This window comes from Lampris incognitus, chromosome 2 (assembly GCF_029633865.1).
Source record: "Lampris incognitus isolate fLamInc1 chromosome 2, fLamInc1.hap2, whole genome shotgun sequence".
In the NCBI taxonomy this organism is placed as follows: domain Eukaryota; kingdom Metazoa; phylum Chordata; class Actinopteri; order Lampriformes; family Lampridae; genus Lampris; species Lampris incognitus.
In genome coordinates, this window is record NC_079212.1 from 123,067,989 (window position 1) to 123,133,766 (window position 65,778).

The 65,778-nt window shown below is 42.8% G+C and overlaps 2 protein-coding genes across 2 annotated transcripts; one reads left to right on the plus strand and one right to left on the minus strand.

Moving 5' to 3' along the window:
• The first annotated feature begins 11,952 nt into the window (after positions 1–11,952).
• Positions 11,953–37,903, plus strand: slc41a1 (solute carrier family 41 member 1). Its single transcript, XM_056273724.1, has 10 exons — positions 11,953–12,435; positions 19,528–19,635; positions 25,241–25,312; positions 30,488–30,632; positions 30,843–30,989; positions 32,060–32,207; positions 32,726–32,805; positions 32,996–33,130; positions 33,901–34,049; positions 37,056–37,903. The coding sequence occupies exons 1-10, from the start codon at positions 11,953–11,955 to the stop codon at positions 37,239–37,241; spliced, it is 1,653 nt and encodes a 550-aa protein (XP_056129699.1). The 3' UTR covers positions 37,242–37,903.
• Positions 37,904–44,587: 6,684 nt separating this feature from the next.
• si:ch211-112f3.4 (EF-hand and coiled-coil domain-containing protein 1) lies at positions 44,588–54,722 on the minus strand. The gene is made up of 9 exons (XM_056274880.1): positions 54,140–54,722; positions 52,233–52,686; positions 51,792–51,926; positions 48,469–48,548; positions 47,955–48,126; positions 47,728–47,839; positions 47,169–47,291; positions 46,921–46,990; positions 44,588–45,715 (listed from the first exon to the last, which is right to left on the minus strand). The coding sequence occupies exons 1-9, from the start codon at positions 54,720–54,722 to the stop codon at positions 45,483–45,485; spliced, it is 1,962 nt and encodes a 653-aa protein (XP_056130855.1). The 3' UTR covers positions 44,588–45,482.
• Between the last annotated feature and the right edge of the window lie 11,056 nt (positions 54,723–65,778).

The window sequence follows — 65,778 nt, forward strand, 5'->3', positions numbered from 1 at the left end:
CCAGTCACTTGTTGCTTTTCCCCGAAAGCACGTCTTGAGAAGGGTAACACTAACAAGCTAGCTACAATGTTGCTCTCGTCTCCTCCTGTAGCAGCATGGTTTGTCTTTAACTTCTTTCTCTAACTAAACTAAACTTCATCACACTTGTCTGATACACAGTCTAACGTTAGTGATGTGCAGTTCGACTGGTTTAAGTGAACCAGTAGATTTGGATCGCCAATGTGAAAGAGCCGGTCAATCACAAGTAATGACTCCTCAGCAACTGCACGTCATTCTTTTATATGAGTGAGCCCTCATCTGGATAGGTCTGGACTTCTAGAAGTCCTAGGGTGAGTTTTTTTTTTTGTCCCACCCACTACAACAGCAAAATATGATTGGTTGATTCACATTCTAAATAAACACACAAGCACAATGACTTCTAGCAGTCAAGAGAGACAACAACATTCCACATTGCTCCGTTTTAAAAACATGATGCTGTTTCATAAAATCCTCATATGCCTTTACTGCAGACTTTACATGTTTGCAACCATGATCAGCGGCTGCTGTCACAAACTTGAAAATGCTTGGGTAGCAAATAATTTTCATCAGAGACTGAGAACGTTGTGCTGGGTTTGTATGGCTGGCCTGCTTACTAACAGAGGCACCAATCCTCCCAGCCCTATGCTTGTAAAATAAAGATCTGATTGCTTGCTCCTTTGTTTCCTCTTCAATTAACTTGATATCAGATGCTGTCAAGTTGATACTAACAGTTGTGCATGCTTCCATTAAACTATGATAATCCATGTCAAGGTACTGTCTGTCAAGTTAGTCAGGAATTGTTTGTATATGCCTAGTTTTTTGGAACAAAGGACTCAGAGAAGGGGTGTACAACACTCAATGTAACCCAGTTATTTTGAGTGTTGTACACCCCTTATAAAATAATAATATGTTTGCACATAATAAGTTTCTCAAATAAATAATTTATCTCAGTGGCATTTGGAACAGTGAGAGTCTTTACTCTTTTCTGATTCAGTAAAACCTTGATGTTCCTTTAAGCCTGGTGTAAATTTAACTGTTTGATTATCTTTCAATGTGCTGGCTGATCGAAAATTAATTCCTCTAACCTCTGCATATGACACATTCTTAATGTTGGGAGGCAAAATCCATGAACATTTAGTTTGTGTACAGGCCAACTTTCCCTTATCCTGTTTCGACATAAAATAGGATACTCGCCACATGGGAGCAATATTTGCCAACACCAGCCATACATCTAAAATGTGCACTAAGTACTGTTCCATCAGTTGTTGCAATCACCCGAACAGCAATATGAGGATAATTTACTTTTTGCGAATGACGGACCTTTCCCAAAACAACAGAGTGACCCCCGACTAGCTCCCCCATCACACTGCTGACAAAGCCAGACACCATTTGGTTATATCGCTGCACTCTGCGAGAGCAAACTCTCTCTCCTCTGTCCTGATACTCCTGGACCTGTCAGCTGAGTTCGACACAGTGAACCACCAGATCCTGCTCTCTACCCTCGAGGGGCTGGGTGTCACAGGCTCTGCACTCTCAATGTTTGTATCCTACCTGACAGGTCGCTCCTATCAGGTGACATGGAGGGGATCTGTGTCGGAGCCTCACAGACTGACTACAGGCGTTCCACAGGGTTCGGTTCTGGGTCCTCTCCTGTTCTCCCTGTACACGACATCCCTGGGTTCTGTTATTCGCTCGCATGACTTCTCTTATCATTGTTATGCCAATGACATCCAGCTGATCTTGTCCTTTCCGCCCTCTGACACACAAGTAGAGACATGCATTGCTGCGTGCTTGACTGACATCTCGGAGTGGATGGCGACACACCACCTGAAGCTCAATTTGGGCAAGACAGAGCTGATGTTCCTCCTTGGGAAAGGTTGCCCGCACCGAGACCTGGCCATCACCATTGTCAACACCATGGTGACGCCAACTCGGACTGCGAGGAATCTGGGTGTGATTCTGGACGACCAACTGCCGTTTGCTGCAAACGTTGCATCGGTTGCTCGCTCCTGCAGATTTCTCCTCTATAACATCAGGAGAATTCGCCCATTCCTCACCGACGAGATGGCACAGGTGATCATCCAGGCTCTGGTCATCTCCCGGCTGGACTACGACAGCTCCCTCCTTGCTGGTGCCCCGGCGTCGGCCATCAGACCTCTGGAGCTTGTTCAGAAAGCTGCAGCTCGTCTGGTGTTAAACTGCCCTAAGTTCTCCCACACAACTCCCCTTCTCATGTCCCTACACTGGCTTCCAGTAGCTGCTCGCATCCAGTTTAAGACTCTGGTGCTAGCATACAGGGCAGTGAAAGGAACAGCTCCTTCCTATCTCCAGGCCATGGTCAAGCCCTACACCACTTCGCTCTGCTGCCTCGGGACGGGGAGGCCCCTGCTGCCGATCAACCCAGTCACGGCTCTTTTCTGTCCTGGCCCCACAGTGGTGGAATGAACTCCCCACTGATGTCAAGACAGTGGAGTCACTGCCCATCTTTCGGCGCAGGTTGAAAACTCACCTCTTCAGGAACTACCACCTTGTTACTTGTTCTTAGCACTTATTGTATTCTCTCATTAAAAAATCACTTTTTTACGCTTTTACTTTAGCACTGGTTTTGCTCTTAGATGCTTGTTTAGATGCACTTATGACCTCTGATGACTAGTAGTTCTCCTGATATGCACTTATTGTAAATCGCTTTGGATAAAAACGTCGGCTAAATGACTGTAATGTAATGTAATGTAATGTAATGTGATAAGCTTGAAGGCTACGGAAGGCCTTGAACTGATTCCAGGTATAAAAACTGGTTTCTAGAACCAAAAAAGTCACAAAACCAAAGTTCCTCTGACTTCTTAAGAAAGGATCGATTCCAACAATTGAGAGTTTGTTCTTGTATCGCTGGTGAACAAGGTCTTGTAGTGACTTTGCATATTTGGAAAGAGGAAGATCCTTTTTCTTTTCCTCTTCATCCATCCTCTGGCAAGTTGTTTAAGAAATACGTTCTTTAAATCCATTTATTGCAATTCAATCTATGCAGCATCTAGCAGAATAATCAATATTATGCTGTAAGCTATGATATGTGGAACACCAACATGGTGGCGGCCTCGATTTGAGATTAAGTTTGACGTCAGTGATGTCACATGCATATCATATTAACAATAGATGCATATATGCATCTATTGTTAATATACTTAACTCAGTGACCTATAACATCTCTAAGTTTATGAAATATGTTCTTAACCCGCTGGTTAATTTAATTTGTAATTTGTGATACTGAGCTATACAAATAAAATTGACTTGACTTGGTTAGCAGTACTGAACATCACATTCTGAACATTTGATTTTGTGGATAAGGTGAGGGACAGATGGCCATTGTAGCTGTACTGTCCTAATGGTGTTTTCTAACCAAAATTAGACAGCCAGCCAAACTCTCTCAATAAGCAACACGAGAGTCAAGACTAAGCTTTCTAGCTCCAGATTTAATGCAGGCTCTTGTTGCGCATGTTGATATAGCAAATGAGTAAACTGAAACAACAGAAATATACACCAAGTTACTTATAAAAAAATAGTAAATGCATAGACAGATGTTTGCTAAAGCACTACATATGAAGCCAGAATTACACAAATTGTACTCAAAATTGATTCAATTTAAACTATATGCTACTGAGGCATGATGTACTAAACATGTCATATAGTATGAGCACCTATCAGCCAGTATACAGCATTAATCTAATACAAACATAAAAATATCCCATCAATGACAAATATTCTTCAATACTGAAAGATAACCTTGCAAACAATAAATCGTTACTTACAAGCAATGCTTACGATGGGCCAAATCAAAGGATTACCACAGATGATGAAACACCACGTCGATCGGCTGCGATCTTCCTTGCAACTGAAAATGCGGTCTTACTTCCGGTTTCCTGTTCATACTACTGCAATATCACTTTTAACCAGAAGGTTACATTAAACCAACTGCCAGGAAGGTAGAACAGTAACTCTTATTAATGATCATGGCAATTTACATATGAAACCCATCGCTGGTTTCGGTCGTTATGCATCTGTGCTGTTTATAGGGTTGGGGATACCTGCAGTCAGCTGAGACTGACGAAGTCTCTAAGATGAGTCATGAAACGCTGTCCAGATGAAATAATAAATAATAAATAATTCACTTCTGATCTCAGCACACGAGAATCGGAGGAACACTGGATGAACCAAAAATAATTTGCCTTATTCAGCCTGCCGCCATGAGAAAGTACCATAGTCTCCAATGTTAAAACTCCACTATAAAAATACAATTTCAAGAGTAGGGTTAATTACAGTCACAGCTGGCTATCATGTCAATAGCTTCAATAAAAAATTTCCCATGGCTGAGCTATGTTTTCTTACCATTTTTTATGAATGAAAGTCAAGCAGCAGAGCAGCCATTCGCCTTCATTCATTTTATATCATGAAAACAGTAACAGTTAAACACATTTAAAGTATTTTAATAATGGCTTTGAAATTATGATAGCCTGATCTCTCCTTTCATGTCAGACTTGGTCGCATTCATACGAGGGTCCACCAAGGAGGCTGTGCATCCACAGACTGGCAGACAAAATGTTTTTATTGGGTAGATTTTTTTAGCTTGAGCGCTGCATATTAACAACTTTTTTCCCATATTTCCCATTCAATCGATTTGGGTACTGTGTAAAAGCCTTATAACGGCAGGAAAAACACCGTTTTTTAATTTTTTTTATTTTTTGTCTGCGTGTACGTGTATTTTCCTTCTTCCGGAAGTAAAAAAAAAGGTGATTTGTTGCCAATTTCCAGCACCAGAGAAGGGAAGATACATATGCCTGGCAGAGATCTGCACCCGACTTAGTGCACCCCTCCAGTTAGCAGCTGTTCCAGTGTTCTGGTTAAAGGCAGCTGTCCTGTTGTTCTGACTAAAATGTCTCAGCCTACCAGCAGCAGATGTAGGAGGCTAGTTTATCATTATGTTTTTTTCAAAGTGACTTTCAATACAATTGACCACACTTTCCAGATTAACCATCAGCAATTAAATCATTTAAAAAACAGAGCTCTGCACTGCTTCCACTTCTACCATCTTATTAGAAATTGAACACCAGAATATGAACCTCAATAGAATTTTCTCAGCCTTTATTGGAAATTTCGCCTCATGACCTGCATCAAATTCCCATGGAGTTTCCCAGGGCTCTATTCTAGGTCCTATAATGTTCTCCATATGTATGCCTCTACTTGACATAGAGCATACATATATATCCAGCTTGTCCAGAATAATGTGGCCAGACTCTTGTCTATATCCAAATTTAGCGACCAATATTAGCCCTTGTGTTTGTACACTGGCTTCCTGTTAGCTATAGAACTCTAATATTTTGAAAAACTTCTGTTCGTCTTCAACTTCGCATGGTCTTGTTCCCGGATAGAGGATATTGAGCTTAATACTGCTTGGTACCTTTGATCTGCTCTTCTCTTTATTGGGTACTGGTGCTTTCAAGGCCTTGATTAGAATTTTTAGATAGGTTTTTACAAAATAAGGGATCACCTTACCCAAAGCATCAGATTTTGAAATGAAATCTGTTGAAATGTTTATAGTTTGACTATGTAATTATATCCTCTTTGGTCTTTCCCTCAGGTGTCTTCATAAACTTCAATTGGGTCAGAATTCAGCTGCTCGTATGTATCATTACCAGAACTCCTTCCATGGATCATATCACTCCTGTTCTTCAGCAACTCCATTGGCTCTCTGTTAAATACCATATTCACTTCAAGGTCATGCTCCTCACCTTTAAGGCCCTTAATAACATAGCTCCTTCATATCTTTCTGAACGCCTTCATATCCACACGCCCTCCCGCACTCTCAGATCCTCTTCTGTTCTCCAAATCACTACACCATGGGGACTAGAGCCTTCAGTCATTTTGCCCCCTACCTATGGAACACTCTCCCACAAGAAATGTGCAACATTGACTCTCTTTCAACCTTCAAATCCCATCTCAAAACGCACCTTTTCAAACTGGCATATTCAGTCTGATACACGCTTCATTGAGTTTTGTGCAGATGATGATTTTATACTCATCTGTTGTATTAACTTTTTATTGTCTACCCTGCTTTGATTCGATTTTATGCTGTCTGATACAGTCCTGCCTGTTTTTTACTGTCTTCTGTAAGGTGTTCTTGAGTGCTCTGAAAAGTGCCCACAAATAAAATGTATTATTATTATTATTATTATTAATTTCACTAATTTGCCATTCAATATTGTTGAGATTTGATTTCATGGTCTGTTGTTTTTATTCTGTTTTCAATCATGCTGTTATTACCCACAGGTTTTAGTTTTACAGATGATGTTGATGAAGGTTAATTTGCCACGTCTCCTTCCCTGTTTTGTAACACCTCTGTTTTGTAAAGCACTTGGCCACAAATTGATTATGTATTTCAAAACACTATGTTATCAATAAAGCCCAATGACTGCTTGGATAGGCTCCAGCATCCCACAACCCCAATTGGGATAAACGGCTTGGATAATGGATGGATGAATGGATGGATGGATGGATGGATGGATGTGATCAATAAAGTCGACATGACTCAACTATTATAGCCTATCTTGTTAAAACTGATACTTAGACTGTTTTGTGAGGACTGCTAATAATTAAAATGAAAAGACTCACATCTCCTGTATGAAATTACTGTGTGGTATGAGTACTGAATCCACAAGTGGATCCTTTGAATCCATGAATCCTCTTAACAATACCCCGTGAGTTTCCATTTTTCATGGGTGCATTCCTATAGGACTAGAGCGGATATGCAGTAGCACCAAGCTTTCCTACCATCTGGATACATGACAAGCATTGGGGAGAACAGTGGAATGCAATGCACTGGCTCTCTATAAACAGCACCACTAACCTATCCTGTTGTGGAGCACCCAGCTGTGCAGCAAGGGGCGGGCATGGCCAACCTAGACACGAAATGACTTTCATGAATATTCAGTTTGGATTAAATATTTCATTGAAACAGCAATAAATATCTTACAGTTCGTTTAGGCCTAACTACGTAATTTAATGCCAGATAAACATGGAGATTACAGGGGGAATAGAAATGAACCCTTTCTAATCTCCTTCCTATCTTCCATTAACCACGTGTTCTTTGAAGAACAGCTGAAATATGTCAGTGTGGAATGTTGTCAGGTTTGTAAACCATCAAAATTGTGTTACTTCACCACAGGTGTGCGGTTGACAGCTTCAGGAGATATCACAACACATACTGAAGATGTATCAATGCTTATTGGCAATAAAGTGAGCCGGCAAATGTTTTAGGGCCTGAGTTGAACTTCTTATGTGTTTTCCCCTCCTTCCATCACACACACACACACACACACACACACACACACACATACAATATGATATAGGGAGCGCAGTAAAATATCTGCTTTTTTAAAGATATGGGGTTTAAATTTTTCAAACCCAGTTAACATCTTAACAAGGTCTTATTCGGTTATTTCTTCAGCATTACCATTGAGAAAAGAATCCCATACACATGTAGACTATGACTCAATGTCTGTTCATGTAAGGTTTAACTAATTTTCAGTAAAACGAGATTTTACTGCAAAAAGGATATCCTGCGGAATAAATGAATGACAGCATTGCATCAAGTTACACTGAAAAATGTGCATGTGGTTTGATATTTATATCGTCTGTGTGCGTGGGCGAGAATGAGTGAGTGAGTTAATGTAGTTATGTCCAGGAGCAAAGCCAGTGAGGTCATGTCCTCGTATAACCGTAGCATCATCTGTCATTTGGACACAGAGCATGCTTTGCACTCCTGCATACAGTTTATTTCCTGCTATCCCCTGAACCAATGGCTTGATCAAACGGGCTTTCTCGAAATATGAAATAGTAAGAAAAATTTTCAATATGTAACAGTCACGGTAAATTTCTCTTCTTAACACCGTCTCTTAAAGGGGAAGTTATAAAGGGGAAGTTCTGGGAACGCTAAGGGTAAGGGGAATTCTAGAGGGTCCCCAAGAGAAATTTTGTTAACCCCCCCCTGTTCTGGTAAAAGTTATTTATTAACAGGTAAGATTTACCCAAGACATGATTTTTGATGCACAGTAAAACGATTAGAATTTTTGCAAAACTACTTCAGTTTTTGTTGTTGATTATGATTTCCTGGCCTGCACTCAAGTATGCAGACAAAATGGAACACAGACAGGTACACTAACAAAACACACACACACACGCGCGCGCGCGCACACACACACACAGGTATAGACGCACAGGTATAGACGCACACACACACACACACACACACACACACACACACACACACACACACACACACACACACACACACAGAGAAAAACTTACAGTACCTCAATCAATAGTGGGGCAGAATGGACCTCCTCTTGAATTCCCTGGAACTGCTTTTATGCTCTGTTACTGCTATTCTGTTTGTAAAACTACTGAAGACAATATAAACAATATATACAATATAAACCTTCTGTCACTATCAACCCACAGATGTGAGTGTACAATCCATTATAATCCTGTTATCCTCGTTCAATGTTGTATTCTGTAAATTGTATAAACACAACATCCATTGCACGTCTGTCCGTCTTGGGAGAGAGATCCCTCCTCTGTTGCTCTCCCTGAGGTTTCTCCCTATTTTTTCTCCCTGTTAGGTTTTTTTTTCTTTTTCAGGGAGCTGTACCTTATCCGATGCGAGGGTCTAAGGGTAGGAGTTCGTATTGCTGTACAGCCCAACTGAGGCAAATATGTAAATTTTGATATCGGGCTATACAAATAAAATTGACTTGACTTGACTTGACTACACACATGTATCAGACATCTACACCCACAAACCACAGACTGAGATGGCACGACAGATTGTGCCTGAGACAGTGCCGGTCCGATCCTTATCCCTGCCATTACCGGATGTCCTATTGTGTACAGCCTCAGACAACTCACCACATCGCTCGCCAACCAGAGCCAGCACATGCCTGGGGATGTGGCACACCTCAGTCTGTTCTCAGGGATGCTGCACTGGGCCGGCTGAGCTAAACTGCTTGTAACGACCAAACAGCACAACAAGGCACAACACAACCTTGTTGTGCTGTCCCCAAGGACAACACAACAAGGTTGTTCTATGGGGACATCATTAGAGTAGAGCAACCAGGAACAGGTGGAGTATGCTGATAGAGGCCTCCATGTACATACATACATACCAACACCAACCTCTCTCTCTCTCTGTCTCTGTCTTACGTGCTAATACGATATAATTACTGCTCATCTTGGGTTGCATAAGATTGCTGTTGAGAGCAGTGGTGGATAAGTGACCAGAACCACCCCTTTAGTTATGAGGCACGTCCGGTCATTCTTTCCTGGGATCTACTGTTAAATTAAAACTCACCTTTTTACACTTTAGTAAATTAGTGGAGACTGTGGAGACTGGCACTTCGTGGACACAAATGTACGTGTACACACACACACACACACACACACACACACACACACACACACACACACACACACACACACACACACACACACACACACACACACACACAGTGTGAGTAGTGCAGAGGGAGGAGACCTGCTTGCGCTCAAGGGGGCTCTCCAACGTCAGCCATGTGTAGAGGAACCGCCTTGTGACTTCCTGCCCGCTTACTAGCTGTATTATAGACGCGCATACAGCAACCGGCGAGGTACTAAATGGAACAATGTGACGGTTCGGGACCGACAGCCTTAACCGCAGGTTAACGATTAACGCGGTTGCGGGCCGTGACCGTACATAAGGCGTGCACACCGGCATCCACACCTCATCCAGCGCACATTGCCAGATGGTGAACGATACCATCCAGCCGTACGGAGCCGTCTGATATTGCGTTTCCCCCCCCGTATGCACTCCGTTCACCTCGGCGGACCTCTTCCAAGGTAAATACCTTCAGCTTTTGTTTCGCATCTACCACATTTATCCCCCCCCCCCTCTCTCTCTTTTGCGAAAAGCGGATGAGTTTTGTGAGCTGTATTGTCATATTTCATAACGGACCAATCTTCGACCCCATAGCCGAGGCTCTGTATACTAGTTTGCACCTTATCTAACGGAATGTGTCACTCGGGGGGGGGGGGGGTTCAATAAGCAAAGCCAGGGTTTGGATTCTCTCCATCCAGGCATAATAACGTTTCCCCAAAAGCTGCCGCAGATTGCTCGTTTGCATGCGACCTAAACGGTTACAATGTATATGGTGGCGGCAATGATATATATATATATATATATATATATATATATATATATATATATATATATATATATATATATATATATATATATATATATATATATATATATATATATACATAGAGAGAGAGAGAGAGAGAGAGAGCGAGAGAGAGAGAGAGAGAGAGAGAGAGAGAGAGAGAGAGAGAGAGAGAGAGAGAGAGAGAGAGAGAGAGAGAGAGAGAGAGAGAGAGAGAGAGCCTCGTGGTGGGGAAAAAAACTCGCCTTGTTTTCATGAATGAGCGGTAGAAAAAAAAAGTAGGGCTCTATCCTATTCAGCCATGACCAGGGGAGCGCTAATTTACGCCTTTGCCATGTTGGGTTCGGCGGTGTCGGGTCCTGACTACTAAACAGAGGATTGTTTCAGAGGAAAGCCGAGTGGGCGCCGGCGTTACAACACGGCATGTCCTCTGCGGATGTCGTAACATGCGAGGACGGACAGAACCGGCTCCAGAGGATGTAGTGTACAGCACCTCTGCTAATGGCAGAATATTTATAGATATGGAGGGGGGGTGCATGGTTACATGCATGTTGCACTCAACTTGTATAGATAGCCCGTCATGGTGATTAACTGAGATTTGATTGAAGCATCCGAGCGCAAAATTCTGCGCTTGATAGCCTAATAATAATAATAATAACAATAATTTGGAGGGGGGGGGGCGAGTTGCGTCAAGCAAATGAAAATAAAGTAGCGTATAGACCCATATCTGTATCACTGAACGGCAAAAATCTCTGGTTCACCAAAGCCGTGCTGTAGCCTACCACCCAAAGAGCCCAAAGGCTGTCCGTCCTCAACCATTGTTGTATGTGTCCAGACTAGTTAGTTTCGCTGATGTTGTACTGGCCCGAGCGGAGTAACAGCTCGGATTTTTAATAAGTGCATCCCTTGTTTTTCAGGTGCGTGCTCCGGTTGAAGAAGTACTTTTCCCGCACTCCAGTAATTCTATCCGCCCACTGCAGCCCTTTATATATGTGTATATATATATATATATATATGTATATGTATATATATATATATCTATATATATATCTCCTAAAAAACCTCCCAGTTGCCACGTGGTGTAAGGTGAGACTCTCCCAGCACGCTACACTGGCTGGTGCGCACCAGTCGGACATGAGCAGGCTTCGCTGGAGACACACACATTTCTGAAAGACAGCTATATATTTTTTTTCTTCTCTTTTCCATTTTATTGATACAGGAAAACTCCAAGGACTGTTTTATCGCCGCTGATAATTTCTTTTTTTCGGGGCTTTTTCCAGTGCGTCCCCGGAAGCCACATCACCCGGTGTTGTTTTTTTCCTTTTTCTTTTTTTTAACATTATGCTTAATTCTGTGTTTCACCTGTTAACCGTGAACGTACAGTGAATGGAGAACATAGTACTGGTTCTGCTCCCGAAGCACCGACAAGAACACGGTCGCTCCTGCAGACGGGCCGCATACCTGCCTCGGCAGACGCTCGGATCCATGCACCTGCAGATTGCTCCATAGACCTCACCTCCGCCTCAGCAACACAGGCGCCACTGGCGATCGCTCTTTAATGGGATAAGTCAGTTTGTCCGGTTAGGTTTCAAAACCGACTGGTATAGCTAGTCAGTCCATACTACCCCCCACCCACCCACCCCCCAAAAAATAACAACGGTACCTGCAACTGTAATTTCAAGGCGTCCGCATGGTACTTTGGCTGAAAGAGCAAGACAAACTCCCCGACATCGACATGTCCTCCGGGGCAATTGAGATGAAGAAGGAGGGAGGCCCGCTGACGCCGGCCTTCCTCAACTCCAACGGCTCCGTTCATCCGGTTATTATGACCGAGGACCCCGAGGAGGTGAGACAGGAGACAGCAGGGGGCGAGTGTGAGCTCGCCGAGGTCACCTCTTTCACGGACGGAGCCGGCGACCCCGGGGAGGACGACCGCTCCGAGATTGTGGCCATAGACTGCCGCGCCAATGCCAAAGGCCAGCGGGAAGAGGACGCGCTGCTGGAAAACGCCAGCCAGAGCAACGAGAGCGATGACACCAGCACCAACCAGAGCCCGGAACCACCGGCGACACTGAAGGAGACCTCCTTCTCCATCGGCCTGCAGGTGGTCTTCCCCTTCCTGCTGGCCGGCTTTGGGACAGTTGCAGCAGGAATGGTGCTAGATATCGTCCAGGTGAGAAATCTCAGCTCCTGTCCCCAAGCATGTAAACTAATACCATGTTTCCAATCCCAACCCATTCTCCAAGGACCCCCTTGGCATGCAGATTTTCTTTGTAATCGTGCTTACAGTACGTAGGTAGGCCTTCTTGTGTGCTTACTCAAACAGGCGCGGCACACCTGATATAATTCAATGCTATGATACGATGAGTTACAAAGCAGGCCTGGGGTTACAATTAACATCTGCAGGCCATGGGGGTTGTGAAAAATGGATTTAATAGCAGCTTTGTTGCTTGGATCGATAAGTCAGGTTTGAAGGCACATTGTCTAAAGAGTTTTGAATCATCATATCCCAAAGGGATTCGCCCAAAGGGAGAAGTCATTGGCCCAGCAGAGCTTCAGTAAAACGTGCTACTATAAGTATAGGGCTGGCCAATGATTCAACTATCGTCTTTCAGTGGTATTGTATTGGGAGGAATTTACTGTAATACACACTTTGCTGTCTGATTTAACAATGACAAGACTCTGTTACCATGGAATTTCTCATACAGTGTGGTTTGAAATAGTCAAGGGAGTATTATTTGAAACGTTTTACATTCCTATGTTTGTGCACATGTAATCAGATATCATGATGTCTATGGATATTGGGTAAAATATTCCATGATTATCATGATAATAATATTTTCAGCACTACTTTGGTAGAGTGTGCATGCCAAGAAGATGCTCATTGGTGCTAGTTCGATATACTTGTAATAATACAGAGGGTAAGTGGGGCACTCAGTGTATCAGCAAGTTCAGCTGAACATGATAAAATTATCATCGTCATCATGTTCAAATTAACTTGCCAATTTATTAAAGGAATTTTGTCTTCCGCCCCCACCAGTTGAATGCCTTGCATTCCCTATTATTTTAAATTGAATTTGTAGGATTATGGTCATACCATTGGAACAAATGGAAACAAAGGATTCTCCGCCTGACTCCTGCAGTGGTTGAGTGATTGGCGTTGCATTTAGTTCTTCGGCAGCTGTTTGACATAGGCCATGTTTTACCTGAACTCCATTTCACCTGCGGTTGCAATGAAGCATTCTTCTTCGGAAGAGAAAAAAAAAAGGATGTCAGTCCTATTATGCTAGACTCTTTTTGATAGCCAACAGTGTTCCCTACAGGGCAAAAAGGTATGAAGTTACTGACTTGTTGGATTGAAGGATTTTGAAAATAGCTAATGGTTGACCACAGTCAAAATGCCTTCAGTGGTTGTTGAGTTTAACAGTGATGTTCCTCTACCATGCTATGGTATGCTGCCATTCAATCATGCTTAACATGGACCATGAGGGAGCGTCTGAATGAACCAGTTTGGTGAGCCGTGTTCACCAAGCCGTGTGGCTATCATTGTCCTGTGGGCTAATCTCACAGACCATCTGTGAAGAAGTGTGCACGCATTGTTTTTCCAAGAACATGACATAGCATTTCAATAACCAGTTGTTTCTCCAGCCTCTCAACTCCATCACCCGTGCCTATGTTGGTGCACTCGGTGCGCTCTAATGACTGTGCACACACCCCATGTGTGATGTATCTGACAGGTCATTAGAAACACTGGTGGCACTGAAATCAAGATTCCCCCCCCAAAACTGGTGGCTTTTACTCATAGTTGCTATGCTTCACGCAACAAGATAACAAGATAATCTGACATTCAGCCAATCATACGCTACATACACTGATAACACAAGAGGATAATGGAATAACAGTTTGCAGAAACCTGATGCATCTAGAATAGAATAGAATAGAATAGAGAAAAGACAGGGTTAATCTTGTTGTTTTTATACAGTGAAGCAAATGAACAGCATGTTGCAGGGTTCACACTGCCTCCCAGAAAAAGTCCAGCTTAAGTTATAATTACTCTCTTTCCATCTTTTCTGTTCTCTTGCCATAGCTGCTCTCTATCTCCCCCTTGCTCTCTCTTGCATCCTTCCATTATCCAAACCGCTTATCTTGCTCCCAGGGTCTTGCTTTCTCTTGACATGTATATGTATTTGTGCCACCGTTGTATTACCTTGTGTGTATGTATTGTATATGCAGTGCACCAGTGACGGTGCAAACTGCAGGCCGGGCCATGCTGACAGGCCATATATTTCTTTAAGGTCAGCTTCTGCGGCAGATAGAGCTGGAGGTGTCTGGTTGCTGAGAGACTAGCCCTGGCACACACTGCCCACTCTGATGCCACCATAGTGTACCCCAGGAAGAGAGAGGGGGTGGGGTAGGGGCAGATTTAACCAAGCACCCAGAGTGGTAGTATACTACACTTGATTCTCGATGCAGAAATGCTATGTGTTGTAAAAGCCTCCGTTACCGCAGGGTTTGGTATTCTCACAAAACAGGAATGTGGAGGTTTTGCGTCCAAAGTTGCTATTCTCAATTGAGTTGGTTATCATACTGTGGTGCTTTCCACACCCTCCAAAACACCGTGTTCACCATTCTGTCATAGAGGACTCACAGAGAGACGAGCTACTGAGAGAAGTGGGTCATGTGATAGCCAACTCAAAACCTCAAGTCAAATGTGCCGACACAAGCCTTAGTAAAATAACCAGCTAGAAAAAAGTGCATTGCAGTTAGACATAATTTAATGTCACTTAAATGATTGTTCTGGTGAGTTGCACCAAGTGTCCGGTAGGTTCTCTCACTGTCTAATTCCTCCTCACTGACACTATGAAATGCCAAGTCAGCTAATCCCCCCTTGACCTTGCAGAAAGATAATTGCCTGACTCTCTCCTGTACGCTCATTGTCTCTGTCGCTTTCTCTCGGTCTGTCTCTGTTTCTCTCACTTTCTCCTTCTCTGCCTTTCTCTGTCTCTCATGCACCATCTGGTTTGATCAGACTGTCCATCTCTCCTGTTCAAGTTAGACGCTGTGGACGTGTCTGAGCCTATATAGTTAATGTGTCTGGCTGGTCGTGGTTTAGAACCTCAGGATTGGACTGGTGCGTGACTTGGCTCTTTGCACCAAGCTTCTTTGAAATGCGACCTCTTTTAACTTCAGATAACTTCCCTTTCTACAGCAGCACACAGGCAGGCACAACACACACACACACACACACACGCACACACACACACACACACACACTATATGTGTCATATGTCACATACATATGTACACTTATATTCTGGCACCATTCCCACAGGTTTACGGAGGGGCCGCCAGGCTGTTGTGTAGAACTAAGACTTCTAAATAGTTCTGCTTTCTGACCTGGCAGCAGAATGGCCTTAAACTGTCAATCTCATAAGTTGGCCAGAGTATCAGGACTCAGAGGATGGTTGCCTTAGTTGAAGCAATGGCCATGCATGGTTTATAATGGTCAGGATTTTTTTTGGGGGGGGGGGTTGGCTTGGGAGTGCTACGATCAACATTTTAACAGGTGACTAATGCATTTGGTTGGTATTGAGATTTTTATCACTTTGCTCTTCAAAGTAAAACTACAAACCAAAAATGCTAGAAAACCTGTTGCTAAACTTTCCTTTCCCCTTTCTGTTCGTCTTCCTGCCTATCTGACTGAAGTCTATAAGTGTCACCCATGCTGTGGCGTCAGCAGACATCCTAAACACCAGTATTATGTAAAGAAATGGGACACAACTTTAGCCTTAAAATCTAACGGTCTAAAAATAAGGAAACGAGTTAACAGGAACACGCTAACAACACAAAAGTCTCCCGCCAGCCAACCATTTTGGTCCAGCCACATCCAGTTGCTTGGTTTTGACAGGAGCTGTTGTGAAACCAGTGTGGGCTTTAGTCCTTCAAACTGACTTGGCATTCATTTACTGGCTTCCAAGCACATTGCTCTTCATTAGAGAAGAACAAAACAGCTGATATTCAAATGTGCTCTTTTTTCCGCTCTCTGGTCTGTCAGAATTTGTCTGTCTCGCCAAAAGGATGACAGAGTTTGACCAAAAGATTCCTTACCAATATTCATAGCATACTTTGGGAATTCATTACTTGCATTCTTGATTGAATGTGCTCATAGAATATAAATTGATCTGACTGCGGCCACAGTTGTAAGTCAATATTTAATGTGAATTAAATGTGGCAATTTCCTCCTTCTACACTCAATATTTATTTCCTATTTCTCTGAGTATAGATCATTTGGATGGACTTTCATGGGTAGACCATCTGTGGCTGCCTATTGGTACTCAAAGGGACTCATTTTTCAATACTTTTCTTTATGCCCACAGTTTTTCAGTCAGTTTGAGACACTGCTTCTTGCTGATCATTAACACCAAATCATCCCTCAGTTAGTAGCACATGATAATAGCAAAATCAGCCAGAAGGTTAACATCTGAATGATTGAGTTTGAAGGGATTTAGCATGTTAGCCAGCTTCTGAGTGGCCTAGTCCTGGCTAATCTTTCACTCTGTCCAGGATTCTTAGGAATCTTTTTGACGGTCACGGGTCGTGTGTTTGCTTTACCTCTGGTCGGAAAGTTCACCTACCATTTATCGTCTTCTCTCTGGGATGCCAACACCCCATGACAAAGTCTTCTGCGTGTCAGGGCCCTTGCTGCACACCGGGAAAGGAAAATGGACTGCCCTGATGTCATGACTGTGACGTCGCCAGCATTGTGTTGACGCTGCATGCCACAAGGCTCATGTTGCTGCCCCCATATACAGTATGTACAGTGCACTCTATTGGGGCCGTGTTACTCAACTGGGCAACCTGACTCTGTCCAGCTGCATACCAGAGAGTAAATAGGCCTGTAGACCAAGATACTGGGCCTGTCCAGTGGAGTTCCCAGAACCGAGGAGGCAGCTATAGGGAGAGAAAGGGAGAAGTTGTTTGGCTAGGGGCCAGCGTTCCATGGAGACAACAACATATATCACCGCAGGGGAGGAGAAAAGGGGATAGGAGGTAAAGAGAAAGAAGGAGAGAGTGAGAACGAAGGAGAAAGAGAGAGAAACAAAGTGAGAAAAAAAGGGGAAAAAAACGTGAAAACATAAGCAAGCTCTGAAAGAAGAGAGACAAGCTTTTCGGGGCTTGCAGTGCTCACAGAGGTGCTCACAAGCGGCACGGTTGGCATGGAGGAAGGGAGCCAAGCTGAGGGATCTCTGTGGAGCTGGCAGTTTGAATAGAGCTCAGCTTGGCCTGCTGACAGGAAGAAACAGACAGCAGCAGTTTTACCCACACTAAGTTCTTGGTGCCACACCTACCGATACAATACTGGGACTAGACTACCCCCGCTTATCATCAGCATACAGAGTGTAAGAAGTGAGAAATGTATTGTTAATTAGAAAATTTGAGCTAGTTTGTGTTTAAAAAAAAAGAAAGAAAAAAGAAACCTACTGTGTTGCAAAGCCTGTTCCTCTGCATTCATTTTTACTCTGCTACACTCTGTTCTCCTCTAGTTTCCTTTTCTCTCCTCTCCTCTCTCCTTCTCGCCTTTCTTTTCTCTGACAGCTTCTGTTAATATTGATTTAGTTCTAGGCAGTCTGTAAGTGCTGGGAGCCTGTGGGACTGGCAAAGACAAAGATAAGCACTTTTACTGGAGAAAGATCGATAGGCGGCTCAGCCTGTCCCTGAGTTATAGTCACACCAGACCACAAGGCTGCTTCTGCTGCATGGACTCTAATGGAGGCCCAGCAGAGAGGCCCTTTACCACAGTCCCAAAGCGTTGGGACACAGAGACAGAGAACCCAGAAAACCTTCCTCTAAAGGGCTGGCCAATAGCCAGGGGGGGAGGTCACAGAGGGTAACATTGAAAACACAATCATTTGACTGTAAATTCGATTAAAATACATCTACTTGAATCCAGTGGGTGCTCACGTAGGTGTGTGTGCAGGAAGGCACACTTGCAGCCACCTGCACTTTTCAAGCTTGTGTCCTCTGCTTCAGGTCAGTTGTCCTTCAGACCTAGCTACTGACTAAGTTTATCACAAAATGTGTCATTGACTCTGGAGGCAATTAGTAGAACAATACTTTTTTTTTATGCTGAAACAGAAGGTGGGTAGAGTTGACAGGGTGACTTTGAAATGCTCTGAAATTCTTTCATGCGGAGATTAATCAAAGGCATATTATGCCATCTTTTTATTCTTAGGTTGTTTTTTTGTTTTTTGCATTTAGCATGAAAGGTGAACAGAGACAAAGAGGAGAAATCCTGGTGAGGCCATGAGGGGGGCAGGTGCAGAAGAGGATGATAAATCAACACAGTATGACGTTCACTGACCTTGTCCTAGTTAAGCGATAACTGTTACAATATATATTAGGTCTGGCTATTGGCAAGGACCTCACGATACAATATGATATGATACAATATGATACGATACGATACGTATTACAATACATGGGTCTTTGCAATACGATGCATATTGCAATACATTGCAATACTCTACATAATTTACTGAAAATTTTAAAATATAGCTAAAAATACAACTTACTGTGTACCACCTGGGTAGTCTAATATTTAGATCCTATTATATTTTGATAACTCAGCAGGCAAATTGAGTCAAAACTATTTAATTCAAAATTTCCACTCCAATTTATTAGAACAGTACTTGCATTGCACAGTGCACACTGTGTTGTTCCTTATCTGATGCGAGGGTGTAAGGACAGGTTGTTGTGTTGCTGTAAAGCCCCTGAGGCAAATTTGTAATGTATGACATTGGGCTATACAAATAAATTTGACTGGACTTGACTTGACTGAACACATTGAACTGAAATGTAAATGGCATAACATCATAAAATAAAGTACATATTAAGTATTCTTATTGTGTCACTTAACACATTGAACTGAAATCAATTTAAAAAGTGAATGTATCGATACGGGGCTGGAAAATCGATAAATTATCATGAAAATAAATATTGCAATACTGAGCTATGAGCAGCCCTAATATTTATAGGGTCTGAATCAATATAGATCGCTGAATCAATATGGATCACTGAATCAATATGGATTGGACAAAGAACAAGGTCAAACACACTTAAAGAGACACTTTCCTCTTAAGTGATGACAATGTAAGTTCATGTATAGGACAGTGGTGAATGTCCTTTTGAACCTGATGTAGCCTGCTTCAATGTGGATTTTATTTAATATGGCACGATGTGTTAATGATTGCTGGTTGTGTTGCAGCACTGGACAGTGTTTACGGAGGTGACAGAGGTGTTCATCCTTGTTCCAGCGCTGCTGGGGCTCAAAGGCAACCTTGAGATGACGCTGGCCTCTCGACTTTCCACAGCGGTGAGAAACCTTCCAAAATCAATCAGTTAGATAACATTTATCTATACGTACAGCCAAAATTTTTTGTATACATAATAAAGTGTGCATAGAAATGCAATTTATTTTACATAGGTAATAAATGAGGTGGGTGTGTGTATGTGTGCATGCGTGCCCCCCATTTATAGGTTCATGCAGGAACACACACGTGAATGTAATGGAGTCCTTGCCCACATTCCCATGAAACTTACTATTGACTTACTTACTTACTTACTTCTATTCTATTCTATTCTATTCTATTCTATTCTATTCTATTCTATTCTATTATGCCTAAAACATTTATTCCAGATATCTAACAGTTCTGTTTCCAAATACATAGTCTATAAGAACATATTATTAGTATTTTTATATTTACTGTACTGTTGTATTCTTTAGCTCTAGAACCACTCACACACACACACACACACACACACACACACACACACACACACACACACACACACACACACACACACTTAAATAACATTTCTGGCTCAAACAAACCAATAAAACCTTGTGTTAGCTATAAGTTCTGTGAAATGCTACGCTATCAGATAGTAGGCTAATTTAGCCATGAGTTGCACAATCACTTTGGTCTCATTTCTGGCAATCCTGAAATGGACCAATTGTTTCAGGGGTCAGGGGTCAGGGGTCATATTGCTAAACATGGCCTAAGTTCACACAAACTGATAGCAACATTCCTCTTGCCTTTCTCTGGTCCAAATATTTTTCCTTACCCACCCCCCATCCCCAAACCAACTACACCTGACAATACAGGTTTGTTTGATGTAGTACCCCCCCCCCCCACACACTTGTTAGTAAATTTATGGACCTAAATCATCAGAAAAAAGTCTGGGTGGCTGATTGGTTTTTCTGTTGATTTCATCTCACATGTCACACTCAGCCACAATGGCTCTGATCAAATCAACTCTGTATAGTTTATTCAACCTCACTCTTGTTCTATTTTTACTTTGTTCAATAGTGGTGGTGAGTATACTGGTTGTCAAAGGGCGCTGTTTATTATTTTTTGCTCATGCTGATTTGGTTTATTAGTTCAACCAAAGGGCTTGTGGGTGCTGCACCTGACACAAGTGTTTACATCTCCACAGAGGTCTTTCTAAATGCTACATTCTAAGCTACCACTACCTTTGCCCATTGTAGCAAGAGAGGTCACTGACCAAGCTAGCTCATTAGCTAAGATGCTAAGAGAATTACCCCAGTATCGCTCTTAAGCTCACCAATCCCCACATTCTTTCCATTGGTCTGTGGGAAACAAGTGCAGCTGATCAGCGTTGCTAACAGGGCCCACCCAGAATGGAAAGTTGTGGCATCAAGCGGAATTCAGTCATCATGCATAGGCCAAAAAGATCCGCCAATATGTGTGATTTTTCAATTCGGCGTCAACAGGCCTCCACCACATTACAAACAAGTGTATGGGGGCTGTCCTGAGACATTGCCCCTGTCTCTGGAGTCTGCCAACCTCTTTTGGCTGGCCTCAGGGGACCACGTTTCTTTCCATGCTGCCACTAATTATGAGCAGATTAAGACCACTGTAAGTTTCCTAATGCGCTTATTACTGAAAAAAAAATAATCCCAAGACATGACTGGCTAAGGGAGTATTTAGTTCACATGATCAGTTTTTGTGTTTGTGCGTGCGTGTGTGTGTGTGTGACATGTGTGTGTGCGTGTGTGTGTGTGTGTGTGTTTTGGGTCCACTGAAAATTGAACTCTTTTTCTTGATATATCACAGCTACATCTCTCTCCCTCAATAACACAAACTGCTATTTTGTAAAATGTCTGTCATCTCTACTTACATCAGTAGCCCTAAGAGAGCGAATGCCGTTGGATAATCATATTTTGTGAGTAATTGGAACGTGGCAGGTTTTCTGGAATGATTCCAAAATGTTGAGTAATGCAGCATCATACTGTGATAATAGATATTGTTTTGCACGAAAGCCTCAATTTTATGTGTATTAGAATAGTCAACATGTGCAAAATATACCAACAGCACTGTACTGCATGCTGACTGCCCCCCCCTCCCGTAATAAATACATAAATAAAAGCAAAATAAAACGTTAGTTTTATAGTAAAAAAACAAATCAAAGATGAATGGTTGTGTTTTTTTTTCTTTTTTGGATTTGTCCCCTTTTTCTCCCAATTGTACTTGGCCAATTACCCTATTTTTTCGAGCCGTCCCGGTCGCTGCTCCACCCCTCTGCCGATCCGGGGAGGGCTGCAGACTACCACATGCTTCCTTCAATACATGTGGAGTCGCCAGCCGCTTCTTTTCATCTGACAGTGAGGAGTTTTGCCAGGGGGACGTAGCGCGTGGGAAGATCACGCTATTCCCCCCAGTTCCCCCTCCTTCCCCAAACAGGCGCCCCAACCGACCAGAGGAGGCGCTAGTGCAGAGACCAGGACACATACCCACACCCGGCTTCCCAACCGCAGACATGGCCAATTATGTCTGTAGGGACGCCCGACCAAGCCGAAGGTAACATGGGGATTCAAACCAGTGATCCCCATGTTGGTAGGCAACAGAATAGACTGCTACGCTACCTGGACGTGCTTGGTTATGTAATTTTACTGGAAGATTAACATTAACTTTTGTTAGCTTTAGGTGTTTCAAGTGCAAAAGTATTTCAGGTTTTCCTATAGCCAACATCTAATAAATTGCATTCACAAAGATTCATCTTGCTCTGTCTGTCTCTAGCTCTGTCTCCTTCTCTCTCATGCACCTTTCTTCCACCATACCCCTCAAAGCAACATGCCAGGCATTGGCTAATCCAGCCACCCACCTACACATGTCCAAAGCTGAGACCTGGTTTAGTGGCATCTATCACATTACACCAGGCTTGGAGCTTTAGCTGCAGAGTGAGTAGGTTTGCAAAGTGCGTTTCTCAGCGAGTATTTGGTTGACAGGATGTCGTCTCTGTGTGCATGAGTTTATGAAGCCCCCCCATGCTTTTGCTCAACTGTCTGACCTCCCCCTCTTATCTGGCCATCCTAAACCCTCTTATCACTATTTGTGACTGTCTGCCCCCACTGATGTGCACACATTCATGCCCCGATGATCAAGGAGCCGTCGCATTTCGCCACTGGTGGTTGCACAGTACACAGCAACGTGCATTCAGCCATACTGTTCAAACATACATACGTTTCTCGTGTGAATCCGGCTTGTGGGTTTATTCTGTGCTACAGCCAGAAACATTTGTGGTGTATCGTATTATAAATTGAAAGTCGATGGAGGGAAATTTAAGTACAAGCACAGGGCCATCCATTTATATACACAGAGAGAAACACATAAATAAGAATACCCAGTCTTAGCTTTCCTTCACTACTCTAGTTTGTTAGTTTGTAGAGGTTTTTTTCCCCTTTTTCTCCCCAATTGTATCCAGCGAATTATCCCACTCTTCCGAGCCATCCCGGTTGCTGCTCCACCCCACTCTGCCGATCCAGGGAGTGCTGCAGACTATCACATGCCTTCTCCGATACATGTGGAGTCACCAGCCGCTTCTTTTCACCTGACAGTGAGGAGTTTCACCAGGGGGGACATAGCGCGCGCAGGAGGATCACGCTATCTCCCCCAGTCCCCCCCCCCAAACATACATCCCGACTGACCAAAGGAGGAACTAGTGCAGTGACCAGGACACATACCCACATCTGGCTTCTCTCCCGTAGACACGGCCAATTGTGTCTGTAGGGACGCCCAACCAAGCCGGAGGTAAAATGGGGATTCGAACCGGCGATCCCCGTGTTGGTAGGCAACAGAATAGAGGACCATGCTACCCAGACGCCCCTAGTTTGTAGGTTTATGCTAATAGTCTATATTTAGACTACTAAGCATTTGAATTTAAACCACTTTCTTAGGCTGAAAATTTTTATTAGCAGTTCCTTTATTTTTACTTATTTTTCTTATTTCTCATCACCAGGGAATCCTTTTCCACTTGAATTAAAGTGAATTTAAGTCATACAGTGGGCCCAGTTCAAAAAATGCTTCATTCATCTTATAATGTAGCTTGGCTTGATCTAAATGAGCTTGGTGTTTCTAATCCTTGCAAAAATAGTGGCCATTTGTTTCATTTGTGAAAAGCCTTGCATTCAACAAAGTGTTTCCCTTGATCAGTTGAGACTTTGAAACAAGCCGATTGTGCCCAAGTTTGAGATAATAGAAGTCAACCAGAGGGAGCATACTGACAGAGGTCGAGTGTTGTTCAGTGAAACTTGTGTCAGTGTTTATTATCTAGATTTTCTTTCTTTTTACAGGCCCCTAGTGAGGGCAGGGTTGCATTTTATATCGCTCTTCTTTGCTGCTTTTTCTCAAGTCCTAAAGTCAGTTCTGTTTAACAACGACAATGACGTGATGATTCAAAGCTTGAAAGTATGCTTTAGGGGGCACCCAGGTAGTGTAGCGGTCTATTCCATTGCCTACCAACACGGGGATCACCAGTTCGAATCCCTGTGTTACCTCCGGCTTGGTCAGGCGTCCCTACAGACACAATTGGCCGTGTTTGCGGGTGGGAAGCCGCATGTGGGTATGTGTCCTGGTCGCCCACTGGTACCTCCTCTGGTTGGTCGGGATACCTGTTCAGGGGGGAAAGGGGAAATGGGGGGAATAGTGTGATCCTCCCACGCGCTATGTCCCGCTGGTGAAACTCCTCACTGTCAGGTGAAAAAGAAGCATGTATCAGAGGAGGCATGTGGTAGTCTGACGATTGCTTATGGCATGAAACAGGCTTGTACTGTCTCATAAAGAATTTACTTAACTCACCGGATTTTTATATACATTTTTTTTCACTGCAACCAAATGCCATGGCATCTGTTAACTGCTAAGCCCCCCTTCAACCAGTAAGGAGACTAATAAGTGAAATCAGCTGGAGTGTTTGGGATGAAAACCTGCACACACACACACACATGGCTTTCCATGGTACATGAATGGAGACTGTTGACCTTGATATTGTCATCCACAAAACTGAACGCACTTCTTTTAGGCATCAATATGTTTCCCAGACGTGAAATACAGAGCATGCACGTGTAAAAATGCTGGAAGGCAGGAAGGAAGGGGGGAGCCTCTGTTTGTGTCCTCTCACTGGGGAAAAGCATTAGGATCATAGCCCTACATACACAGTGGCCTACTGTAGCCACAGCCTCTTGATGCTTGAGACCATGAGTGTGTGTGTGTGTGTGTGTGTGTGTGTGTGTGTGTGTGTGTGTGTGTGTGTGTGTGTGTGTGTGTGTGTGTGTGTGTGTGTGTGTGTCCTTGCACGCATGCAAAGGAGGGAAAGAGAGTGAGATGAGATAAGTGGAGTCGGCCGCAGGGTGGGGGAGTGGGGTGTAGGGGTGGTGTTATAGAGATCAGAGTGTCTTTGTCAAGAGAACTGATACTGCTTTGTTCTGACAGGACAGAGAAATAACAGCATGCACAGATGCTCAAACACACATGCACGCATGTGCGCGCACGCACACACACACACACACACACACACACACACACACACACACACACACATCCCCTTGTGCACACACACAAACAATAACATGTTTTACGCTGTGCTACTGGTCTAATGGTGAGTGTTGATCTCTCGGCCAGGCTAATATTGGACAGATGGACACAGCCAAGGACATGTGGAAGATGATCATGGGGAACTTGGCGCTCATCCAGGTATGCTGAACCCACCATGATAGGACTCCTTACGGAGGTAGCTAGATTGTTTTCTAATCTCGCTCGGACACTCACAAAGTACAAGCACTTTTTGAACAAGGTGGTATGGAACAAAATTTACTGCCGATGCATTATGGGTAACACTCAGTGGAAAGTATTCAAAGTTCCTTATACCTTTTAAAAAAATATCCTGATTTCAAAGAGGTCTGTTCCAAAAAAAATGTGTTCTACCATTTGAATATGTAAAAACAGAACCTGCTTCAACTGATATGTGAAAAAATTAAAAACAAATCACTTTATTCCACAGTAGGGGGGACTAAATGAAAGCCACCATTTTGAAAACTGGCATCTCTATATGTTAAAGATGTTGTGCTTTAGTAATTATTTGTTTTCCTGCATACATATGTGGTGTTTCTGCACTTGCTCCTGATGGACGGGTGAACATTTATTTATTTATTTTTTAAGTCTGCTGTTTGACGCAGTTTTGGTAAGACTTACCGAGTTGATGGACCTTGGGAAATTCTAAATTGGGTCGAAGCACAGGTGGAATGGATGTCTGGCCTGGTGCTGACACATAATGTAGTCAGCGTACTCTCATAGTGTCAGGGTGATCCTCCATTCGATTGCACAAAGTTGCTCTTCCACAGAAACACACACGTACACACACGTACACACACACACACGCACACACACACACACACACACACACACACACACACACACACACACACACACACACACACACACACACACACACACACACACACACACACACACAGTCACTTTAACAGGACATTGACTCATACAGAGACAAATGCACTCACTGGCCAAACTTAAGTCAACCTAAGTTGATATACCATCACACTCTGTCCTTTTTATGCGGCTGAGGGAAACCAAAGCCCAGTAGCTAGCACATCCTCTTGATATCAAATTGTAGCTGCAGACATGAAAGTAGAAGAGACCGCTGTTTTTATTTTATTTTCGTATCACTAAACTTGTTCGATTTGTCACAAAAATGGGATAGATGCACATTTTTATCATTATTGAAAGATATCATTATTTATGATAATAATTATAGTAGTAATAATGATAATAAAATAATAATATTACTTAATAATAATAAAATAATCATTATTTAAAAAAAGCAAAAAACAAAACCAAACAAAACAAAACAATTTTATGAGCGATTCCAACCATAGAAATGTTTGGCCCGATGTGTTTGTTTTGTAAAAGTTTTCCAATATGCACAAGTCTTACATTATGTACTTTACTTTTTTCATTTCAAAGAATGAGCGTGGACTTTTTATTTTGTTTGTTTGAGAATAGAACGTCCCCAGCTGCATACCCACTCTGTTGACACTACATGTATGTTATGCAACTGTGCAAATGTTAGATTCTGCAACTGATATGTATATACATATATATATATATATATATATATATATATATATATATATATATATATATATATATATATATATATATAGTGAGTCAAGTAAATTCTTTATGAGACAGTACAAGCCTGTTTCATGCCATAAGCAATCATCAGTTGTCTTGATTTCAAAGAGGTCTGTTCCAAAAAACATTTTCTATAATTTGAATATGTAAAAACAGTGATGCCCACTCTGTTGACACTACATGTATGTTATGATGCATGTAGTGTCAACAGGCTGATGATTGCTTATGGCATGAAACAGGCTTGTACTGTCTCATAGAGAATTTACTTGACTCACTGGATTATTTTGCTCCTTATTTGTTGAGCACTTTCCCTACCATTGAGTGTTTCTTTTAACAAAGTTATGCAGTGGCTTGCAAAAGTATTCATACCCCTTGAACTTTTCCACATTTTGTCACGTTACGACCACAAACATAAATATATTTTATTGGAATTTTATGTGAAAGACCAACACAAAGTGGCACACAATTGTGAAGTACAAAGAAAATTATACATGATTTTAAATTTTTTTATACAAATAAAAAACTGAAAAGTGTGGTGTGCAAAAGTATTCAGCCCCCTTTTCTCTGAGTGCAACCAATTGCCTTCAGAAGTTGCCTGATGATTGCTGAATGATCGAATGTTGACCTAATGACTAAATAGCGTCAACCTGTGTGTAATCTAATCTCAGTACAAATACAGCTGTTCTGTGACAGCCTCAGAGGTTTGTTAAGAGAATATTGGGGAGCAAACAGCATCATGAAGTCCAATGAACACACCAGAAAGGTCAGGGGATAAAGTTGTGGAGAAATTTAAAGCAGGGTTAGGCTATAAAAAGATTTCCCAAGCTTTGAACATCTCACGGAGCACTGTTCAAACCATCACCCGGAAATGGAAAGAGTATAGCACAACTGCAAACCTACCAAGACACAGCCATCCACCTAAACTTACAGGCCGAACAAGGAGAGCACTGATCAGAGATGCAGCCAAGAGGCCTGTGGTGACTCTGGACGAACTGCAGAGATCCACCGCTCAGGTGGGGGAATCTGTCCACAGGACAACTATTGGTCATGCACTGCACAAATCTGGCCTTTATGGAAGAGTGGCAAGAAGAAAGCCATTGTTAAAAGAAAACCATAAGAAGTCCCGTTTGCAGTTTGCCAGAAGCCATGTGGGGGACACAGCAAACATGTGGAAGAAGGTGCTCTGGTCAGATGAGACCAAAATTGAACTGTTTGGCCTAAATGCAAAACGCCATGTGCGGCGGAAAACTAACACTGCACATCACTCTGAACACACCATCCCCACTGTCAAACATGTTGGTATCCCCACTGTCAAACATGTTGGTGGCAGCATCGTGCTCTGGGGGTGCTTCTCTTCAGCAGGGACAGGGAAGATGGTCAGAGTTGATGGGAAGATGGATGGAGCCAAATACAGGGCAATCTTGGAAGAAAACCTGTTGGAGTCTGCAAAAGACTTGAGACTGGGGCGGAGGTTCACCTTCCAGCAGGACAACGACCCTAAACATAAAGCCAGGGCTACAATGGAATGGTTTAAAACAAAACATATTCATGTGTTAGAATGGCCCAGTCAAAGTCCAGACCTAAATCCAATTGAGAATCTGTGGCAAGATCTGAAAACGGCCATTCACAAACACTCTCCATCTAATCTGACTGAGCTTGAACTGTTTTGCAAAGAAGAATGGGCAAAAATTTCAGTCTCTAGATGGGCAAAGCTGGTAGAGACATACCCCAAAAGACTTGCAGCTGTAATTGCAGCAAAAGGCGGTTCCACAAAGTATTGACTCAGGGGGCTGAATACTTTTGCACGCCGCACTTTTCAGTTTTTTATTTGTAAAAAACATTTAAAATCATGTATAATTTTCTTTGTACTTCACAATTGTGTGCCACTTTGTGTTGGTCTTTCACATAAAATTCCAATAAAATATATTTATGTTTGTGGTCGAAACGTGACAAAATGTGGAAAAGTTCAAGGGGTATGAATACTTTTGCAAGCCACTGTATATAGTATATGTATACACTACCGTTCAAAAGTTTGGGATCACATTGAAATGTCCATATTTTTGAAGGAAAAGCACTGTACTGTTCAATGAAGATAACTTTAAACTAGTCTTAACTTTAAAGAAATACACTCTATACATTGCTAATGTGGTAAATGACTATTCTAGCTGCAAATGTCTGGTTTTTGGTGCAATATCTACATAGGTGTATAGAGGCCCATTTCAAGCAACTATCACTCCAGTGTTCTAATGGTACAATGTGTTTGCTCATTGGCTCAGAAGGCTAATTGATGATTAGAAAACCCTTGTGCAATCATGTTCACACATCTGAAAACAGTTTAGCTCGTTACAGAAGCTACAAAACTGACCTTCCTTTGAGCAGATTGAGTTTCTGGAGCATCACATTTGTGGGGTCAATTAAACGTTCAAAATGGCCAGAAAAAGAGAACTTTCATCTGAAACTCGACAGTCTATTCTTGTTCTTAGAAATGAAGGCTATTCCATGCGAGAAATTGCTAAGACATTGAATATTTCCTACACCGGTGTGTACTACTCCCTTCAGAGGACAGCACAAACAGGCTCTAACCAGAGTAGAAAAAGAAGTGGGAGGCCACGTTGCACAACTGAGCAAGAAGATAAGTACATTAGAGTCTCTAGTTTGAGAAACAGACGTCTCACAGGTCCCCAACTGGCATCTTCATTAAATAGTACCCGCAAAACACCAGTGTCAACATCTACAGTGAAGAGGCGGCTGCGGGATTCTGGGCTTCAGGGCAGAGTGGCAAAGAAAAAGCCATATCTGAGACTGACCAATAAAAGAAAAAGATTAAGATGGGCAAAAGAACACAGACATTGGACAGAGGAAGACTGGAAAAAAGTGTTGTGGATGGATGAATCCAAGTTTGAGGTGTTTGGATCACAAAGAAGAACGTTTGTGAGACGCAGAACAAATGAAAAGATGCTGGAAGAATGCCTGACGCCATCTGTTAAGCATGGTGGAGGTAATGTGATGGTCTGGGGTTGCTTTGGTGCTGGTAAGGTGGTAGATTTGTACAGGGTAAAAGGGATTCTGAATAAGGAAGGCTATCACTCCATTTTGCAACGCCATGCCATACCCAGTGGACAGCGCTTGATTGGAGCCAATTTCATCCTACAACAGGACAATGACCCTAAACACACCTCCAAATTGTGCAAGAACTATTTAGAGCAGAAGCAGGCAGCTGGTATTCTATCGGTAATGGAGTGGCCAGCGCAGTCACCAGATCTGAACCCCATTGAGCTGTTGTGGGAGCAGCTTGACCGTATGGTACGCAAGAAGTGCCCATCCAACCAATCCAACTTGTGGGAGCTGCTTCTGGAAGCGTGGGGTGCAATTTCTCCAGATTACCTCAACAAATTAACAGCTAGAATGCCAAAGGTCTGCAATGCTGTAATTGCTGCAAATGGAGGATTCTTTGACGAAAGCAAAGTTTGATGTAAAAAAAATCTTATTTCAAATACAAATCATTATTTCTAACCTTGTCAATGTCTTGACTCTATTTTCAATTCATTTCACAACATATGGTGGTGAATAAGTGTGACTTTTCATGGAAAACACAAAATTGTTTGGGTGATCCCAAACTTTTGAACGGTAGTGTATATATATTCTTCTCAAGTTTATATGTACCTTGGGTTCATTCTAACCAATATCTGCCATTGGAATATATGTGTGTGTCTTCAGGTCCAGGCTACCGTGGTGGGTTTCCTGGCGTCCATCGCTGCTGTAATCTTTGGCTGGATCCCAGAGGGCCACTTCAGGCTGGGTCACGCCGTGCTGCTCTGTGCCTCCAGTGTGGCTACGGCATTCATAGCCTCTCTGCTGCTAGGTAGAAGTGATGGATAGGATAATTGATTTATCACTCCTGATATGAGATAGGTCCAGTAATGGGCCATTTCCTCATGAGAGGTTAAACCAAGTGATCAAGCAAGTGAAAAAGAGAGACCGAGTGCAGAGGTCTCTTCAAGCGTCTCTGGCCTGTATTTCATTTGGTTTTGAATTGTTTGCTTCACTGTAGGTTTTCCCTTATTGTCTCTAGGGCTCATCATGATTGGCGTTATCGTTGCATCACGGAAGGTGGGCATCAACCCTGACAATGTGGCCACGCCGATCGCTGCCAGCCTCGGAGACCTCATCACCCTTTCTCTGCTGGCTGGCATCTCAACAGGGCTGTACAAGGAACTAGGTAAAAGCAGCAAACACGTGTGCAAACACACACAGCATTGAGACACACCCAAATGTCCACATGTAATACGCATCTTGCAGATACAGTGGTACACTGACGCAACTGTAACACTGAATTTCATATAATCCTGTGTCTAAATTTAACACTCAATTAAACATGAACTGAAAAGTTATGATGCTTTCATAGCTGTTTAGCACTAACTCCGTGACTCCCCTCTGGCTAGACGTACAAAACATAGGCTGGTTTTGATGAAACCCTCCCACACCTAACCAAGCTGGGTTTTAGGGTGAGAAACCCCACTGCAGTTCACTGTCTTGAGGATAATTATGACCACAATCCCATAGTTTCCATTCCACATACACAGACAGAGGCCGAAACATGCAGACAGAGAAACAGACAAACATAGCAACATACGGATAGAAGCACACACAAACACACACACACACACACACACACACACACACACACACACACACACACACACACACACACACACACACACACACACACACACACACACACACACACATGCAAACACATGCCACCCCACATACACACACAAAGACATGAAACCATACTGGAGCACGGTGGAAGGAGTTATCACTTTCTGCAGCCTCAATAGTTGAGTGTTGGGGCTGTGTGTTGCTGTGAATTGTGTAACGAGGTTGTGGTTAATGTAGCAATCAATTCATAATACTGCCTCCTAGAGGTGCGAGCTGGGAACAACATGCTATCTTCTGGCTCAGGTCAGGCCAGGTCAGGTTACATAAGGTCATCTCATTTCTACTGGAGTTCAGATCAATTTCCCTGACTTTGGTAGTATTCATTTCAGGTTTAATTTTGGTTTCAGTTCAGTTACGTTCACTCCAGTTCAGTTCATTTCATTTAGATTCTTCTCAGCTCATTTCTTTTCAGCTCAATACTATTTCGGTCTTTGTTTTTTCCCCAAAAGGATTGCACTGACGTTAAACCCTGGCCAGATTTTCTTCGTTCTCAGTGAGACAATGTAAATGATATTAGTGGATGCTCAAATTGCAAACCTGACTCTTGCCTCTTTTGTTTCCATCTAGAATACAATGGCTATGCCAACCCACTGGTGTGTGCGGTGTTTGTGGCTATGTGCCCCTTGTGGGTGCTAATAGCCAGGAAAAACCCCTCCACCAAAGAGGTTCTCTACTCAGGCTGGGAGCCTGTCATCATTGCCATGGCCATCAGCAGGTAACACACACACACACACACACACACACACACACACACACACACACACACACACACACACACACACACACACACACACACACACACACCCCTTATCAAAACTATATTCAGTGACATTATCTAGTGGATTTCTCCAATTCAAATATGCAGATTATAGCATTATCTTGAAAATAATTGTTTGCATCATCTTAAAACTTTGAAAAATATACAATTAAACAGATAATGTTTAATTCAATCTGCAGTTTAAGAGTGTTGGCTATTATTTGCAATATGCAGTATTTGCATATTGGTGCAGCATTTCAGCTGAAATGTCTTTGTATTCAAAGAAAATGTAAACAAAATGTAAACGCCAGGTTCTTTATTGTACTATAGCATACTATCCATCTCTTTTTCAAAGTCGAAGTAAGAAAGTGAATGAAATTTCAGTACAATTAAATGTTGCATACAAAACCACGGTGCTGCACCAATTTGTTTCTCGGTAAGCTGACTCAGTTTTGCTTGCTCTTGTCTGTCCTCAGTGTTGGCGGTTTGATCCTTGACAAGACTGTCTCTAACCCAAACTATGCTGGCATGGCTGTCTTTACTCCGGTCATCAATGGTGAGAGATCATGAAAATAACAATAATAATGAAATAACAGCAATAATGTTCACACTCTTAACCTGCCAACTCGTTCTTTTTCCATGGGTTATGCTATAAAGTGCATTGTTCTGCTCTCTCTTTGTGTCTGTCTGTCTGTCTGTCTCTCTCTGGTTGTGTGTGTGTGTGTGTGTGTGTGTGTGTGTACTAGGGGTGGGAGGTAACCTGGTTGCGGTTCAAGCTAGTAGAATCTCTACCTATCTGCACATGCATGGCCTTCCAATGGGGGACCCAAACCCCACCCCCAGGAAGTGTCCCACACCCTGCACCTCATTCTTTGGCTCCAGTACGTTGCTAGGTTTACTGCGGACTATTTTCATTGTTTCATTTCATGGTTTACCTCAGTTGTTCGGCTGTTGAATCATTCCATGATGAATTCACATGACATGTTGTGACCGATAAGAAGCCCCCTGTGGTCATTTGGTATCCAACCTATTTTAGTACTGCACAAACCACTGCAGCCTAATCTCTCTCAGATGAGGAATGGAACAAGCTACACGAGGGCTGAACGATACTGAAAACAACCAACATTGTTATATATATTGCATATTAAAGAGTGAAAATGAGTTTCGTAATTTCTCCAGATTTATGCAGCTTTTAGCGGTCAAGCTTTTAACAAGTTTTAAAGGTCCATTTGCAAAGAATTATCGCTAACATTGAGTATGTTGGTTATGAAGGTGGAAATGAGGCAGTTGTCCAAGAAGTCGTTACATTGCACTATTATATGATTTGTCAGATGTGCTCGAATATTTTTGTACAATAGTCATAAAAAAAGCGCAGCTTGTTAAATATCATATTCAATCAGGCAATACCATTTTTAGAGCCTAACGTGACTGATAGGTCCAATTTTTCTCACATTGCATCCTTTGCAATGTGACTGTTGAACATGTGCATAATGCTATGTCGATTCTGAAATGATATATTGCTCTGCCCTTTGCTAGACCTGAAGGTTTTTCTAGAATGTCTGTTTGGTGTTAAATTGTGGATTCTAACTTTTTTTTCTCACCCCACCCCCCTTTTTTTTCTTTTTTCATTTTTTTTTTTTTTTTTTTTTAGCTGTGAACTCTCGTTCTGCCCGGGTGCTCTTCCTCCTGGTAGCTCCAGGACACCTGGTCTTCCTCTACACCATCAGCTCCATGAGAGGAGGACACACCACGCTGACGTCCATCTTCATAGCCTTCTACATGGCTGCTGCACTTCTGCAGGTACTCTTTCCACACACCTCCCATCTCTTTCTGGCCCAGAACCTTCCTTTACCTAAATCTCCCCCACAGGGGTGGCATGGCTCAGGGGGGGGAGCAGGTCGTCTAGTAATTGGAAGGTCACTGGTTCGATCCCCGGCTCCTCCAGAGAGCATGCCAAAGTGTCCTTGAGCAAGACACTAAACCTCTAACTGTTCCTGATGAGCAGATTGGTGCCTTGCATATGGCAGCTTCCACCATCAGTGTAGGAAAGTGTGTGAATGAGTGAATGTGAGGCATACACTATAAAGCGTTTTGAGTGGTTGTAGACTAGAAAAGTGCTATATAAATGCTGTAATAGCATTCAGCGTCCATTGTTGTCTTGCTTTTTGGCAGAACTACATTGAGACTATGTCAAAAATGCTTTCGATAACTGTAAACATCTCTCCTCATATTGCCATATTTGGACTTGAATGGATGAATTAATGATGATTTATTTTGAGCATGTAAATAAGCAGGATATAACATACAGATAAGCCATTGCCAATAATCTGAAGTGATCAACAATCCCACACATCAAACTCAGTGAATAAATCTCTGTATGCATCAGATTATGTGTTACATGTTTGAAAAGGATTGGGAGGGGAAGTATACACTTATTTTTTTTCCTACTCCTTCTCACCTACTCTTAAGTTAATTCAGCTACTATATATTTCAAACTCAATTCCCACTATACTGTGTAGTTCAAATTCAATACAAGTTGTGCTGCACAATACAATCTCAACTACTGTGAACAACAGGAGAAAAAAACACAGCAAAACACTTGAGAGCGAAAAACAAAAACACATCCTAATGTCATGTACCAAGAATAAACAGGTCTGAATGCTACGTACAACCCAAATATCCACCCAGTGTCCTAGAAAGAAAAGTGAAAAACAAATTGAAATAAGAACTGTTTAGAGATAAATAAAACTTAGACAGTTAACACATCTCTTTGTCATCCCTATATCTCTTGATAATCACTCCTTTGTACTCGCTGAACTGTGTAATTTTTTAGTAAGACTATAACCAATATACCGCCGAGCATTAAGATATTCTACCTTTCACCTACGTATTGACAAGATGCCATCTTGTTCACTGGAAGTCCACTAAACTCCCTCCAGCACTCGGCGTCTCAGTGACATGGTGTCCTCTCTAAAGCCAGAGAATATTAAATACTCAGTGAGAGCTGATTCTGATCAGTTTCATAATAAGTGGCAATCTTTTTTGACGTTCTTCAACTCTCTTCAATCACTTTTGAGCCATTGAGATGCACAGTACTTCGATTATACTATTATAATTATATAGCTATGGTTTAAATGTGATTCTCATTGTTAAACTGACATTTTTTTTTCTTGTCATGCACCGTATTTCCTAATGAAAATGTAAAAAAAAAACATTCAGCACCAAAATGTAGAGAACAATCTAAATATGTGTACACGTGTTGTGACAGGTTGTGTTCAGTCTAGCTTACAGGGGAAAAAATGGTTTCCACTGCACCAATTAGCAATAAAAAAATTTTAAAAACATGAAAAATCAAACGGTCACACAAAATCAGCACAGTAACACTTATCATACTTGAAAAGGCCCATTGTATGACAGGATAAAGAGAAAATGCTACTACTCCCCCCCCCCCCCCCCCCAGTGAGAATGTGCGCGTAGAAGGGAGACTACTCTCCCCTTGTGCATTTAGTTGAGCCACAAGGCGATGACCTACATCAGCCTATGGCAAGCCTTGTGATGTGCCTTATGACTTATAGAATAAAAAAAATTTTGAAATAGTCTTGCAGAAAGAAAAAAAAACATGCAGTTGCATCAATGACGGTGTGGTAAATTGTACTCCAAAAAAAGACCACTCGACAACTTCATGTTCCAAGATCAACTTTATCTAAGCCGGGCAAAAACAATACTTACACACAGAGGCTACTGTCTTGAAGGGGTGAGGGGGCTTACCCCCCCACGCACACACACACACGGAGACAAAACGAAAAAGAGATAACCCCAAAACCTGGAAACTCCCGAAAACAGCATCGCCTAACAAACAGCTCTCCCTAGCTGGAGTATGGCTATATTACCATTATCCTGATTAGCATTAACTTATTTTATAATGATCACGTTACAACAGATGGCACGTTTTTGCCTCTCGAAACCCCTGTCACAGTACGGTCACGCGACTAAATGTTCTGACGCCGTTAAAACTCCGTCAGAGCCTTGGCTCGCTGAGTGGGCACTCTGTCAGCTTTCCTCAACCGTATCACGTTAGCTAACCGACCATCGTTCACGACAAACGATTTTGTCCACAATTTGAAAAAAATTGTCAAGATGACCTTAAATTCACACCGTGTGTGGGGGCCTAGGACGAGTGGTCAGTTGGGTCTGTTAGAGTTTTGAGGACCCGACGTAACTAAGTAATGGCAATTTGTAATATTAAAAGCAAGCAAGAAAAGTTTCAGGCACGTTTGACCATAAGAAAGTCGTGAGCTATGTTGTACTGCTGTTCTACTGCCACTAGGGGGGAGTGTTGTTCTTTGCTTCATGCCGTCCCATTGGTTTAATACTGAGAAAAAAACATATCTACCAGTGTCAATATTAAATACAGGAGAGACAAAATGGGTAAACTGAAATCAACATCCGCAGACAAATTGGCAGGAAGTTACACAGAGGGCAGTGTGTATCAATTAGATTCATAAAACTGGTGTGAAATAATGTTTGATTCAATGGTCTGTGATCTCATCACTTCAAGCCTTACTCATCGTTTTCTGAGCCTACATGACATCAGTATTTACGCAAGCAGTCTGGGGTATTTCCCCCAATTGATCAAAAACGTTTTAATGGCGGCACCCATGAAATTGACTTAAAAACTGACTTTCGGGGGCCGGATATTTTAGTTGTATGAGCCCTTTGTTTTCAATTATTAACATGAATGACTAATTAAGATCAATATCTATCTTCTGACCATGTCTTTACAATGGGTTTACGTTTTCTTTTAAGGTGATGATCCTGCTCTACCTAGCTGACTGGATGGTGCATTGGATGTGGGGTCGGGGAATGGACCCAGACAACTTCTCCATCCCTTACCTTACTGCTCTGGGGGACCTGCTGGGAACAGGATTCCTGGCTCTCTGCTTCCACATCCTCTGGCTCATCGGGGACAGAGATACTGATGTGGGAGACTGAGCATGCACGTGCACATGCGCTCACACAGCATACACATTCAATTACAAATACACGCACATGTGCGTGCATGCGCGTGCGCGCGCGCACACACACACACACACTCACACACACTAGCAAAACCCCTTCGGTTTAACTCAGCATTACCTGAAAATGAACGATATAAATAAGGGCTAATCTCAAAGTGACACGTTCTACCCTTTCTCATAGAGCCCTGCTTGATGGTAGTACATTTGAATCCTCGGGACACTGAAACATCGCCACAACATCTTGATATATGAACAATATCTTTATTCCAACACAGGAGCATTTGAACAAGCATAACGGTAACCTCAACCACTCTACTGTCAAACTCGGCAACCAGAAAAAACAGAGCCCCTATCCACCCTACAGACTACACTGCTCCTTCCATATTTCAGTAAATAACAGAGTCCTACTAGTTTTGTTATGATATTATTATTTTGACAGTGATTATTATTGTTGGTAATACCACGTTTGATACAAAATCAATACCTGATCTATTCATAGGGCCAGTCCCCATTATTATTAATGGGAAAGTTAGCCCACTGTAATGGCCTTGTTTGTAAAGATGAGATAAACGTTTAACTCCTGAGGGGGGGAAAAAAAAAACAAATGGACAGACTGCAAAAAAAAAGAAGAAAAACACGGAGAAGCCTAGAATGCTTAATCACCAAGTGCTATGTTCTGTATGAAGAAGTGGATGAATGTTAAATGAAATGTGATAAATCTAGGGCTATGGAAAAGCTGTCTCATCTCTGTGTAACTATTTCTGTTTATTTCTCTCTCTCTCTCTCTCTTTCAGAATCAGAATTACGTTTATTGGCCATGTAGGTTTACACTATATGGAATTTGACTCGGGTTTCGTGGCTCTCTCAGTGTACTTAACATAGGATAACAACACGGCAACATAACATATTCAGATTTTTACAAAAGAATTGACTTATACAGCTGAAATAAGAGGCGATAAAGTGCAATGGGGCAGAGAGTATATCAGAGATGCTGAAATAGATGTTAGCAGGTTACTTGCATACATGCCTGAGGTAGATGTACATGACAGAGTGTACCATATGTACAATGTACAGTGCAGTATATACACAATGGTTGGATTTATTTTACAGTGTTAAGCATTAATTTGAATGTCAGCCCGCGGAAAGAAACTGTTTTTATACCTGGTTGTTTTGGGGTACAGTGCTCTGTAGCGCCTACCAGAGGGGAGGAGTCGGAACAGGTTGTGACCAGGATGTGATGGGTCTGCAGTGATGTTGCCTGCCTGTTTCCTGAGTCTGGAGGTGTATGTCCTGAATAGAGGGCAGGTTGGCACCAATGATTTTCTCTGCAGACTTAACTGTCCATTGTAGACTGTCCCTGTTCTGTTTGGTGGCAGATCCAAACCAGACAGTGATGGATGTGCAGAGGATAGACTGGATTAGTGCGGTGTAGAACTGAATCTGCAGTTCCTGAGGCAGGTTGATCTTCATGGGCTGAGCTTTTTTTGATGATTGTGTCTATGTTGGATGCACACCTTAGGTCCTGGGAGATCATGGCACCCAAAAATCTGTAGGTTTTCACCATAGACACCATGCTGTTGAGTATGGTAACGCGGGACAGTATTGGGGAACTCCTCATGAAGTCCACTGTCATCTCCACTGTTTTGAGCATGTTCAGCTCTAGGTTGTTATGGCCGCACCAGAGGCCCAGCTGATCAACCTCCCATCTACATGCAGACTTGTCACCTTCCCGGATAAGCCCATAGATGGTTGTGTCGGCTGCAAACTTTCTCTCTCTCTCTCTCTCTCTCTCTCTCTCTCTCTCGTCTCTCTCTCTCTCTCTCTCTCTCTCTCTCTCTCTCTCTCTCTCTCTCTCTCTCTCTCTCTCTCTCTCACACACACACACAGATGTGCACATGCTCTCACTTAGGCCTTGTTACAATAGAAAGAGGTGTAAGTGGGTGAGATTATGGAATCTGGATGAGAAACGTAACAAGCTAAATTTCATCAGGCATCACTCCTATCTGAACATGCCTCAACCTAAGTAGGAAAAGGGACAGGAAATCGAGGTAGCATAGATCCTCCCACCTCACTTCCTCAAAATCTTGGGCCCATAAGTGGGAGGTTGCCCCCAGCCATCCATTTCAGCTGAGCTGGCTGCTCACCTTAGTCTCCTCTGAACCACTGCGGAGAGAGATGTAGCCCGGAGCCCGTTTAGGTGGTGAGTTTCCTTTGCTAATGACAGGTTGAGCTGTTCAAACGAGTTCAACATAGCAATCTATTGTGACTGTTCAGTTTATGGAAATGAGCTTTGCTTGCCCCCCCCCCCCACACCGGAGTTTTTGGTTGAGCCCGCAGACTGCTAGCACTTCAAGTATTTTATACAGGTCTAAATATACCGCTGTGTTTTTTCCCCTGAAGCTGTTCAGTCTTCTAACTGTTTACCTAGTTAGCACACACAAAATATACAATGAAATGAGACAACGAGAAATGTGTGGTATGTGCTTGTACAGCTGAGCAACTTTTGGTTAAGTAAGCATACAAACAGCTACACATACCTGCACACACACACACGCACACCTTGCTGCCTGCTCACTTCACTAGGGTTAGTGTTGCGGAGCGGCAAGAGAGTAGAGCAGTCTAGTTGTAAAACAGGCTATTTCAGGAGTAAAGAGCACCAGTCACATGGTTTAAAACTATCTCCAATGTCCCCAGCTGAAACAGTTAGCCAGCTCTGTTGCTCAACAGAGGCTTACAGGGAGCGACAAGAGGATCAACACATGTATAAAGTACTGGTACGAGACATCGGTTGGCATTGTGTTGAGCACATGTTGATGCAAGAGGTATAGATTCGAGCAATAGCTTTTGTTGCCCTGCTCATGACCTGCACACTCATGCACATGCATAAACCCATACACTCATATACTCACACACACTGTGTCTGCCACAAACAAAACTTGTGCTTTGGAGAGCCGCTGTAATGTTGTAATGTTAAGTGGAGGAGGAGGGGATGGATGATAACATCACAGAAAGGAAGAGTATATTATGCCAATGGCCGTTTTGACTCTGTATTGAGTGCAGACATTCTCCCAGAGACACAGCCCAGTGTTGAAGTGAAACCTGCATGTGATGCTTGACAGATTTCTGTGCTGTTTTGAGGGGCCAGCAGAATGCATGTGCAGGGCACATCAGTATGGATGTGCAAGACTCATTTATCATTTCATCCTCTTGAGACAAAATCTCTCTTTTGCTTAAGTGCGACTGATTTTGTGACGTGCAAGTTGCATAAAATTTCTGTAAGATTTTGCATTTAAAATTGTATTTCGTTGTGTTTTACTCAGTTTTTATAACTGTGTAGTTTGCCCTTTAAGCCTCTCATTTCACATCAAGGTTTAGGCAAGCAACCACTGTAAGGTTAAGCAACTTTAAGTCGCTGGTCACATGCAGCATACTGTAATGTACAAATGGGCACCGGATGGCATGGCTTCGATGTATGAGAGTTCACATCTCTCTTCTACTTCTCTGCTACTCGAGTGCTGCTGTGATTCAAAACCACCTATTCCAAACTGACATTCTTTTGTGTGCATTTTAAAAACGTGTGACTACTATTGTAGAAATTTCATTGATACATTCTAGACCCCTCCAGCCAGAGACACTAAGACCATCTATGCTCCACAACCTGTGAAGATCAACTATAAAACCTGTGCTATCTTACTGAGCAAGAGCCAGCGTTCTGCCTCTATGTCGATGGACAGTTGTTAATAATACTTCTGTGGGGGCAAGTAATGCTTTGTCTATTTATTTTTAGATGCACACAAAGCAAATTGTACATACTATATTTATTCTATAAATAAGGTGTTTATTTTATCATTTATTTTGGCTTGGTTTCATGTCGCTGTTTTTTGTTTTTTTGTGTTTTTTTTTTTTTTTTGGTAATTGTTCATCTTTTCTTTCTCTCATGTTTTTTGTCTTTTTGTTTTTGTAGCTCTTTTGTTTGCTTATTGTTTCTTTTTTTTCCTTCTTTTTTTTTTCTTTTCTTTTTTTGCAATGAGCCAGTAGAGCTTTTGGCGCTAGCCACTTTTTATTAGCTGTGAAGCTAATGATTAGCATGGTGCCTAATATCAGTAAAAATAAAACAAATAAATAAATGAATAAAAACCTTACACACCTCACAGACGCCCTATGTTGCATAGGGAATACATACTCAGAAAATATGAAAATGGCCTTAACCCACCAGAGTCAGGCTCAACTCACAATAACCAATCAAGAGCTAGGCTCGCCACAGACTAGCATCTCTATAATTAGCTTTGATTAATAGCAGATCTATAGTATATTGATTATGATCTTGTAATGTAATAATGATTTGCTGAGTGCAGCCATGGAGTTGGGCTGGTAGGGCTGCAATGACTGAGAGGGGCTGTAGCCAAAACCTTCTGTTCAAATGAATTTAAAAAACGTAAAATCAACAGAGGGCTTTGACTCGGAATCATTGAACTTGAAGGTTGACAAAAGGAGGAACGGATCAACATATACCCAGCCTTCCTGCCATTAATTCGCCTTTTGCCTTGTTAACCTCAGTGCTTCTGACCCAAGACTTTGAACCCACAGGCTGATACCTGCCAATGGGCCGACAGGCCGCAAACCTACGACACGCTTACAGTGCTGCGCTCTGTCAAACTGAGCCAGTTTCCTGCTGTATACCTTTGTTTCTTTGTTTCTGCAGCAAAAGTGAAATCCATCCATCACAGCCCTGTGTTCCTAGCAGCTCCATCTTAGAATAATGTAACTGGACAGGAAGCGAACTTCTAAAGGACATATGTACACTCATACTTGGGTCGAAATCTTTTGTGCTCCCTATGTGTTCCTCGTGTGTTGCCCACCCTATGAGGGTGTAGGAAGGCTCTCTTTTTGCAGGACTTTGTAAATTGCTGGAAATAAATGACTCTATTATTTCATACCATTCCTCTGTGGTACTGTGCATTTCTGTGCTAGTTTGCATACGGCCAGATCGGATGTTGCTCTTTCTACGAGATGTTAATGTTCTCATATCGTTTTTATCATATGTTGCTTTTCTTCTTATTAGGGCTGTTGCCACATCACAAGGCTCCACTGACCACATTTACATATGAACACTAAAATCTAATTATTCTATTATAGTTAGTAATCGGACTCTCTCTGTTAATGAAATCCTACATATTGCGATGAATTGTGAAATAGATTTCCATTTGGTGAACACAAGTCAGCAAAAGTTAAAGTTCGTTTTCCTTAACGGAAGTCCTTTTGCTTCATGTGGACCTTTCTTGTATCTGCTTATATGCAGTTCAATCAACACTGAGACCCATCCAATGTAGGCACAAATAAGAAAATAACCTTGAAACTTAACAACTTGAGATATACGAGAAAGGCATTAAAACAAGGAAAACGCTCATGATGGACAAACTTATTTTGTGACGGACGAGTATACACACACACACACTACTAATGTTTCAGTTGCAGTGTTTATGCTGAAATACGACCTCTTTTGATACAGCCTGATCAAATTATGGTGTTAACAAAGCCTGTGTCTTCAACCACAGGTGTCCTCAAATTCATCTTTCTTGTCCTTCTTATTGTTGCTCTTTTTTTAGCATCTTGCCATCACAATACATTTTTGCTTAAGCAACCTTAGTGTAAACCATGTTGACAATTTTGTCAACCATGTTGACACTAAATGAGTAAATTAGTCAGCAATTGGCAAATACATTTGAGTGTTACCAACAAGAATCTTAGCGCACTGAACAGTATGTAATTATATTTCAGCCAAGAATGTGTGTCATGCCAAGTGCATTTAGCATGTCTTAGATGAACAAGAGGAGTGACGGGAGAATCAAGTTACAAAGTAGGTGAATAAACACCACATATCAATATCAGACATACAGCCATGAGTGCATAATTATGTCAAGTACAGATAGCACAATGGCACCGTAGTAACACTGGTAAACTGGTATCTTAATTAGTAAGGGCACAATAGTAGCAGACCCCAGTAATGGTGATTAGTGATTCATTTTAGCCGGAAAGTGCCACTAGTCAGTTTAAGAGCTGTGTTTAGAGACAATATAAGGATTGTGTATTAAGGTGGGCCAAGATGAAGGTTTTAGGCCTTTGTTGAAGGACATTTATTGATCAGCCAAAACATTAAAACTACCTGTCTAGTATTTTGTAGGTCCCCCTCATAATACTAATACTTGATCTGCAGCAATGTTTAGGTAGATGGTGTTTGTCAAAGTAACATCTGCATAAATGCCAGGACCCAAGGATTCCCAGGAGAACATTGCATCACACTGCGTCCGCTGGCTTGCCTTCTTCCCATAGTGCAACCTGATGCCATCTCTTCTCCAGGTAAACAACACACATGCACCTGGCTGTCCACATGATGTACAAGAAAACGTGGTTCATCAGACCAGGCCACCTTCTTCCATTACTCCATGGTCCAATTCTGACACCCACGTGCCCATTGTAGGAGCTTTTGGCAGTGGACAGAGGTCATCATGGGCTCACTGACCGGTCTGTGGCTACACAGCCCCATACACAGCAAGCTGTGATGCACTGTGTGTCCTCACACCTGTCTATCATAGCCAGCATTAACTTTTTCAGCAATTTGAGCTACAGTAGCTCTTCTGTGGGATCAGATCAGACGAGCTAGCTTTCGCTACCAAAGCACATCAATGAGCCTTAGGGTGCCCATGACCCTGTCGCTGGTTTGCTGGTTTTCCTTCCTTGGACCAGTTTTGGTAGGTACTGACCACTGCATACCGGGAACACCCCACAAGACCTACCATTTTGGAGATGCTCTGACCCAGTCGTCTAGCCGTCACAATTTTGCCCATGTCAAAGTCACTCAGATCTTTATGCTTGCCCATTTTTTCCTGCATCCAAGAAATCAACTTCAAGAACTGACTGTTCACGTGGTGCCTAATATATGCCACCCCTTCTCAGGTGCCATTGTAGCTAGATAATGTTACTCACATACTTGTCAGTGGTTTTAATGTTTTGGCTAATTGGTGTAAGCAAGTCTGTAGCTGAGAACAGTCCTTTTTTTTACACCAAGGTCTCTGATAAGCACATAAAAACCCTCTTTATTCTCTTCTGCTCCTCTCTCATACCCTTCCTGCAGCCTGTTTGGAGTTATTGGCATGGACCACATTCTTCAAGGTCACTTCCTCCATCATTAAATCACACAAGCAAGTAATGCTACCTGTAGCTGAACCATAACATTTGCTCATCTTGATGGAAATTGGGTGCTATCTCTGCAGCAAAGCATCTTTGGATCAACGGGTTTAGTCTGCAGTGAAACATGTCATTTATTTCATGAGGAAAATCTTCCGATATATAAAACGGTTAAGTCACACTGCACTGCACCGTCATATACACAGTATTAAAGTCAAGTAACTTTTCAATATTTCCTCTTCGTTTTCAGTAATTATTTTAATTTTAATTTTCAGTTGTATTTTTCATCTTTACATCCACCATGCATTGTGCGCTCAGGCCTTCATACAAAGGTTGCATACAGTAAGTTGTCAGTGTGTGATGGTTAGCACAGTGTGGTTTGAACGCTGTTGAACATTTTTTGAAGTAAATGACAGACTACAAATTGAAAAGTAGTCAGAAGCTTGCTACACCCTAAATACTAGCATCACCATGAACAATATAACTACTGAGCCCAAGATGTGCCCAGAAGATGTGACTGTGGTCTTGCTAATGGGAAATAAGAAAGTGTGATGACAATTTATGAACTTGTTAAATATTTTTCCCTCTCATTTCCTTTATCTCTCTTTTTTTTCCCCAACACGCAAACACAAAAAGATTTTGTGACTTGTGATTTTTCTTTTTATACAAAAGGAAATTATATTTCTTAAGGTAGTGACAATAGCAGAACACCACATCTGTGGCTGGGAAAATAATACATGAGTTTCCAACAGTGATGAGAGACAAGACTGCTGATCGCTAGATTTTCTTTAGATTGTATTCCCAGCCCAGGAGGTTATTGTGAATACAAGTGATTGAAAACACAGTTTAATTAAATAGAATATATAACATATAAAATACTAGAATATTTAATTAGCAAGCAATTTTTTCTTAAATACAAACCGGTTTTGAAATCTGGGAAAGTTGCAAGATGCAAAAACCCAATAAAATAAACACAGTGGTTTGTCTGTGCATCTCACTCTGTAATGGGGTTCCATAGGATAGATGCTATCTATGTGACTATACACACACATGACATGAAGAGCTGGATAGTGGTTGTTAACAGGAGATGACCAGAGGGTTGGTGCTGGTGGTTTGATGACCTGAGGGCCCAGCCATGTGTGCCACTCTCCTTTCGCCTCCAAACCACTCTCTCACCTCCATCGCCTTCACCCTCTAGCAAGAGGTCACTGGATGTCAGCTGGACACAGAGTGCATCGGCCACCTGGAGCACCTTGGTGGGCCCTAATTGATTCAATTAAAATTAAAGAGTAAAAAAAAAACAACAATCCAAGCACCATTAGCATAGTGTACATTTCCTTTTAAGGATCCCTCCCTGGCTGATGTCACAGCCTTGTGTTAGCCAAATGTTAAAATGCACAAGTGTTTAAATAATGCCCTTGAACTATGTCCTATAGTGAACTTACAGACATAGCTTGTTTGTATGACGTTGACGTGCTCACTTTAAGGGCTCAGGGTGTCATTATGGTGACACAGCGCCATGTGGTTGGGCGGGTTTGTGAATATAAGGAAATAAACTACATGTGTTCGTGTAGTTAAAGAGACAGGTTGTTCGTTTCTGTTTTCTCCCAATTTCCACAGTCCAACACTAATAATGATGAGTTTTCGAGTACTACTCTCGTATGCATTTCCGGATTGGCTGAGGAAGATTTTGATCAGTTTTGAAGTTGCATTAAGAAATCGCTAGCAATTGTAAACTCAGATGGCTAACAGCGACGCATGCGTGACACTAATAATCTTTCTTATAGCCCTCTGACACATCAATACCATGGTTTCTAACAAAATGATTCTTAAAAATTCCCTAACATGTTAAAATATGTGATAACTTTGTCATATGTCATTCATCCCATTCATTATCCAAGCCCCTTATCCGAATCGGGTCACGAGGATGTTGGAGCCTATCCCAGCAGTCATTGGGCATCCGGCGGGGAGACATCTGGACAGGGTCGTCAGGCCATCACAGGCCCGACACATTCACACTTAGGGACAATTTTAGTATGGCCGATTCACAGTCTTTGGACTTACAGATAAAATTATAAACATGATAAAGATAACATGAACAACATATTGACTCAGCTGCATACTCCCCCCTGAACTTCTCAAAAGTGCTCTAGTACGGTCAATAGCTGAATTCTGGGTAATACTAGCATAGCTTGTTATTATTCCCTAGCATACATCTCTATTTGCGATATAAGTATCTCCCAACTAAAACGGAAAGTGACATAAAGAAGTTGGCCAGACTTATAATGTCTACTTGCTGAAGACCTTCATGATGTCATAGTCACACAAACCAATCAGCTTGTCATACGTCATTTCTCCTTTTATTATGCAATATAATTTAATATCAGAATAACTGGCAAACAAGATCTAAAAACACTACTCATACAGTTAGGGTTAGAGTATAGTGGGATATTGCAGATGAGACCTACCGTGTCCACTCCTACTACACATATCCAGAGTGTCCATCAAGATCTTCCCCAGAGCCCTGCGAGACACATTCTAGATACAGGGAAGACAGATGTAATTTAAAGTACAAACACTAGATGGAAATGAAGAGGTTTTTGTATAGTGTATAACACAATAGTGTGTGTGGTGTGTGTGTGTGTGTGTGTGTGTGTGTGTGTGTGTTGTGTGTGTGTGTGTGTGTGTGTGTGTGTGTGTGTGTGTGTGTGTACACCTTGTTGCGTAGCTGCAGCAGGAGTGTGAGGGCATCTGTGAGCTTCTCCTCCAGCAGAGACAGGTGTGTTTTTTCAGTCTTCTCTATGTGCATCTCCAGCTGTGAGCGCTCCTCCTCAGGTTTCTGGCAAAGGGGGTATTTGATGCTCATCATGCGAACTAGAAGTATTTTTGCTACAAATGAAAATGATTTTGCTCTCTCTCTCTCTTTTACTGTATCTTATGACCCTGGGACCAGCTGATAAATCCATGTGAGATAGAAAAACTGTGTCAAAAAGAAAGAGGAGCGGGTTTTTAGAGTTGCTGGGGAAAAAATAGTTTTCAGAGATGAACAGCTTCAGCAGAACAATGACTTGACTTGACTTTCCTCCATTCTCACTCTCTCTCTCTCTCTCTCTCTCTCTCTCTCTCTCTCTCTCTCCTCTCTCTCTCTCTCTCTCTCTCTCTCTCTCTCTCTCTCTCTCTCTCTCTCTCTCTCTCTCTCTCTCTCTCTCTCTCTCTCTCTCTCTCTCTCTCTCTCTCTCTCTCTCTTTCATTATGTCTCTCTCTCTCTCCCCCACCTTTTCCAGCCCAAAGCATCTGTTGCCATCTGACTGGGTCTGTCCCTTCCAACTGTGCCCCCTTCCCAGGAAGTTTTTGTCATGGAGATGGCAGACCACTGGGTTTAGACTTCTGAGAGACATTAGAAGAAGTTAGAGAGGTGTGCATGCATGTACAAGTGTCTATGTGTTTTGTGTAAATGTGTGTATACACACATGTGGGTGTACACTTGATGTGCCACACTTACACTTTGTCACAGCTGTGCAGTTGGCGGATGAGTTTTTTCACCTCGGCCAGGCAGCATTGTCTCTCTTCTGTCCTTCGATCTACCCTCACCTGCTCCTTCTTCTTCACCCTCTCCTCTTCTTCTTCATCAGAAGCAGCTCTTCCTTCCACGGCTCTTTGAAGCCACTCAGCATCTACAACATAGCAGAAATATTTGTATGAATGGTCAAATTGTTGAACCCTCATGGACTCATGGTACTTCTCTTGGACCAAGTCCATGGAGCCTTCTATCCCGAGTCTCCCTTATTTTGTCTCCTGCTATGTTTTCCTACTGTTTCAGCAAAGAAGAAAATAAAAATAATGCACTCCCCATCATCTTTTTTCATAAAGGTGTAGCAGTATAATAGTAAGAATGCTTCTGTGCATGAGCCTAAGGCAGTCACTCTGCTCGAGTTTGGCGACAACTCATCACCCTAATGTGTTCAGTGACGCCTGTCTGGTTCGCTGTCAGTTTTGTCAGTTTTCTTGTCACTCACCTTTTCTGTGGTGAATGTCATCTCCTCCCGCTGGGTATAAAGGCTGTGGGGTGGGGTCAGCAGTACAGATGCAGTGAGACCTGAGGGAGTAAAAGGTAAGACATACCTCAAATTCTATGCCAGTTAACTAATACTGAACGTTTTAGATTCTGTATGTTTGTGTATCAACAACAGTGGTGGGCTGTTAAAGTTATCAGGGCCCTTTCAAAGTCAAAATCATAATTTGTTTCTCGTAGTTAAATTGAAGTGTGTCTGAAATGTGCCTGAATTCAATTACTTGTTTTCTCCTGGGGCTGAGCAGGGATTTTCTATGTCATCTAAACGCATCACAGCTCCTAGGACCAACATTAGTGGTATTCCTAGTCTTTCATTGAAGCTGCAAACTGATTAAAACTTTGAGTGGCCGTATCATCAGCCAATCGAATTTTTGATGTATAGTGACAGAACGCCCCAGGGGCCCTGTTATGAATCGGTGCGAGCCTGATGTCATCATCAATTTTGAGCGGGAGCCTGTGGCGGGTTGTGAGCAAACTAAGCGCAATGGCCACTGCTTTCACAGCTACTGACCATCTTGTTACCAATTGCGTTTTTTTTTTTTTTTGCGAATCTGGGAAGATTGTCTGCATTTTTTTACACATTCTCCCAAACGGACTAAATTACTGGATGAATTTTGTGAGAAGGCTGCCACGAGTTTCTCAAGTAAGGTGGAACTTCAACTCCAGATTGGTGTGTACATTTTTCTTAAGGAATTGAAGGTGTTGCACTGATAATATTGTGGCTATACTTTATTGAATTTGTTGAAGTTGTGCAAGTGACTGGTGAAGACTACATCAAATGTGGAAACTTGTTTGTTGTTATTGTGCCATGTGGCATACGTTTGCAATCTGGTTGTTGAGTGACATAAAGGAAGATCTGATGGTGATGCTGCAATAGCTGCAATCGTGCACAGTAGTGTGCATGTGCATAAGGGTTTTTGAGGATCTGCTGTTTTGTTGGTGTTAATGCAGAAGTGCATATAGTGCATGATAGTGCATTTTGTATGTGGCTGTGTCAGCTGTATCAGCACCCATATTACAAATGTGTGTGTGTGGGGGGGGGGGGCAGTTCATTACTGAAGGCCCTGACTGAAACCCCACGGTACGCTACTGATTATCAAATGCCTGTCGCTCCAATTGCATGCCCTGGCCTGTCTATTGAAGGCAGGCTCCAATATGCTCCACAACGTTAGCAGGTAGCAAGACCCTGTAATGCATCACAATGTCTTTCTGTTATTAAAATGATAACATACACATACACAGTATCCCATGACACTCAAGTTTAGTCCCACAACAGGCTGACAAAAACAGAATCCCTTTCTGCTCACAGCTTCTAATTTGTTAAAGAGGGTTATCTTGCCTTATCTGTGGATGAAAGTGGAGTAAAAATTATCCTCCATTGTGTTTTTTACACTGCTCAAAAAAATAAAGGGAACACCTAAAAACACAATATAGACCTCGATGAATGAAATATTTCAACGGAAAATCTTTATTTATTAGACAGAGGAATGTGTTTAGAGCAAAATAACCTAAGAATGATCAATGGAAATCAAAATCATTAGCCCATTAAGGTCTGGATTCAGAATCATACTCAAAATCAAAGTGGAAAAAGAGAACATAGGCTGATCCAACTTCTGTGGAAATTCTTCAAGACGATTCAAAATGAGGCTCAGTACTGTGTGTGGCCTCCACGTGTCTGTATGCACTCCCTACAACGTCTGGGCATGCTCCTGATGAGACGACGGATGGTCTCCTGAGGGATCTCCTCCCAGACCTGGATCAGGGCATCGGTCAACTCCTGGACAGTCTGTGGTGCGACATCGCATTGGCGGATGGTACGAGACATGATGTCCCAGAGGTGCTCGATTGGATTCAGGTCTGGGGAACGTGCAGGCCAGTCCATAGCATCAATGCCCTCGACATACAGGAACTGCTGACACACTCTGGCCACATGAGGACGAGCATTGTCATGCATGAGCAGGAACCCAGGGCCCACGGCACCAGCATATGGTCTGACAATGGGTCTGAGGATCTCATCCCGGTACCTAATGGCAGTCATGGTACCTCTGGCTAGCACGTAGAGGTCTGTGCGGCCCTCCAAGGATATGCCTCCCCAGACCATCACTGACCCACCGCCAAACCGGTCATGCTGGAGGATGTTGCAGGCAGCAGAACGTTCTCCACAGCGTCTCCAGACTCTCTCACGTCTGTCAAATGTGTTCAGTGTGGACCTGCTCTCATCTGTGAAGAGCACAGGGCGCCAATAGCGAATCTGCCAACCAAGATGTTCTCTGGCAAAGGTCAATCGGGCTGCACGGTGTTGGGCTGTGAGCACAGGCCCCAATTGTGGACGTAGGGCCCTCATACCATCCTCATGCATTCTGTTTCTCACTGTTTGAGCAGAAACCTGCACATTAGTGGCCCGTTGAAGGTCGTTTTGTAGGGCTCCGGCAGTGCTCCTCCTGTTCCTCCTTGCACAAAGGACCAGATAGCGGTCCTGCTGCGGGGTTGTTGTCCTCCTGCGGCCCCCTCCACGTCTCCTGGTGTACTGGCCTGTCTCCTGGTACCTCGTCCATGCTCTGGACACTGTGCTGGGAGACACATCAAATCTTCTTGCAACAGCACGCATTGATGTGCCATCCTGGATGAGCTGCACTACCTGAGCAACTTCTGTAGGTTGCAGATACCGCCTCATGCCACCTCTAGTGGTGAGGGCACTAGCAAAATGAAAAACTAACCAAAGATCGGCCAGAAAAGATGAGGACAGGCAAATGGTCTGTGGCCACCACCTGCAAATCCATTCCTTTTATAGGGGTTGGCTTGCAAATTGTCTAATTTCCACCAGGTGGAAATTAGACAATTTACCAACAGGTGAAATTGATTCACAAATCAGTGTTGCTTCCTAACTGGACAGGTTGATATCTCAAAAGTGTGATTGACTTGGAGCTACATTGCATTGCTTATGTGTTCCCTTTATTTTTTTGAGTAGTGCACTTGTTAATGTGATAGGATAATGTTAAATATTAAACCAAAAACATGCGGCACACTCCCACTCAGCTGAATTGTAACTGCTGGAACTTTACCAAAAGGCTTCAATGTGTTGACTTTCAAATCAGTAGGACCGAGATGCAAATATATGTAAATCAGTGCCCAAACACACTATTACTCTTACCTAGACAGACACACAAATACACCTAGAGAGACACAAAATGTTTGCCTGTGTGTGTGTGTGTGTGTGTGTGTGTGTGTGTGTGCATGTCACATGCATGTGCATTAATGTGTGTGTACCTGTGCTGGTGCAGCTCAGTCTCCAGCAGTGCGATCCTGGTCCGAAGCTGTGGCACAGTCTCAGCCTGCTCCTGGATCATGCGGACTCTCTGCAGTCCCTGTCTCAGAGCTTCCCTGGCCTCCTCTGCTCGCCTCCTGATTCAGAGCCAATATCACTGCTTCAGTCCAGTATCTACCCCTCTATTTAACCAGCAACCATTGTTCAGTCCCTCCATCCCTATCCTCATGATCCATCAATCATTAATTTATCCCCCCAACTACTATATCTATGCATTCATCAATCCATTTAACATCCCTTGATCCTTCATCCATCCATCTATCTATCAATCATCCAACTATCATCCATCCATCAACATCCATCATCTGATCCACCTCTCCATACATCATCTTAATTTATTTGCTCACTTATTACTGACATGACTTATTACTGACATAACCAACCTGATCTCAGCATTCTCTGTCCGCAGTGAGGACTCCACTCGTTCTAGTTTGCGAACCTCCTGATAAGCCCAGCACAGCTCCTCTTCCAGCTGCCGATTGAATTTTATTGCCTCCTCCATCTGTCCATCACGAGAGGAGCGGATCAACTTCAGCTCCCTGAGAATTGGGTCCCTGGCATCTCGCCTTCGTGCTGCTTTCTTTTCCCCTTCTCCTTCTACACCAATCTTTTGTCTGAGGGAATCTGGACTTGTATTGTTTGTTGTAGCCTGTTTTTCTACTGTAGGAGAAAGAGAAGTTGCCTTGCTTGAAGAAATGAAGTCTATGGAACTGGGGTGGTTGCGTGCTCTCTCCCGTCTGAGTGCCACCTCCAGTGCCAGGCAGCGGGCATCACTCCCCTGTAGTGCACAACGGAGATCCTCCACCAGCTCTCTTAGAGCTGCTGCCTCCTCAGCAGCTGGGGAGGAGAGGAGAGGAGAGAAGGAAAGGAAAGGAAAAGAAAAAAAAGGAAAGAAAAAGCAGAGGAGAGTGAAAAAGAGGAGAGTTGTGAGAAGCAAAGCGAAGTGAAGCGAAGTGAAGAGAAGTGAAGTGAAGCGAGGAGAAAAGAGAGACAAGAAAGGGCGAAGGATGGAAAAATGAGTAAACCTGTTGAACTGAAACTACAAAGATGCAGACCTATAGCCAATGCACATTTCTCATTTTTAGGTCACCCGTCAACAATTTTACATTGGCCATGAATAGCACAAGTCCAGTGGAGTATTGGCCCTTGCAAAAACATAAACAATCATGTACAATCAGGTAACAACAATGACAAAGCATGAAGTGCATTTGGTTCTCTGCCCTTAAAATGGTCTATCCTCTTTTAGGGTCAACTCCCGGTCAGGTGCTGTCCTACAGAAGACATCACAGATGTGACAATATATCAGTGATTCTTCAATTTGGGGCACTTTTGGCTTTTGAAATTTTGAAAAAATTAAAACTAAATTTCTTTAAAATCTGCTTTTTGTTTTCTTTTTCAAAAGCTCTATTAAGTGGTCTGGAACAAACAGCATAGCTTTGATCTTCTACAAAATAAGTTTGATATTATGATGCTTTTTTCAAAGTTTTAAAAACAAAATGTGATGGTAATGACACATGATGGTGATGATCGTTTTCACTTTTTGGAGAAAAAGCTGGCTAAGTCTTAGACTTGCTAACCTAACTTGTTAGCTAACATACAATGTACAATGAATATATGTGAATAAAATGAAATTTCTTATTTCTGAACTAAAATACTCAATTAGTAACTTATTTGGTAATGACGCCTAATAAACATACTCTCAGATCAAAGACATATAAATCTTCAAATTACTTAAATTTGTGGACATGAAAAAGTCATGCTTCTGCCATGACTGGTCATGGGCCTTGGCACTTCACATTTCCATGGCAACCACATTGTCGTTTGAAAAAAAATGTTATTGCTCTCTAAAATGTTCGGTGTGATGCTAATGACGGCTGTACGAGGGACAGCGATATTTAACTATACAAAATGTGCAAATTGCACATATATAAACCCTATGAATTTGAAATATGTCTTTTTAAATTATTGTGAGAAAATGCAAAGTAAAGCTTTAATGAATTTAACCAGTTTTGTTACTTTATTATAGAGGGGAAATTAAAAAGTCTGGGTTGGGGACAAGCCCAAAACAGTGAAATTCCGGCACATTTGAATTTTCAGTGTACTGGAAAAGTATTAAAATGTCATCGTTGAAGCAAATCTTTTTTTTTATAGCTAACACAACCTAACTCTAAAAAACACAATAATAGTTTTCCTTTTTCTTTTTCTTTTTCAAAAAAAAAATTCTTGAAAATCTACCCTGGTGACAGAAAAACTCCCTTATTTGAGAATCATCCATGTGTGCGTCATGTACCTTTCTCAGAGGCCTCCGTACGGTTTTGTCCTCTGAGAGGTCTCGGGGAGGCCCGGATCTGACCCCTGCTGCTGACGTCGAAACTAACACACCTTCTCCGCCGGACGCGGGGCCACCGGCACCGAATTTCGCGCTCCACCAACTCCGTCTCCTCGGTAACGGGCAAACGCTGTCCGTTTCCGCTGCTCGAGGCGCGGACACGGAAGTAACCGCAGAGCCGCGAATGAAAGTCCCGGAAAGAAATCCCGTCAGGAAGCCCCGAACAAATATCCTGAAATTCCCTCTCACCTTCCCTCCGACCGTCTTCCCTCGCCCTCTCCTCCGCCGCCCCGGCAAGACCTAGCAGGGCGCAGAGCACGGTGAAGTCCTCCGCCGACACAACGTCGTCGTGGTTGGGATGGGCGAGGTGGTGGAAGACCTCTTGGAGATACTGGTCCACTCCCGTGGCCAGAACGACGATTTCGTTCTCCGCGCCGGGGTCGGGGCGGTGATGGTGGGCGAGAGTGCTCCTCAGCCACTCGCTTTTGCGTGCTGCCCGCGGTGAAGGTTGGAGACACCTAGGAGCGACCGTTCCTCTTTCCATGCTAATTCAATTAAAAGTGAGTTGGAAAGTAGTCCAGTCACACCCAGATATGTTGGCGTGCGCGCGCGCGTGTGTGTGTGTGTGTTTTAAATGAAAAAGGTATTCAGTACAGGCTCTCCAAAGAAATTGCTGGCAAAACAAGATTACATGTTCTTCTCAGTCTTCACTGTGGATGTGCGTAAAGTCCTTCACAGAAACTTCACCTAGATTACTTCAAATCCGGACTGAGATCTGATGCCTTCTGATCTAAAAGCCCTAAACCGCACCTCCTCGGCTCCACCCATTGCGCCCTGCCGGTGACAGTAAGATGTTTGCGCTTGTCTTGGTTAATTGTGCCTTTAACGTCATCCAAAAACTAAAAGGGGTCCAGGATGATTCATGGGGTCTCAAGTAACGTTTTTGTTGTGGTTTATCGTTAGCGTATCTTAGTCACCTCTACTATGCGACAAAGAAATGAAAAGGACACCGGATACCAAACACCTCGCAAGTTGAGTCACCCGCAAACCATACCAATGCATTCTGCCAATAGTTTTTATGCACATACCTTCAAATGTCGAATGTCAATTAATTCTGAATCCTTCTCAGGAAACCTAGCACCTCTGTGGAAATACCTTTCCCCACCCTTACCTTAGCCACTAATCACAAACCTGACAGGCTAAACAAAGACTGTCCAAGGTAACCCTCACCCATGCATGACAACACAATACCTCACTTCTACACTGCATGAAACTAGAAAACACCACACTACACTACACAAACTACACTTAAACACAAATATACACTTGCCCCACACTCGTGTACACATTTACTCATCAAACACATGAAGTCACTGATGGAAACCTCTGGTGTTGTTTAGTCTTTCCTTTGATTCAGGAAAATCTTGTGCTTGTGGCGAATTTCAATCTTAAATTGACTCATCTGGGGTTTCACATTTACATCCAGTCCAGGGTTATGCTGGGGCAGGCTTGCAGGACTGAGGTGTTTGTCTTGTTGAACCCAGTGATGGCTTATTGCACAGTATAACTACATGGTGTCTGAGGTTAACTTTATCCTCCCAAACCTCAAACACACGTGCAAATTAACATGTGGCAATGTGTAGGTTTACAAAGACACTATCAACTGTCACCTATTTTGTGGACATGTGGAGGCAAGTGAAACTTAGTGGGAGAATTCTAGCTGGACCTCCTCTACCGTGCATATCGGCAGCATTGTTTTTCCTTAAAGGAAAAATCTGTGATAAGGTACATTCCAGTTAATGCACTATAGATAGACGCTATATCTGGAGAAACACACGTGCGCGCACACGCACAAATACATATAAATACGAGAACACATAAAACAAAAATTCCTACATAGCGCACACCCACAAGCATTGGTGAATATCTTTCAGATATGTTATTACAGTTAACCATTAGCTGTCAGAGTGGGATAGGTATACAGATTACTGTAAACCTCTTCACTCCAAGCTGTCGCCCAGATCTAAATCCCCCCCCCCCACACACACACACACACACTCCTGGCAGCAGGAGCAAATACCCCTACCTGAGATGGATAAGACATCATAAATAATTTGGTAAGGGTTGATACTCACTTGTTTAGTTCTTGCTGTGTGTGTAGATGCATTTTCCCTATTGGTCTTCATGTCATCCCAGGGTGGTGTGTGTGTGTGGGGGGTATAATTAGTTGTCAGTGTTTAATGTGTGGCTTAGAAAAGCTGCCTGTAGTTTAGAGCTAGTCCACTGAGACCTTCTGTCAGCCTGCCCCCCTCTGGGAGCCAGAAAAAAAGAGCTGATCTGAAAGTGAAAGGATGGAAACAAAAATGGAGCCTCATTGAGAGGGTAGAGGGGTGTGTGTGTGTGTGTGTGTGTGTGTGTGTGTGTGTGTGTGTGTGTGTGTGTGTGTGTGTGTGTGTGTGTGTGCGATTATACATTCTTGCCTTTGTGGCCTGTCATTCACCTTCGAGTGGAGGGGTTTAGTACTATCAGCATGAACAGGGGTTTGGGCAAAACCTTTGTGTTTACCACCATATGGCCCACTGAGGGTCAACAACAGACAAAGACAACACATGGCCAACACACACACAGACACAAGCCACTCCTTTAAAGTTCTGACCCTGACTATAAAGCTGTGCTCAGGGCCCATCCCAGCTCACGGATGATTAGGGCTTTGCTTCTCCAAGGTATTTTCAATCTAAAATGGTTGTAACCAGCATCTTACAAAGTCTCTTTAGTTTGCGAGGTGCCAAAATCATGTTAAATTGGCATTCTACTGTCAAATGCATGATTCATTAAAATCTGTAACTTATAATAGTGAGTTTCATTAGGCTATGTTATGAAACTTATTTTGATGTTATGATACTATGATACTGTGGGGAAGCCTAGCCTGAGTGGCTAAAATGTAGAAGGCCGACTCAGAACTGTTTCCTTTCAACCAATTTATTTATAGGGTGTAGCTACATGTGAAACAACAAACAAATATGGATAAAGCAAAGGAAACAACTTAACTCAACTGAAAAAAACGCAACTCATAATAGAACTTAAATTAACAGCACATGCACACATCTACACCCTGATGTCCTACCTCCTAACAACTCCAAGGCTACTGCTTAAATCCTCCCTTGGAGTTGATCAGCAGTACCTGAGTTCAGGCTGCACCACTGTGGCAGGGAAAGCCAATACCTGTTAACACTTGAGATGGATGATGGGACAAATGGTGTGTTCTCACCCACTTTGTCACACATCCCCTACCTTAAGACCGTTACTCCTCAGAGTCACTGGACAGGAAGTCAGCAATGACAATTGTTGTGTTCCGGTCTGTACCGGTCCTGAAAACGATAGCGCTGGAGAGACAAATACCATCTGGTAATTCTAGCATTAGTGTCTCTCATATTGTAAATCCACTGCAATGCAAGATGGTCAGTCTCAAGAACAAACTCTTTGCCAATGAGGTAATATTTCAATGTATCCAAAGCCCATTTGATAGCTAGAGCTTCCTTCTCAACTGTTGAATACCATATTTCCCTTGGGAAGAGTTTTCGGCTGATGTACTGCACAGGGAACTGGTTTTCATCCTCCCCTTGCAGCAACACAGCTCCGAGACCTACTCTGGAGGCATCTGTCTGCACGGTAAAGGGGAGAGAGAAATCTGGACACTGCAAAACAGGTTCTTGACACAGACGGTTTTTCACATCTTTGAAAGCACTCTCACTTTCCTGGGTCCATTTAAACTTTACTGGGCTGGATTTGCGAGACATGCTAGTACCAACCTACTAACCCCAAGAATGACTCCAACCTCCTCTTGGTTGTAGGTAGTGGTGTAGCTGCAATCGCCTCTACCTTTCCTACCCGAGGTCGGGAGCCTCCACCTCCAATCACATAGCCAAGGTACTGGACCTTAGGCTTGGCAATGTGACATTTCTTTGCATTGATGACCAGACCAACACGCTTGATACGTTGAAAACATCAGCAAGATGTTGCGCATGCTCCTGCCAGGTCCAGCTGAAGATAACGACGTCATCTATGTAGGCTGCTGCATAATTCTCTGTCCCTCTCAATACTTCATCCACCAACCTCTGAAATGTCGCTGGTGCTCCGTGCAAACCAAAGGGCATCATTCTGAATCTGAACAGGCCACTTGGAACTAAATGTCATTAAGTCTCTTGAAGATTATGCCAAGGGCACCTGCCGATACCCTTTGCAGAGGTCAAGGGTCGTCAGGAAGTTGGCATTTCCCAAGAGGTCAACCAGTTCATCAATCCTAGCCATTGGATAGAGAGAAAAAAGCAGACACATCATTCAACTTTGAAAAATTGACACAGAACCTCAGTTTAGGGTCATCCTTCTTTGGATCCAGCACCACAGGGCTACACCACTCACTGCAAGAAGGCTCAAAGATCCCTGTAGCTAGCATGTCCGCCACTTCTTGCTTCAGTTCAGGAACAAGTCTGGCTGGAATGATGCAGCAGGTGGTGTCCCTGATTGGCTGTTGTTCTGGTGAACACAGAATAATCTGATGCTCAATGAGGTGTGTACAACCTGGCTTAAGACTGGAGAGGTCTGGCATCATGTGGACTTCCAGCTCAAGGCGTTTACCTGCTGTGAGATGACTTAGATCCTGAAACATGAGTCTCAATTGAAGAGGGAAAATACTGCTCCTCAAGTTCTTCCTCATCAACAACAGTGCATGCCCACGGGGTTGTAGACTGCTCTGGTCGGTCTACCCATTCTTTCAGAAGATTTACGTGGAAGACTTGATACTTCTTCCGGCGGTCTGGCAAAAAGAGTTCATATTTGACTGAGCCGGTCTTCCTTTTTATCTTGTATGGCCCCTGCCACTTGGCAAGGAAAGCACTGTCATATGTTGGCAGCAGTAGGAGAACTTTCTGGCCCTCCTGGAAAACCCTCCTCCTAGAAGCCTTGTCATAACTCTGCTTCTGTCACAGCTCTATTTGAGTCAGATTGCCATTAGCTAACTCTTGAAACCGCTCCAGTTTGTGCATCATTTTCAGGACATATGAGAGCTCACTGCACTGCTGTTGTGGCTTGAGACCTTCCCAGGCCTCCTTCAAAACATCCATTGGGCCCCTCACCGAATGTCCATACAGCAGCTGGAAAGGTGAAAACCCAGTTGATGCTTGTGGGACTTCTCTGTGTGTAAACAACAGGAATGGAAGCCATTGGTCCCAGTCTGATCCCGAGTCACTGACAAACCTCCTCAACATGGACTTCAGGGTCTTGTTAAAACGTTCAACAAGGCCATCTATTTGCAGATGGTAAGGACTGGTCTTCACACCTTGGATTCCCAATAAGCCGTATACCTCTTTCAGCAGGCTCGAAGTAAAGTCTGTGCATTGGTCCGTGATTATTTCCTTTGGAATTCCTACTCTGGAGAACAGCTGAATGAGACAGTTGACAATCTGGTGGGCCTTTATTTTCTTCAAGGGAAAGGCTTCAGAATATCTTGTGGCATAATCACAAACTACCAGTATATACTTGTGGCCTGCACTACTCCTTTCTAGAGGGCCTACAATATCTATTGCAATACATGAAAAGGGTATGTCGATGATGGGCATGTTAATGAGAGGAGCCCAATCTATTTGTGGTGCTGTCAACTGACACTGGGGACAGGACTGATAATATTTTACTGTGTCAGCATACTGCTGGGGCCAGTAGAAATGGGGAACCATTCTATAAAATGTTTTTGCCTGTCCTGTGTCCTGCCCATGGGATAGAATGGCTCAGTTTAAGGACTGTGGGCCTCATACTCTGGGGAATGACCAGCTGGTCACCATTCTGGCTATGGCGACACAACTTGTCTCCCTTGACCACAAATGCTTCCTGTCCTCTACCTGTTACTTGTGTTGACTCGGGCACACATTTAGAAAACTCTGAAGCTTAGTAACATCACTAGAGAGGGCTAAAAGGTCAGGATTTAAAGGCTTGGTAACATGCTCAACCACTTTCGTTCCCCTTGCTCTGTCCTGTCTCCTCTTCCTCTTGCTTTTCCTTTGCCTAGGCTGTCTGGTGTGCTGAACACTAGGCTCATCCTCATTAGCAAAAGGTAACTCCTCCCACTCCGATACTGAACTAGCATGTTCCTGCTTACATCTGGACCTTGTGACAGCTAGCACACTTTCACTGATGTGGCTAGCCCTAGCCTTACGAGACTGCTTGGCTATCAACTCAGCAAGGATAGGGAGATCACAGCCTAACACAACCTGATAGGGCAGTTCTCCAAATACCCCTACTGAAAGCAGGTAGTATTAACCTTCGACCTGGATTACTACCCCAGCTACGTAGTATCCTACCTTGTCACCATGAATACAGAGAGCATCAAGTGTCCCTCCACAAAATATGGCATCCCTTGGGAGACTATCCTGTCTGACTAGGGTGCGCTTGCTACCTGAATCCAGAAGAACTACACAGGGTTTATCATCAATTACCACACCTATTGTAAGCTCCCCCTGTTGACAATCTAAGACTTCATCTCTCTCTAGCTCACTAACAGGTAACTGGGGAGCAAAACATGTACTTTTTACCAACATGTACCTTAGGACACTGCCTTAAAATAACCTGTCTGGCCACATGAATGACAAGCTGAGAAGGTTTTTTTTCTAGGTTCAAGTTTAGCTGCATTTGAGGGGGAGAAACTCTGTCTCGTGTTCCTGACTCTAAACTCATTACCCCCAACAGGCTTACCCAATGCCGTGGGTGGGCAGGGCTTGGCTGGACCTGGGAGGTACTCTTTTGATGGATGGCGAGTAGCCAGGAGGGTTTCAGCCAACTTTGCTGCTTCTTTGGAAGTCTTTAGGTTTCGCTTTTTAATCCAGGTGCGAAGCTCAGGATTCAGGACTTTAAGGAGTTGCTCCGTGATGATAGCATCACATATTTGCTCCTTTGTCTTAGCTTCAGGGACCATCCACTTGCCATACAAGTCTTTGAGGTGGACCTGCAGCTCTTTAGGTGTCTCCCCTTCTCCTGGCACACTGGAACGGAACCTCACTCGACAGGTCTCTGCATTAATTTCAAGCTTCTGCAACACGGCACACTTTACTTTCTGATAGTTCATGGTGTCATCAATGTCCATAGCTACATAGGCTGAACAGGCTTTATTAGTTAACAATGGAGCCGGGTGAAGAGCCCACTCATCCTGAGGCCATTGACAGGCACGAGCAATTATTTCAAAAGTGATCAAGTAATGTTCAATATCCTCACCTTCATTGTAGGGCTGCATTTTGGGGTCTGTCCAGTCGGCAAACCTCACCAGACTGGAATGCGGTCCTCCATTAGCCGACTGTGATGAATTGGCCTTAGACATGTCTTGGGTTGGTGGGAGGTTAGGTGGCTCCGCTGTAGGCCCTGTAGAGGGGGCAGATGTGGCTGTTGAACTTCCCCTGTCTTGTTGGCAATCCTGGCAGTCCTGTTGGATCTCGTGGTGGAGCTGGACAAACTGGTGCTGGATTTGCCTCCACCTGTCCTCCTGTTGCATATGCTCCTGCTCTGCCTTGGCATCACAATCAACTTGCTGTTGCATCAGGCATTGGAGATGGGGGTGACTGCCTGCTGCCCCTTGCTGGTCACAGACATCTTAGGGCACTTCAGGTAGAAACTCAGTTGCTTGAAGTTTCTTCTGTCAGGTTGTCATTTTCTTCACTGCCCCCTACAATTCCCACCACTGCCACCAACTGTGGGGAAGCCTGGCCTGAGTGGCTAAAAATGTAGGAGGCAGACTCAGAACTGTTTCCTTTGAACCAACATGATTTATTTACAGAGTGTAGCTATGTGTGAAACAACAAACAAATATGGACAAAGTAAAGGAAACAACTTAACAGTTAACTCAACTTAACTGAACAAAACTCAACTCATAATAGAACTTAAATTAACAGTACATGCACACATCTACACCCTGACGTCCTACCTCCTAACAACTCCAAGGCTACTGCTTAAATCCTCCCTTGAAGTTGATCAGCAGCACCTGAGTTCAGGCTGCACCACCTGAGTTCAGGCTGCACCACTGTGACAGAGAAAGCCAACACCTGTTAAAAATTGAGATGGATGATGGGACAAATGGTGTGTTCTCACCCACTTTGTCACAGATACTCATACTTTATTATTTTATTCAGTAGGCCTGTATTGTAACAGCAACCTATAAAATAGGTGGCTTTGGTAATTGTTTAAGCTGAAGTGTGAGCTACTGGAGAGGTGACAGGGAAAGGGGAAATTTATTTTCAAAAGAAATCTTCAGTAACTTGGTGACATGCTGCTCCTCTTCCTCCTACTCTTCTCAAGTCATGTAGCAGATACCCAGATAGTCATAGTAATAGTAATAATTGTATAGTGATGTTGTGCAGCATAGCTGTTGCAGCAATAAGTGCACATCTGGAGTGAAATCCAGGCCACCAACGAGTTGTTTTCAATATGGACGCTTTATATAGGTACGTCACATGAGGAAAGATTAGCAAACATCTGAATGAAGTGTTTTGATATTAACAACCCGCTACTTTGGAGAATGTGGGATGCATACAACTTTTGAGTTAAGATGGAAATAGACATGTTTTTTTCTTTAATGTGTCATTGTGAAATAAATGTTGATTGCACGGTGTAATTGCTGTAGAATATTGACGCCATCAGCTTTTCAATTGGTTCTCTATAAACCTCACTTTCTCTATGCAATTCTGTCTGCTACCGGGTACGAGTTCCCCCGGCAAATTGATTTACGGCACAGGAACTGCGTCGTAACTGTGGAAAGTCTACCCTGCAAAAGAAAAAGTACCCAGCTGACGGAGGAGACAAAGAAGGCGAAGGGGGAGAGTGATAGAAGATGAAATAAAACAAGAGTGAACCTTGGACGGGCATTCACTCGATGGAGAGATCTCCGGGACTTGAGAGGTTTCAGAAAGTAACACGACCTGCCTACTTGGATGTTTACTCTGCCTTTATCATATGGGTTTCTAGTGCAAATTGGAATTCTTGTTTCTTGATTAGTCAGGTTTGCCAATAAATTGGGGGAAAGTTGAAAAGTTGTCTACTGCCGCTTTAAATATTTCCCTCTTGCCGTTCCTTTCCCATGGGTTGCAAAAAAAGGTGTGGGGGCAGTTAAATGAAGGAACGTTCATTTCGAGTTAAAGTGAGTGAAGGGAGGACTCCTCCTCCCTTGCACCCTCGTTTTCCTTTACTTTGGCCAAGGGTTCAATAATACCACCTCCCAAATTATATCCCACAGTCGTCGACATGCGTGCAACTTTTGAGGGGTGTCAGAAAAGCACAATTCCCTGGACTAACAGCAGCCGAACAAATGTAAATACTTCAAGTTTATTAGAGGAATATGTCTTTATGGATGCTCGATAATCCAGGTAAGAAAATCAAAGAAAGTTTAATCAGTTCATCTGGACACTGTTTATTGAGAGAAAATTTTTTCCTCTTCAGTCTCAACTGACTGCAGGTATCCCCACCCTTATAAACAATACAGTAGCATAATGACCAAAACCAACGATCAGTTTCATATGCAAATAGGCGTGATCATTAACTAGAGTTTCAATAGCTATACTATTCACAGAGGATTTGGGAATGTTTGTAATCACAACATTGTAAGATGGTGACAGAGGTACTTTTAACGCCTCCCCCACCCCCCTGGTCCAGGGATGGAGGGATGGTCATTCCTTCTTCACATGGCCTCGTTTCTCCCTATCAAGTCCTTGAAAGAGTGGCCACTCGCCTGTAGATGGGTGTAGACTGTGGAGTCCTGGCCTGACACGTTAGAGGTCACTTATATGAGTGATGACATGTTTCTGTCAATAAACGTTGTGTCCAGATGAACTGATTCAACTTTCTTTGATATTCGAGGAGCATTTAAGTTAAAAAGACTGCTATTCTGGGTTGAATTTTACAGAGGCTATCAGAGCATCACACCAGGCTGGAGGGAGCTTGGACAAAAGGTTTGATGATGTTAAACTGAATATTTAATTTCATGATAATGTACATTGATAGCTGTGGGTGAAACAGAAAGAGAACGTTTGAGTTTGCCGGGAGCAGTCACCCATTGGCGGTCTCCATGTTGCCAGTGTAAAGTCACAATTCACAACACTTTCTATTATAGCAGTCAAACTATATCCTGACAGCTATCAAGTAAATAGATGCACTGAGAATAAAAAAGTGGTCTCTGTGGATGCCCTAGGTGCTCTAAACGGAGACAGATAAAAATCTCTCTACCCGCTCCTTATCAGCCAAAAGGGAGAGTTTTTTTTTTTTTGCATGCCAGTGTCTCCATTGGTCCCTACTTATTGTCAATCACGTTGCATATCCACAAGGCTCCTATAGGCAGAAGTGAGGGGGCATATTCTTTTGCAGCATGTTTTCAAAATATAGAAACCCTATGAAAACATTTCAGTACCTTTCAAATGGGCGTCATAGCGACTTTAACATGTATCTGAGTAATGACTGTGTGCACCCGCTCTAAGTGTGCACATCTGAAATGAACTGGTCTTCATAGGATCACGCTTAAAAATATTCTTTACCTCAAAGAGTTAATGTTAGTGGGAAATGGGGCACAGGTTTCTGAACCTACTAACTTCTTCAGGTGAGTTCTCCGGTCTCATTGACCACTGCCTGTAGTGCCAAGATGTCAAGGATAAGACTGGAATCTGATGTACATAGATGTGCTCTATGGATAAATCAATGTTATCCTCTTTTTTTTTTAAACAGAGCAAGCCTGACATGAGTTTGGCTGTTTTGGTGATATCACTACTTTGTGTGCTCAGGTGTGGCTATCTAGAGAGCTTGGAATGGCACAATCACTGACCTCAATCAGCACTCGGAGGAAGGAGACATAAACCCCCAAATGTTAATCTTAAAACTGGGCGAGGATAGCCAGATCATGGACAGATAGGAACTAGGACAAAAGGCGGAGGGAAGATGAGTATGAGGAAAATGCTGAAAGGTGAAAGAGGGGGAAGGCTGTGGTGAAAAAAGAAAAACAACTGCAGCAAAATAAAAACGCCAAAATACTCAAAGGGGAGGGTATCTGTTCTCAAGAATTATCAGATTATATTTGTTCAAGGTGATTAATTTCATTGACCTGAAAATTAACTGTTAATAACCTGTCATGTCCAACATTACTCAGAGGCTGAACTTTTTGTAGCTTTTTTTTTTCATAACTGAAACTTTTTATTATTTTTTTACATGTAAAACGTGTTCAACCAACATCTGCTGTAATGTAGTAGAGGTGGAGGTAGGGTTAGGTGTAGGAAAGCAGCAGACTACCAATATATGAGATGGGATGTATACAAAACAAGATGGATGTGTCAAATATTGAATTTAGTGTCTAAGAAATGTAATTAAATGAGATATTTCCTTGCATCAACTGTAAAGGGTTTGCCAAGGATTTATTTGGTTTGGCTGCCATGCCCTTGATGTTTACACATTTGTTAAAGAATGTATTCGTACCATGTTCATATACAAAATGAATCTTTATCAAATCAAATCTTTATCCAGAATACAATGTTGGCACAATTAAAAAAAAAATGGCCACCACAGAAAGGTGGTGGCCAATTTCTCTCACA

Coding starts and splice junctions, on each gene's coding strand:
- si:ch211-112f3.4 (XM_056274880.1), bottom strand. CDS start 54,722: ATGGAAAGAGGAACGGTCGCTCCTAGGTGTCTCCAACCTTCACCGCGG. Junction 47,292..47,727: donor GATGCTTTGGGCTGGAAAAG/GTGGGGGAGAGA, acceptor CCCCTTTGCCAG/AAACCTGAGGAGGAGCGCTC. Junction 45,716..46,920: donor GTGTAGTAGGAGTGGACACG/GTAGGTCTCATC, acceptor TGAATCAATTAG/GGCCCACCAAGGTGCTCCAG.
- slc41a1 (XM_056273724.1), top strand. CDS start 11,953: ATGGTACTTTGGCTGAAAGAGCAAGACAAACTCCCCGACATCGACATG. Junction 30,633..30,842: donor CATAGCCTCTCTGCTGCTAG/GTAGAAGTGATG, acceptor TATTGTCTCTAG/GGCTCATCATGATTGGCGTT. Junction 32,208..32,725: donor ATTGCCATGGCCATCAGCAG/GTAACACACACA, acceptor GTCTGTCCTCAG/TGTTGGCGGTTTGATCCTTG.